The sequence below is a fragment of the Girardinichthys multiradiatus genome, chromosome 3 (assembly GCF_021462225.1).
Source record: "Girardinichthys multiradiatus isolate DD_20200921_A chromosome 3, DD_fGirMul_XY1, whole genome shotgun sequence".
Lineage (NCBI taxonomy): Eukaryota > Metazoa > Chordata > Actinopteri > Cyprinodontiformes > Goodeidae > Girardinichthys > Girardinichthys multiradiatus.
The window spans coordinates 1335028-1398287 of NC_061796.1; the positions used below are offsets into that span (position 1 = coordinate 1335028).

Genomic DNA, 63260 nt, shown 5'->3' on the forward strand with positions numbered 1-63260 from the left:
AATAAATCTATGAATTACAAAGATGATCCTGCCGAGCTCTTGTCTGCACTTTGGTTCGATCCAAAACCACATCGTGACAGTGACAACTTAGAGAAAAGCCTGTCTGTCGTGATAGGTCACATCAATCCTTGTGATGTGCCTAATTTGAATTAACTATAAAACAATGTTACTGTTAAATGTTTTAAGACTAATCTTTTCGTTTTTAAAAATATAAATAAATTCCTGAAAGTGGGAAGCATATACTGGTTAAGCATTTTGAGGTACTTTGAGTTGTGTATTTCTCGAAAACTACAGTAAAAGTATTAAAAATATTAATTGTGGTTATAGTATATATGACCCTTTACTATAATCTGAAGAGATTGTGTTGTCACCTCTCATGGTTTTGGAGAAATAAATTCCTGAAAGTGGGAAAGAAGCATATACTGGTTGAGCATTTGTAGGTACTTTGAGTTGTGTATTTCTCTAAAACTGTACAGTACAATTATGAAATATTAATTCTGGTTATAGTATAGATGACCCTTTACTATAATTTGAAGAGATTGTGTTGTCACCTCTCGTGGTTTTGGAGAAATAAATTCCTGAACTTGGAACAAAAGCATATAATAGTTGTGCATTAGTAGATACTTTGACCGTTATTTCTCCAAAACTGTACAGTAAAATGATTATATATTTATTTTTTTACATAAAACATTTATGTGAAAGTTGTAAAAATGTAATTAATATAAATGTTCTGAAGGTTACTTTTCTGTTTTCCTCTTATTTTCTCAACGATTACCAGGATCGGGTCCTTTCAGCTCCATTACCGTAATGTACCTTGTATGCGCGAAGCTAATCTTTAAGAGAGAGCTAGTGTCGGCTGGCGTGACCGCGTATTTCTGACTGTCGCCTCACTTGATCGCAGTAACTATACCCAGGACAATGCCAAATTACGCTCCCCTCAGACAGGCAGCAGGGGAAATGCGCAGCCTGGGGATCCGCGGCGGTAAAGGCTGTTCAGCTCTTTGGGTCGGGGCTGAGTCTGTCTGAATGCGCTACTGTTTTATGCTCTTTTACGAACACGGAGGCTGGGGACTTTGAAGTAATGAACCTGACTGTAAAGCTGGCGTCGCCAGCGTTACCGCTGTGCGAGGAATGGAAGGAGGGTTTAGATGGCTCTCTATTCCACCTCGCCAACATTCTTTTCTTCCTCGGATTCATGGGAGGAAGCGGCTTCTACGGACTGCTTTACTTGTTCACCTTCATGACTCTGGGCTTTTTCTGCAGCATTCTGTGGGCATGGTCGGACCCATGCACCACAGACACTTTTCTCTGGAATTTCGCCCTGTTTGGGGTATGTTTGGCTCAAGCTCTGTATATAGCTTACAAGCTGATGAGCCTCACATTCGACAAGGACTTTGAGGATCTGTATAACTGCATGTTTAAAAGACTCGGAGTGTCCCTCACACATTTTGGGAAGATAGTGGCCTCCAGCGACGGAGCTGTCCATACTCTGGAGAAGGGCCAGTGCTTCGCTGTAGAAGAAAAAACACAAATTGACAAGTTGTCGGTGCTTCTTTCTGGCAGGTGACTGCATGAGGGCTTCACTTCAGCAAGGCTAAAAATAATAAAAATAAAAAATTTAAACAGAAACTAATCCTACTAATTCTTGTGCAACAACTAATCTGTTTCAGATTAATAGGGAGGATGAGTAAAAAGTTAATATCCAAATCCATCCCATCAATCTTTAAGCTGCTGGTCTGAAAAACCTCACCTTTCAGCTGTTCTAAAAAAAACCTTAAAAAATAATGAATGAAGAAAAACCTTTTCTGCAGTTCATCTGCATACTCTGACTGCTTGAATTGTTGAAGGTCCCATTAGGACCTTACTAGAGTGAAATCTGATCCTTTATCAGTCAGGTTCCAGTTTTCTTGTGCTGCAGCTGACAGATCCACTTTACAGGATACAATTCCATTATGACTACGAAGCAAACCATATCACCGAGTTGATGCATTTCTAAAAAAAAAGAAAAATCTAAACGTTCTTTGCTTTGTGGCACAATGTACATTTTTTCTGTAAAGTGACTTGTCACAAGTTTATATTAGTGTCCGAAACATCAATTTCACCATTGCATTTTGACATCATTACATTGCTGGTTCCTAAACACATTGAAAGGAACACATGTCTGTCATTGAGAAATGAGTATGCAGTCTTTTCTTATTCTGTAAAGGATACCAATGTTCATGAAGTCTTAAAAAATCAGAATAAAGAAGAATGCTGAATTGCATAAATTATTAGACATTTACACATGTGACACACACTACATCACTTCATAATGATTTTTTTTATGTGTTATTTAGATAAATGTCAGGGAAGCTGGGACTCCCTTTGTTAAGCAGAGAGAGACCATTTTAGTGTGCCTTTTCTAAAACGGGCAAAGTTAGCCTTATCAGTACTTCATGTCTCCGAACTCCACCAGTTCTGTGCTGGAAGAATTCTGTCTACATTGTAGCCTGTGACTTTTTGCCTAACTTTGTCCTTTTTCATGTTATGATGTCAGCAGCAGCTGTTGCAGGGAGGAATTACAAATGAGCTGACGGATAGGCATGCACAATGCTGATTATAATAAAGTTCATGGTTATAAATTAGTATTAACAGATCGACTGAACTGACTTTAACTTTCTCTGTGTTCTCTTCCAGAATCCGTGTGACAGTTAAAGGGGAATTCTTGCATTATATCCACCCTTTCCAGTTTCTGGATTCTCCTGAATGGGATTCTCTCAGGCCCTCAGAGGAGGGAATATTCCAGGTATATTTAATCGGCTGCATCACTTTTGTGTAACTGGATTTATTAAACCTTTATTAGTAGTGAAGCCCCTCCGTTTCTGAACACAAATGTGCACTTTTCTCTAGTTGTGGGTTCGATTCCAGCTTCCTTCTGCCATATGTTGATGTGCCCCTGGGCAAGGCACTTAACCTCAAGTTGCCTACTGATTGGCGTATGAATGTGTGAGTGTTAGTGAGTGCAATTGGGTGAATGTGGCTCTAGTGTAAAGTGCTTTGAGTGGTCTGTAAGACTAGAAAGGCGCTATATAAGTTCAGTCCATTTATCTCTTCAGAATTCTTTGCTTCTTAAACCAGTAGTACAGCATACAGGAAATAGCCTTTGAGCTATTGAGAGTTTTTATTCAATCCCAGCCAAATTAATCTTTTAAAACAAATACAATGTATTCACCGTATCTTCTGACCCAAATATACATTGGAGTATTTGGTCACTCTAAACTGTCCTTAGGTGTGTGTGGATGTAAGTTTATCTCACATAGCTCTCTTGGCCTGTGATGGAATGGTAAACTTGTATTGGTTTTGGCACTCAAATGTAATATTCTGTCTTTTTGAGCATGGTAAACATCTCATAAATGATATATTTAAAAGACTAATTACATATACTGCAAAAAGCTTTTTTTAACATCTTATACTGTATGAGTGTGTAGTTTAAACAGAAATCACAACTTGTTCTCTGGTTTATTATCCTCAGGTGACTCTGCATGCTGACAATCAGTGCCGATACATAGCCTGGAGAAGGAAGAAGCTGTACCTGCTTTTTGCTAAGCACCGCTATATAGCCAGGATCTTTGCCCTGATTGTGCGCAATGACATAGCTGAAAAGTTGTACTCACTTAGCGATAAGGCATTTGATAATGCAGGACAGCACTATGATCTTCGCTTACCAAGTTACTGCCACATGCCAGGGCCAGAATTAGAAAGAGCACATGACCTTCTGGAAGTCCCCATCCCAGGGGAAAGGACTGCCTAATCACACACACACACACACACACACACACACACACACACACACACACACACACACACAGTTCCAGTGTAAGACCGTGTACTAAGACAGTGTACTCTCTTGTACTTCTCACCTGTTTGGCCCTCAAACAAGTCCACGACCATGCCAAGGATTAATTGCAGTGCATCCTGCACAGCGTTTCTGTCACAATAACCCAACTGGAATTTATTAAACAGTCTCTAGTGGGAATGAAAAATGACAGTTATTACATACAAACCCAGGAATATACTAAGTTATGTAGATGTGCAACTGGTGTTAAAATATTTACCTTCAATTGTGCATAACTGCAGACAGACAAACAAAAAGGGTTGAGCACCAAGAGGGAATTGTCAGATGCAGATGTAATTTGCAGATGAGATATAGTTAAGTAAATAATTCAGTTTGTAAGTGATGTTTAAATTTCCATCAGTAAAAGGAACTCAGGCACCGAAACCCAGCCGTGTACAGATATCACGCTGGATCTGAGGGCATCTAGGCCATCCCTTATTGTGTTGCAAAGAATACTCTCTACATTGTCCAAATGCAAAATTCAAATTCAGAAATACTTTATTAGTTTTTGTAGCTCATATTATACAGGTTTCTTCAAAGAACTGTTGTAGATGCTGATGGCTGTGGGCAGGAAGGACTGGTCTGTCTTACAGCAGATCTGAAGAAGCCTTTGACTGAAGACACTCTGTTGTTGTACAACAGTCTCAAGAAGAAGATGCTCACGACAACCTGACCTCATGCAAACCCATATGGTGACCCCTATCAAATCCATGCTGGGCATCTCTTAGTCTGCTTACTCACTGTTTTTTTGTGATTGTCCAATGCAATGCTTTGTCAACTGCCTGTAATGTTACTGCACTTCTCATGATTTCATCACTTATGATCCCCGATGGTGTTCTGATTATTCAAAATTGAGTCACTTACAAACCCACTGCTGGTCTGCATGTGTGGTGATTATGCCCAAAAAGGAACTTCCTTAACTTCATGTGAGACAGGTCTTATCAGTGAGAGTATTAAATCCAATGCTTACTGTATTATAGTTTGCATTGTGTGTATTTATGTACATGTTTGAATCTTACATGGTGTTAATGTCCATGATCTACCTGCCTTTTTTGGCACAAAGTCCTTTGGTGTGCATTATGAGGATATTCATGGGTGGCAGACAGCATTATCCTAAACTGGTAGAAATGATGCTGTGTGTGACGAAATAGTTTAGACTTGACGCTGAACATAGAGGGAAATGTAACTGGCATTTAGGATTATAGATGAAGATAATGGATCAGTTGTAGAAATTGTACTAAAATTAGTCTCTGCAACATAAGATTGAGATATGTACATTCAAGTTATATCAATGCTGATGTGTACATGGAGATGTGCTACATGTTTGGTCTTTTGTGCTCTCGTGTTAATGTGACAAGGTCATGTTACCTGTTCTTTTAGGCACAGATTAAAATTACTCAGAGCCACATAATTGTTTTATTCTTGGTCACAACCAACTTCAGTACTTATGTACACAGACTATAAATAATGAGAAATAATTAAGACATACAGACTTACAGAAATACATCAAATATAGACTTGTAGATACTTCATGTCCCTCATCAACCATGCTTTAATACAATAACTTTTTAAGACAAACAAAAAGACCATAACTTGTTTTCTAAATACAGTTCCTTAATTTTAAAAGCTTTAATGCCAGAAATAGAAAATACTGAGAATTTTGCAACATTAAGACAAGCAGAAGGAATGGCAGGGTTCTTTTTTTTTTTTGTCTTCTATGTCGTTAAAAATATTGTGCATTTTTTAGGTATGTTTTTCAAAACTAGAATAATGAGTGGAAACACAGTCGGTATCGTATATGTGATTTTATTTGTTGCTACTAAATCAAACGGTTAAAAAAATCCTAGATTGGTGAAACAGCAGCACTATTCAGGTCACCAGTGACATGTCGCCCCCTGTTGGAGATTTCCGGCACTGTTCTCATTTGGTTGCCCATTTTAGTCTCCCCCGTCAGCTCTGTGGAATGAACATTATGCAGACCCCCAAAAAAGGTCCAGCCTGCGGTCACCACAGGCGCTTCGGTCCGTTTGCAAAAAGTAGCCATTTTTCTTCACTCTGCAGACTTTAACTGCCTGAACATACTCGGTAAGAAACCTCGTATTTCCCTCATCGTCCTTAGTAAAGCACTTGGAAAGTTATGGTTAGAAGGAATTCTTGTGTCAGTGCAGGAACATTTCCGATTCTATTTTTATATGGGAGTCTTGGCAAAGAAAGGGAAAGGCAGCAGGCTGCAGCTGTTACAGCTCAGCTAAAGCTTTCTCTGACTCTTCACTGTTTCTGGCAGCTTTCTGCGAGCTGTAATCTTTTGAGGATATGATGGAATGGTTTAGGTAAGCCGCGAAATTAATCAAACACAAGTATGCTCACGAAGAATTTATAATAAAATACTTTAATGTGTAAATTAAATCAACAGCAAAACATTTAGTTTTTTCCGTTTTCTTCAGTCTCCTTTCTGCCATATCTGCTCCTGTGTGTAGGCCACATGAACACACGTTATGTGTATGTTCAGATTGGGGATTTTCCAGCAGTGTAAAACCCACACATTTGCCTAAATTGTAATGTTATGTTAAGGACGATTAGGTTCAAACGGGCACAAAATCTCTCCCACCTCTGCAGGTGCTTCTGAAGTGTCAGGAGGTTTTGGATAAGAAAGTTAGTCAAAGCTCACATTGTCAGAGGTTTTGCTAATTTAAGAGAAGGAGTCTCCAGCATCAGCAACAGTGGATAAACAGAAAATTATTGTCCACCTTATAATCATGCACCTCTTGCTCTCATCATTTTCTGCAGCTCTACCCTGGTCCTCTGGCTGAAACTGCATCAGGATGTCTACTTCACCTGATGTTACCTTCTTTCCCATGTTGCCCACATTAACCTCGTCATCTCCAGGGGTTCCAGCTGTGGAGCCCAATGCCACCTCCTGCCAGGAGTGGGAACAAGCCCACCACATGCTTTTCCATCTGGGGAACCTATCCCTGCTGCTGGGCTTGGCCATTCCTACCACTCTGGGGCTGCACATGATCATGCTGCGCCTCTTCCTGATGACAGGTCTGTCCCCCCCCCGAAGGCATTTTACTGATTATATGGATGCATTAAACACATGAGAGAGCTGGACTTATCCCAATGTTATGAAAAGTGGGCTGTGACATAACACTGAGACGATGTCAGCAAAATTGTGTTGAGGTTTTAGATTTTTTTATGTTTTGTTTGAAAGTTTTATTTTACTTTTATTGTCACAAAAGACATCACCAGAGCTGAGGCCTTAAAATGCTCTGACTGTGTCTGGTAAAGATATTTTTTCAGCACTGGCCTTTATTTATTTATTTATTTTTTGACAGTAAGCAGACAGGAAAGAGGGGTAGACATTCGGCAAATGTCGCTAGGTCCGGGACTTGAGCTGGGAACAGCCGCTTTGAGAACTGTAGCCTCTGCATATGGTCGTGCGCTTAACCCCTACACCATCAGCGACGCACCCTGACTGTGTTTGTTAAACACAGGAGAGGATGGGGGAATGGAAAAAGCTTTTCCAGTTTGTTCATCTTTTTCCTGGATGGACTTGAGACAGGAAGCTGTAGGAATTATGGGAAATTGGGTTTTGATTTCACCTATTTATTTTACAAAGGTCATTATGACAGGCAGTCTGTTTTAGAAGGTTTATTTAGGTAAAAAATGAAAAAGACAAATATTGAAATAACAGATCTGAAGCAGTTAATGTTGCTATGATACTTCAGTAAACTTGCAGATTTTGTTGGAAAAGATAAGAGCACCATGGCACAAAATTACTGGTTCAGATGTGACTGGAGGTGTGATTCAGGTGTGCACATTCATTTACAGGTCTTAATACGGATGATTGTGGCATACAGCTCAAGAAAACCCAAAATACCTATCTCACAAAATTAGCATATTTCATCCGACCAATAAAAGAAAAGTGTTTTTAATACAAAAAACGTCAACCTTCAAATAATCATGTACAGTTATGCACTCAATACTTGGTAGGGAATCCTTTTGCAGAAATGACTGCTTCAATGCGGCGTGGCATGGAGGCAATCAGCCTGTGGCACTGCTGAGGTCTTATGGAGGCCCAGGATGCTTTGATAGCGGCCTTTAGCTCATCCAGAGTGTTGGGTCTTGAGTCTCTCAACGTTCTCTTCACAATATCTCACAGATTCTCTATGGGGTTCAGGTCAGGACAGTTGGCAGGCCAATTGAGCACAGTGATACCATGATCAGTAAACCATTTACCAGTGGTTTTGGCACTGTGAGCAGGTGCCAGGTCATGCTAAAAAAGGAAATCTTCATCTCCATAAAGCTTTTCAGCAGATGGAAGCATGAAGTGCTCCAACATCTCCTGATAGCTAGCTGCATTGACCCTGCCCTTGATAAAACACAGTGGACCAACACCAGCAGCTGACACGGCACCATAGACCATCACTGACTGTGGGTACTTGACACTGGACCTCTGGCATTTTGGCATTTCCTTCTCCCCAGTCTTCCTCCAGACTCTGGCACCTTGATTTCCGAATGACATGCAGAATTTGCTTTCATCCGAAAAAAGTACTTTGGACCACTGAGCAACAGTCCAGTGCTGCTTCTCTGTAGCCCAGGTCAGGCACTTCTGCCGCTGTTTCTGGTTCAAAAGTGGCTTGACCTGGGGAATGCGGCACCTGTAGCCCATTTCCTGCACACGCCTGTGCATGGTGGCTCTGGATGTTTCTACTCCAGACTCAGTCCACTGCTTCCGCAGGTCCCCCAAGGTCTGGAATCGGCCCTTCTCCACAATCTTCCTCAGGGTCCGGTCACCTCTTCTCGTTGTGCAGCGTTTTCTGCCACACTTTTTCCTTCCCACAGACTTCCCACTGAGGTGCCTTGATACAGCACTCTGGGAACAGCCTATTCGTTCAGAAATTTCTTTCTGTGTCTTGCCCTCTTGCTTGAGGGTGTCAATAGTGGCCTTCTGGACAGCAGTCAGGTCGGCAGTCTTACCCATGATTGGGGTTTGAGTGATGAACCATGCTGGGAGTTTTAAAGGCCCCAGGAATCTTTTGCAGGTGTTTAGAGTTAACTCGTTGATTCAGATGATTAGGTTCATAGCTCGTTTAGAGACCCTTTTAATAATATGCTAATTTTGTGAGATAGGAATTTTGGGTTTTCATGAGCTGTATGCCAAAATCATCCGTATTAAGACAATAAAAGACCTGAAATATTTCAGTTAGTGTGCAATGAATCTAAAATATATGAATGTTAAATTTTCATCATTACATTATGGAAAATAATTAACTTTATCACAATATGCTAATATTTTGAGAAGGACCTGTATTTGTCCATCTTTGTCAAAGATTTGCTGTTCTTGAAGTTTTAAAAATGCTTAAATAAAGAATGTAAAAATATTCCTCTCCACACAAGTATTCAAACTCTTTATTATGACTATCGAGCTGTGATGTTCTTTACCTCAGTCAGTAAGGTTCACCTGTCTCGATGTATTTGACTTATTAGCAAAGACCCGTGTTTAACAATAAAAATATCTCACAGTTCATGATCCTATTGGTACATAGACAATATATTGCCAAAAGTATCGGGTCACACCACCAAATCAATGAATTCCTTTGTTCCAATCACTTCCATGGCTGCAGGTGTAGAAAGTTTGGTGTGGAGAAACTTAACTGGTCTGCGCAGAGTCCTGAACTCAAAACGTCTGGGACACTTTTTGGATGAATTAGAGTGGAGGCTGCAGTTCTGGTTTTCTCAACTAAATATAAACGCACTCCTACAGGGGTTGGACAATGAAACTGACACACCTGGTTTCAGACCACAATAATTTATTAATATGGTGTAGGGCCTCCTTTTGCGGCCAATACAGCGTCAATTCATCTTGGGAATGACATATTCAAGTCCTGCACAGTGGTCAGAGAGATTTTAAGCCATTCTTCTTGCAGGATAGTGGCCAGGTCACTACATTATACAGGTGGAGGAAAACGTTTCCTGACTCGCTCCTCCAAAACACCCCAAAGTGGCTCAATAATATTTAGATCTGGTGACTGTGCAGGCCATGGGAGATGTTCAACTTCACTTTCATGTTCATCAAACCAATCTTTCACCAGTCTTGCTGTGTGTATTGGTGCATTGTCATCCTGATACACGGCACTGCCTTCAGGATACGATGTTTGAACCATTGGATGCACATGGTCCTCAAGAATGGGTCGGTAGTCCTTGGCAGTGACGAGCCCATCTAGCACAAGTATTGGGCCAAGGGAATGCCATGATATGGCAGCCCAAACCATCACTGATCCACCCCCATGCTTCACTCTGGGCATGCAACAGTCTGGGTGGTACGCTTCTTTGGGGCTTCTCCATACCGTAACTCTCCCAGATGTGGGGAAAACAGTAAATGTGGACTCATAAGAGAACAATACATGTTTCACATTGTCCACAACCCAAGATTTGCGCTCCTTGCACTATTGAAACCGACGATTGGCATTGGCATGAGTGACCAAAGGTTTGGCTATAGCAGTCCGGCCGTGTATATTGACCCTGTGGAGCTCCCGACGGACAGTTCTGGTGGAAACAGAATCAGAATCAGCTTCATTGCCAAGTTGTTTTGTACTCTATTGAATGCTCAACAGAGAAACAGCTTGGGGGAAGAAACTGTCTCTGTGGCGGCTGGTTTTAGTGAACAGTGCTCTGTAACGGCGCCCTTAAGGTAAAGCTCTGAACAGTTTATGCGCAGGGTGTGTGGTGTCTGCAGAGATTTTAGCAGCTCTTTTCCTGACCCTAGACCTGTATAAGTCCTGGATGGAGGGAAGGTCAGCCCTGATTATTCTCTCTGCATTCCTGATTATTCATTGCAGTCTGGACCTGTCCTGTTTTGTGGATGAGCCAAACCACACTGAGATGGATGAAGACAGGACAGATTGAATGATGGCAGTGTAGAAGATGACCAGCAGCTCCTGTGGAAGGTTGAACTTCTTCAGTTGCCTCAGGAAGTACAGTCTCTGCTGGGCCTTCTTTTGAACAGTGTCTACGTGTGAAGACCATCTCAGGTCCTCAGAGATGGTGGTTCCTAAGAACCTGAAGTGGTCCACGGCCGATACAGTGTTGTTGAGAATGGTGAGGGGGGTGTATGGGGGTGGTGTTCTCCGAAAGTCCACCACCATTTCCACAGTCTTGAGTGGGCTGAGTTCAAGGTAGTTCTGACTGCACCAGTGTACCAGCCGATCCACCTGCTGTCTGTATGCAGACTCATCACCGTCCTGGATCAGTCCAATGACAGTGGTGTCGTCTGCAAACTTAAGTAGTTTCACAGACGAGTCCGATGAGGTGCAGTCATTTGTGTACAGGGAGAAGAGGAGTGGGGATAGAACACACCCCTGGGGGGCACCAGTACTTATTGATCTGGATCGGAAGAAGATGCTACCCAGTCTCACCTGCTGCTGTCGGTCCGTCAGGAAGCTGTTGATCCACTGACAGGTGGAGGCTGGGACGTTGAGCTGGGTGAGCTTCTGGTGGAGGATGTCTGGTATGATGGTGTTGAAGTCCGAGCTGAAGTCTACAAACAGGATCCTGGCGTACGTCCCTGGGTGGTCGAGGTGTTGCAGGATGAAGTGTAGACCTAAGTTAACAGCATCATCTGCTGACCTGTTTGCTCGGTAAGCAAATTGCAGGGGGTCCAGCAAGTGGCCTGTGATATCTTTCAGGTGCTTCAACACCAGCCACTCAAAGGATTTCATGACCACAGACGTCAGGGCTACAGGCCTATAGTCATTTAATCCTAGGATGGTGGGTTTCTTGGGAACCGGGATGATGGTGGATCGTTTGAGGCAGGAGGGGACCTCACATGTCTCCAGTGATTTGTTGAAGATCCTTGTGAAGATCGGAGCGCGTTGATTTGCACAGGCTTTCAGGCATGATGGGGAGACATTATCAGGTCCTCCAGCTTTCTTTGTTTTCATGCACTGAAAGAGCCTATTTACATCTTTAGTGCAGGCAGAGGATCTGAAGGTAGGGAGTTGGTTACTTTATGGGAGGAATTTGTTCCTGAATGGGATGTGGAGGGAATGATTTGAGGTGTGAATGGCTTCTTGTCATGTCTGCAGTAGAAGCCATTCAGACGGTTGGCCAGGAGACGACTCTGTTCAGGATGGGTGGGGGGGGGCTCCTATAGGCAGTCAGGTTTCTCAGACCGGTCCATACAGCTGAAGTGTCACCAGTAGAAAGGCTGTTCTTAAGCTTCTCACTGTAGCTTCTCTTGGCTGCTTTGATCTCCTTTGTAAGTCTGTTCCTGGCCTGCCTGTACCGCGCCCAATCTCCACTGCTGTGAGCTTCTTCCTTTTCCCTGCGCAGATTCCTGAGGTGTAGAGTAAACCATGGTTTCTTATTCCCAAAGGTGCAGAAGGTCTTGGTCTGCACACACATGTCCTCACAGAAACTGATGTATGATGTCACCACATCAGTTAGTTGATTTAGGTCAGTGGCTGAGGTTTCAAAAACAGTCCAGTCTGTGCATTCAAAGCAGGCCTGTAGCATCTGCTTTGATTCCTCAGTCCACTTCTTAACAGTGTGAACCTTGGGTTTGGAAGCTCTTAGTTTCTGTCTGTAGGTTGGGATGAGGTGGATAAGAGAATGATCCGAAAAACCCAGAGCAGACCTGGTAACAGCATGATATGAGTCCTTTAAAGCTGTGTAACAATGGTCCAGTGTGTTTTTGTCTCTGGTGGGACACTTCATATGCTGTCTGTATTTGGGGAGTTCATTGGAGAGGTTTGCTCTGTTAAAATCTCCCAGTATTATGATGAAAGAGTCCGTGTATTTTTTCTCCATGTCTGTAATCAGCTCAGCAAGATGTTTTTCCGCGGCAGAAGTGCAGCCATGCGGTGGAAAATATGAGCCAATTATTATAAACGAGGAAAATTCTCTAGGTGAATAAAACGGTTTATAGATTATGGAAAATGACTCCAGATCAGGACTACATGTTTTTCCTAGCACTTTTATGTCTCTGCAACAACCTTCATTTATATAAAAGCAGATTCTGTCTCCTCGCCTCTTCCCCGATAGCTCCGCGCTGCGATCCGCTCTGAACAACTGGAAGTCCGGCATCAGCAGTGCGCGGTCCGGGATGTTTTCACTCAGCCATGTCTCGGTAAAGCAGAGAATCGCTGATCCGCGGAGGTTCATGTTTTTATCGGTGAGAAGAAGCAGCTCGTCCATCTTGTTGTTTAGAGAGTGGACATTTGCCAGGTGGATTGAAGGCAGTGGTGTGCGAAGTCCTCTTTTTGGAGCTTTACCGGCGCGCCAGCATGCGTTCCCCTCCGCCGCTTTCGGCGCAGTATCTCGTATAGTGCTGCAGCTCTGCTTGTCAGGAGCTCAGTGAACCTCGGATCGATGAAAGATGGTGAAAAAATCCCAAGAGAGGACTCTCTGATGTTGAGAAGTTCCTCTCTACTGAATGAGACCACAGGATTGTGTCCCGACACTACAGTACTGTGGCCCGAAAAACATAAAAACACACAAAATACAAAAACAAAGAGAGAGCGCAGCTCCGAGGCTGCCATCATCAGCGCCATCTTGGTATATAGTTGAGGTGCACATTTAATTCTGCCATGATTTGGGCAGCTGTGGTTTTATGTTTTTTGGATACAATCCGGGTTAGCACCCGAACATTCCTTTCAGACAGCTTCCTCTTGCGTCCACAGTTAATTCTGTTGGATGTGGTTCGTCCTTCTTGGTGGTATGCTGACATTACCCTTGATACCGTGGCTCTTGACACATCACAAAGACTTGCTGTCTTGGTCACAAATGCGCCAGCAAGACGTGCACCAACAATTTGTCCTCTTTTGAACTCTGGTATGTCACCCATAATGTTGTGTGCATTTCAATATTTTGAGCAAAACTGTGCTCTTACCCTGCTAATTGATCCTTCACACTCTGCTCTTACTGGTACAATGTGAAATCAATGAAGACTGGCTACCAGGCTGATCCAATTTAGCCATGAAACCTCCCACACTAAAATGACAGGTGTTTCAGTTTCATTGTCCAACCCCTGTAGATATAGATATATCTATATATACAGAGAAGGGACAAGATGGCGCCAGTGTATGTGATATGCAGTGTTTCTGCTTTGGCATGTTCTGGAATCGCAGCATTGTATAACCCACACCTAAAAATGTGTTGTATCCCACACATAAAAAAAGGTCATACATTAGGTCCTGCATTGTCCTTGCTGATCATATGTTTGTGATATTCCATACTTTTTTCACTTGTGCTCCATTTAAGACTAGTGCTCCTATTAAGAGCTGCTCGATTATTAACCCCTCCACTGCCAGCCAGTTTGGTGAGGTGTTTTATTAGCTCTGTCCAACTGCTGTAAGTGATATTGAGGAGCTTAGCTGCTGGCTCCACTCTTCCTTGTCTGACTGTACTGGATATCTTTGCACCCTTAAAATTCAAGCAGGCTAGAGAAACCTAAACGCTGGTTTAATAAAAAGACTCGAGCTCGACTGCTGAATGTCGTCAAGCAGATTGCAGGTGGAGTAAAGACAAGTTGCAGGTCTCCCTTCAGATCTGAAAAGGCTCTTGGCACAATTATCAAGACTAATTTAATCTTACCTCATAGCCACAACCCTCGTGCTCTTTTTAGCACCATTGATGCTTTTTTAATGCTCCATAGACTGCTGGTGTTGAAGCCTCCTCTGAATTGTGTAATCAGTTTATGCAGTTTTTTTATTGACAAGGTTACCTCTATAAGGGCTATCATATTATGCCCAAACTGTGATCCTTCTGCCCCTGTCCCCTGTTCTGCTGCTTTTAATCAGTTTGAGCCTGTGACTGTATCACTTTTAGAGGATATGGTTGCCCAGATTAAGCACTCTGGGTCTCCATGTGATGCTCACCACGTCTTCTTAAAGATGTTGTCCCATGTTTCAGGCATTTGGTTCTTGCCCTTTTTAATAGTAATCTGTCATCTGGAGTAATTCATGCTAATTTTAAACATGTTGTAGTGCCGCGCCTGATGAAGAAACTTGGTCTTGATCCTAATGTGTTGGGGAACTTTTAGCCCATCTCCAAGCTTCATCTACTGTCGAAAATCTTGCAAATGATTGTTTATTCTCAGTTAAAATCTTTCCCTGATGAAAATAACCTCATGGATGTGTTTCAGTCTGGTTTTAAAACTTTTCATAGCACAGAGTAAGCCCTGCTGAGAGTTTATAATGACATTCTCCTGGCATGTGATTCCGGTGATTATGTGTTTTTTATTTTGCAGGACTTAATGGCTGTTTTGATAGAGTTGATCACAGCATTTTGTTGGCATGCCTGTAGTACCAAGTAGGCTCTGCCCTGGAGTGGCTTAGGTCCTAGTTGACAGACAGAACATTTTCTGTAAAAATTGCAGGGTGTGAATCCTTTTCTGCTTTGCTCTCTTGTGGGGTCCCCCAAGGCTCAATTTTTATATTTATATATATATATATATATACACAGGGGTTGGACAATGAAACTGTCATTTTGGCGTGGGAGGTTTCATGGCTGAATTGGACCACCCTGGTAGGCAGTCTTCATCGATTGGACATTGCACCAGTAAGAGCGTGAAGGTTCAATTAGCAGGGTAAGAGCACAGTTTTGCTCAAAATATTGAAATGCACACAACATTATGGGTGACATACCAGAGTTCAAAAGAGGACAAATTGTTAGTGCACGTCTTGCTGGCGCATCTGTGACCAAGACAACAAGTCTTTGTGATGTATCAAGAGCCACGGTATCCAAGGTAATGTCAGCATACTACCAAGAAGGACGAACCACATCCAACAGGATTAACTGTGGACGCAAGAGGAAGCTGTCTGAAAGGGATGTTCGGGTGCTAACCCGGATTGTATCCAAAAAACATAAAACCACGGCTGCCCAAATCACAGCAGAATTAAATGTGCACCTCAACTCTCCTGTTTCCACCAGAACTGTCCGTTGGGACTGTCACGGGGTCAATATACACGGCCGGGCAGCTATAGCCAAACCTTTGGTCACTCATGCCAATGCCAAACGTCAGTTTCAATGGTGCAAGGAGCGCAAATCTTGGGCTGTGGACAATGTGAAACATGTATTGTTCTCTGATGAGTCCACCTTTACTGTTTTCCCCACATCCGGGAGAGTTACGGTGTGGAGAAGCCCCAAAGAAGCGTACCACCCAGACTGTTGCATGCCCAGAGTGAAGCATGGGGGTGGATCAGTGATGGTTTGGGCTGCCATATCATGGCATTCCCTTGGCCCAATACTTGTGCTAGATGGGCACGTCTTTGCCAAGGACTACCGAACCATTCTTGAGGACCATGTGCATCCAATGGTTCAAACATTGTATCCTGAATGCGGCACCGTGTATCAGGATGACAATGCACCAATACACACAGCAAGACTGGTGAAAGATTGGTTCGATGAACATGAAAGTGAATTTGAACATCTCCCATGGCCTGCACAGTCACCGGATCTAAATATTATTGAGCCACTTTGGGGTGTTTTGGAAGAGCGAGTCAGGAAACGTTTTCCTCCACCTGTATAATGTAGTGACCTGGCCACTATCCTGCAAGAAGAATGGCTTAAAATCTCTCTGACCACTGTGCAGGACTTGTATATGTCATACCCAAGACAAATTGATGCTGTATTGGCCGCAAAACGAGGCCCTACACCATACTAATAAATTATTGTGGTCTAAAACCAGGTGTTTCAGTTTTATTGTCCAACCCCTGTATATACATTTATATAATACACATTTGGAATTTTTATTTTTGCTCTCAGTGAAGGAGGACGCTTTTTCTCCGTCTCCCACACCCTTCCCATATCTGCCATGGTTCAGCTCTGTGTCTTGTCTTCTTTTTGGAGCCTCTTTTAGCATATCTTCCAAATTGTGAGTTATGGATTTGGTCTGCTGGTCTCTCAATGCAATTCATCAAATGTTCTCGACTAGAAGACAGGGTGGTGGAGAGCCCTCTTGCCTAGACGGGACGTTTTTCTCTGGATACACAATGTACTCCTGGCAGAAGTGGAGGATTGTGTGTTTGTCAATAATATCAGTCTAGGACGTGGAAGATATGTACATAATTGGATGTCATGAAAATAAAGACAACTCTTTGAATGAGAAGGTGTGTCCAAACTTTTGGTCTGTACTGTATATATATATAATTATATATTATATAGTTGTTTTTTGTTTGTTACACAATGAAAGGACAAGGAATTCTGATATAAATGAAATAATTTTGGCAGGGCTATTAAACTAACACTTTTGGTTAATGACATCGTTTTTGTGGTTGTTTGAAAGAGAAATTCAAATCTGAAGAGAAGTTCCACTCATTCCACAGCCCTTGTTTTAACAAAACCATGGTGCAGTCTAAACATGTTTTTAAAGAAATGTGCATAACTATGCAATGTTATTAGTTTTGCCTCATGTATCACTTCTGTTGTACTGTTAACACAGAATGTTCTCCTTATGAAGAGTTACATGAAAAATCTAAGCCCTCTGAAGTTTAATTTGCTGGACCTTTATTCCTTAACTTGCTTTACTGTGTGATTTTATTTTGACAGGATGTTGTCTCTTCATTGCTTGGGCCACTTTGTATCGTTGCAATCTTGATGTGATGGTGTGGAACGTGGTGTTTTTGGTGGTCAACTTCATGCACTTATTCTTTCTTCTGTACAAGCGCAGGCCGGTGAGTTCTGCATTGCCATACCCTGTAGTCTCTCTTTGCCATATTTTGTTCGGACTGTTTCTATGTATTTACTGCAGTTGGGGAACAATATGAATATTAATCCTGAAGCACAGTCTTTAGTTTTTCTATCACTATCTAGAATATAGAGCAGCATATCCTCCAGAGGTTGGCTCAATTGTATGCTAATGGTATTCCAACTTTTAGGAATCAATAGACAGCATCAGGGAACACATTGCAGGCAATAGTTCTTCATCAAGTTAATAGAATGAGACCAACATTCATAAGAACCAAGGCAACCTTTTTTGCCCTTAGCTTCATTCCCTATTTGGTGTCTCCTCAAATGGAATTTTACAAGCATTATACCCAAGACAGCTTTTTTGTTTTCATTAATCATTAATTTAAATGATTTATAAGAATTAATTGAGGCTATGATTGTGCTCTTTCAGATTAAGATTGACAGGGAGCTGCGGTCTGTCTACAAGCGGATGTTTGAGCCTCTCCATGTGCAGGAGGCTTTATTTCAAAGGCTTACAGGACAGTTCTGCACCATCCAGACTGTGAAGAAAGGACAAGCCTATGCTGTTGAGGACAAGACCTCTGTGGATGAACGTCTCAGCATTTTGCTCAAAGGAAAGTATGTGCTGTTTGCATGGCTAGCCACAGCCTTTCACACTTCCTGAATGAAGCGTACTCTGAATAATAATGGCTTTTTAACCCTCTTGCAGTCCTGGCTAAGCGCTGGTACAAAGCAATGCAGATGTTACAGGAGGCACCAGAAAGAACTGCCCGCGGGGTTGCTCTGACCCCCGCAGGACCAAAAATCTAGGGCAATGGTCGGAAATGTGATATCAATGGCTCATTGCAGTCAGGCTTATGGGAAAACCACAAAAAAGACGGGGTAAAACTCGAGTAGCACACATGGGATCTGTGCAACCCCTCTAGGACTGCGGGAGGGTCAAACAAAATTATAGCAAATGCTTTTAATTAAACAACTTTTTAACAAGTTTTTTTGGGTAAAATTTATAATTTCTTTGTGGAATCACAAAGGTTTGCCCCTTTATGCATCTACTGGTTAATAAGAGGCTAAATATACAAGGTTTTACCAATAAAACGTTATCATAGACGATTGTTATCATTAGTTTTCTAATGTTTTTGGAACAGGATGAAGGTGTCATATCGAGGTCATTTTCTTCACAACATCTATACCAACTCATTCATCGATTCTCCGGAGTTCAGGTCTACTGAGATGCACAGAGGGGAGAAGTTCCAGGTAAAAAGTTCAAGAAAACATAAAACTGCATATATACCTCCCAATGACAACATCATAATCTACTCAATCCTGAGTAGCTCTCCATGTTGGAGCCAAATAAGCTCTAACCAACCAATGCATGGACTAGTTCAGGCCCTCAAAGTAGGCTATGGTATGCAGCACTGAGCTGTAAGAAATGGGTCCTTTAAATCCTGATAGCAGTGAGGTTGGGCCTCCATGGATTGGCCTGCTTGCCTAGAAAATCCAACAGTGCATTGATTGAATTGAGATCTGGAAAATTTGGAAGCCAAACTAGCACCTCAAGATTCAAGTGGTGTTACTAAAATCATCTTTTAACCAAAGTTTACCTTAAAATCATCATGCAAAACTGCACACTGAACCCCCAACGAGGCCACCATCTTCCATTATGTCGGTATATTTCTGAAGTTCAGTGGGCACTGTAGGTGATTATGGTAGCAACTTTGTAATTGAATCAGGACTGTACTGCTGTGTTCTTACTGATAGGTGACAATAGTGGCAGAGGAGAACTGCAAGTTCCTGTGTTGGTCTCGGGAACGGCTCACTTACTTCCTGGAATCAGACACTTTTCTGAATGAGGTGTTCAAGTACCTGATCGGCAAAGACATCACCAACAAACTTTACTCTCTAAATGATCCCACGCTTAGTGATAAGGTGAGTATATCTTTGTACAGGCACACCCCTGCTTTCTTACTGATGGTGTTAACAGAGCAAATACTGGTGCTGCTTGTTTCCTAGGCAGTGAAAAAAATGGACCGTCAGCCCAGCCTGTGCTCTCAGCTTTCCATGATGCAGATGAGGAACAGCATGGCAAGCACTAGTGACACAGATGATGTCCTTAACCAGATCCTACGAGGAGGATCTACAGGATCATCACTCCGTAAGTATCACTGTCCCTCAATTTAAATGCCATTTTTAGGTCACCTTACCAGAGGCACAGTTACCTGCCAGGTGCTTAAAAAGTTAAAGTAACAGTATATTAAACCCATTGGTCTTTAGAATTTCTTGTAAAACTTTGAAAAAATTGAATATTGACGTAACATGATACAAAAGAGCCCAGAACTTCGTAATTCAACAAAAATACCTCAGACAAAAAATATTAAACAAAATACATAAAAAAGATATGTACCATCACCTCTGATAATAAAAACAAATGTCTGCGCAGTCCATACTAACAAATGGGGTCCGATATTTTTTAATTCATCTGTAACTACAACTAAATCCTTCCTAGATTGAACCCAGGGGATTATTCTGACCCTTTTTCCATAGGTTAGCCACTACTATTATGAAAGTCTGTTGGAGGTCTTCTGACTATTCTAGGGTAAGTTTGACCTGCTGGCTAACCCGTTCCATTATCAACCTGCAATGGTGGAGCAGTGACATAGGTAACTGACACTGACTGAGGTTTAGTGGTATATGGAATGGAACCTGCTACCATGGGTTGTTCCTGATTTGACTCAGTTGACGAAAACTCCTCCTGGTAGCTACTGTATCTGTCTCTGAGACAAGATGGGTTGGCTGTGGAGCATAATTGGTAGCACCAGAGTCTCTAAGCAGTTTATCAACATGTTGCCTCCATATAAGATGATTATTTGTTTCAACAGTGTATGACACAAGGCCCGTTTTAGCAATCACAGTGGCTGGTATCCACTTTGCTACTTTGGTGTAGTTTTGAGCGAGAACACTCTCTCCGGCTTCAAAAGTGCATAGCTTTGTTTTTACTCGTCCGGGGATGGACGATGGTGCTTTTTGGTTATGTTGCACAATCTTCTTTGTCCTGAAAGACCTCAGGAAGTTGATTCGAGTGCGGAGTTGTCTCTTCATCACGGCCATGGTAGTAACATGCGGTGTATTCCGATATGACAAGAGGAACGTGCTCAGGCATTGGTTGAGAGAATTTATATTTTAAGATGTTGAAAGCACTTACTTCAGGGTCTGTATAAACCTTTCAGCCAGCCCATTTGTTGCAGGGTGATAAGGTGCAGACATGATGTGCTGAATATGGCCCTAAAATCTACAGACAGTAATTGTGAACCGTAATCACTCACAAGCTGTTGTGGCACAACAGCATCTAGAGCTGGCCACCAGAAGTAGCTCCGTGCAATTTCTTTCATTCTCACAACACCACAGTTTCCAGAATGAAGCTGGCCCAGAATTCCTTCCGGTAGTGCTGGTGGAATAATGACACAATATCCCCACAGCAGACATTCGGACTGGACTAAAAGGTCCTTCCTACTTTCCTAGTAGGGCTTCAGATGTGGTGTCATTTGTCCTCTCCTCCCAGTAGAGACGATTTCCATAACTTCTGACAAGAGAGGATAAGTGTGAGTGTGTTTCCTTGCATGTGTGGAGGATACTGGTGCAGCATGTATATCCTTGAAATATACAGGGGTTGGACGATGGAATTGAAATCCTGTCATTTTAGTCTGGGAGGTTCCATGGCTAAATTGGACCAGCCTAGAGCCAGTCTTCATTGATTGCACATTGCACCAGTAAGAGCAAAGTGTGAAGGTTCAATTAGCAGGGTAAGAGCACAGTTTTGTTCAAAATATTGAAATGCACACAACATTATGGATGACATACCAGAGTTCAAAAGAGGACAAATTGTTGGTGCACGTCTTGATGGTGCATCTGTGACCAAGACAGCAAGTCTTTGTGATGTATCAAGAGCCACGGTATCCAGGGTAATGTCAGCATACCACCAAGAAGGACGAACCACATCCAACAGGATTAACTGTGGACGTAAGAGGAAGCTGTCTGAAAGGGATGTTCGGGTGCTAACCGATATTGTATCCAAAAAACATAAAACCACGGCTGCCCAAATCACGGCAGAATTAAATGTGGACCTCAACTCTCCTGTTTCCACCAGAACTGTCCGTTCTGGTGGAGAGCTCCACAGGGTCAATATACACGGCCGGGCTGCTATAGCCAAACCTTTAGTCACTCATGCTCATGCCAAACGTCGGTTTCAATGGTGCAAGGAGCGCAAATCTTGGGCTGTGGACAATGTGAAACATGTATTGTTCTCTGATGAGTCCACCTTTACTGTTTTCCCCACATCCGGGAGAGTTACGGTGTGGAGAAGCCCCAAAGAAGCGTATCACCCAGACTGTTGCATGCCCAGAGTGAAGCATGGGGGTGGATCAGTGATAGTTTGGGCTGCCATATCATGGCATTCCCTTGGCCCAATACTTGTGCTAGATGGGCATCACTGCCAAGGACTACCGAACCATTCTTGAGGACCATATGCATCCAATGGTTCAAACATTGTATCCTGAAGGCGGTGCCGTGTATCAGGATGACAATGCACCAATACACACAGCAAGACTGGTGAAAGATTGGTTTGATGAACATGAAAGTGAAGTTGAACATCTCCCATGGCCTGCACAGTCACCAGATCTAAATATTATTGAGCCACTTTGGGGTGTTTTGGAGGAGCGAGTCAGGAAACGTTTTCCTCCACCAGTATAACGTAGTGACCTGGCCACTATCCTGCAGGAAGAATGGCTTAAAATCCCTCTGACCACTGTGCAGGACTTGTATATGTCATTCCCAAGACGAATTGACGCTGTATTGGCCGCAAAAGGAGGCCCTACACCATACTAATAAATTATTGTGGTGTAAAACCATGTGTTTCAGTTTCATTGTCCAACCCCTGTAGGATCTCAGCTTAAATTGATTCTTGGTGCTTCAGAAGGCAACGGGGGTCTTGAGAGCCCATCCGCATTACTGTGCTTGTCAGACTGCCTGTACTGAATGTCATACCAATGTCAGACCAAACAACAACAGGGCCCATCGCTGCATACGACTGCTGACAAGGGATGGAATCCCAGTTAGAGGACCAAAAATAGAGGTTAAGGCTCGGTGATCCCTGAATAATGTAAATTTCCGGCAAAAAACATATTGGTGGTACTTCTTTATACCAAATACTATTGCCAGAGCTTCCCGCTCAATCTGTGCATATTTACTTTCGAGATGCGAAGGCAATTGGCCTCTCCTCTCTTGATGGCATGATGTGGGACACTACCGCCCACACCATGTGGTGAGTTGTCACATGCCAGTTGCAAGGGCATCGCTGGGTTGAAATGGGTGAGGACTTCAGACTGAGAAAGGGCAGACTTTACGTCTCTGTATGCTTTTTCACATTTTTCTGCCCATTGTCATGCCTTGGTCTTGTTAAGAAGCTCATGCAGTGGCTTCACTCTGTTTGAATGGAACGGGTTTGCGAGGTTTGGAACAAATCTAGCATAATATGTCAGCAACACCCCTTAACACATCTTAACTGGTTCACATTCTTTCGGGCTGGAGCCTCTGCAATAGCTTTCACCTTTGATGGTGCTTTGTGAAGTCCAGAGCTGTCGATTATGTTGCCCAGATATTCAACCAATGGTTGTAAAAACTCACATTTGTTTTTTCTGACTCTTAGACTGAAATTTTACAACCTCTGCAATGTTGCATCCAGATTCCTCAAATGTGTTTCTTTGACTGGTCCAGTAATGAGCAGATCATCCTGTTGCACTGGACACCTGAGATTCCACTCAGAATCTGATCCATCGTTCTCTGAAAAAGAGCTGGAGCAGAGGATATTTTCAAATGGAAGAATGTTGTACATGTACAGGCCTTTGTGTGTCATTATGGTCAGCATTTCCTTTGACTCAGGGTCACAATGCATCTGTAGATATGCCTGAGATAAATCTATTATACTAAAGTTCTGTCCACCAGCCAAACCTGAGAAGAGGTCATCTATAAGGGGCAAAGGTTAATGATCTGCAGTCAAGACAGGGTTGGCAGTCACATTAAAGTCATCACAGATCCTTGGAGTGGCACCTTTTTTCATGAATGGAACTATGGGTGTTTCCAATCCACTTACTTTCACTGGTTCTAACACTCCACTCTTTACTAGTCTATCTAATTATGCCTCTACATTGGGCTTACTGGCATATGGTACAGGCCTAGCTTTCAGACAATTTGGTGAATTTCCTGGTTTGACTGTCAGCATAACTGTCCTTCATGCTTCCTAGTTCTCCATCAAATACCTCTGAATGCTTCTTTAAGATCTCCTCTAGGGGGCTCATTATTTACTGTGAACACTTCAGGCCAGTTTTATCTGAGGCGTCCACAGGCGTCCCAGCAGAGCAGTGTGGTTTCCTGGAATTATGAACACTGGAAGGATCACCTCCTGATTATTGTGTGAAACTGACAAATCCACCTGTTCCAACACTGAAACAGGCTCACCAGTGTAGGTTCTCGGCTTTAACTTCTTCTGTTGCAAATAGAGGGGATGCAGATTCTGGCACATTGACACACGTTTACCAGTATCCTCCTGCATCCATATCTGATGGCCCTCTAGCAGAACTGTGACCCAGTACTCGTTAGTACATCACTTAGTTCATGCTCCATTTTGTTCACTTGTTGCTTATTTGTTTGGGAGAATCCACTTTCTTTCAACTGTAAAGGTTGCTTTTGTGTCTGACTTTACTTATATTTACAGGCATGTTCGATGGGGCCAGTCTGACCACAGTTTCTGCAGGCTAGGATTTTACTCCAACAGTCATTAGCTTGGTGCCGTTTTTCCACAGCATTAACACAACTTTTCCCCCTTAGCTTTATTCTTATGTTCATAGGACAACTGATGCACATGTGTGGATGCACTTAATTGTTGTACTTCTTGGGCAGCCATTTCAATTGAAGTACTCACTTCATTGGCCTTTTCCAGTGTCAAGTTAGCCTTAGTTAGCAGTCTTTTTTGGATACCCCACTGCATAACAAGTAGAGTATCATTGAATACAAGTCCAATTTCACAGTTTTCAGATAGGCGTTTCAATACTGCTACAAATTGTACAACAGATTCACCCTCTTCTTGTTTCCTCTTATGAAATCTGAACCTCTCTGCAATAATCAGAGGCTTAGGTGAATAATGATTCCCTAATATTTGCTCTATTACATCGTGGGACTCCAGGCTTGTCCGGTACCAAACTTGGCAAGAGATTGAGCATTTTACCACCCTTGACACTTAAAAAGATTGACACTATGACATCAGCTTTAGTCTTGTTGGCGTGTACAAAATAATTAAATCTCCATATATGAACTCCATTGTTCAGCACTTTCTTCATATGGTCCTATATTTCCAATTACCATAGCCATTTTCACTTAACTATTTAATTTCAGCCACAGTCCTCTTCCACATTTTCTTTTTTTTTTTTGTTTTCTCATATTTCTCTCTTTAATGTGGTGGAAAACTTTCCTGTTGCTTAGTTAACTTTCTTTCTTACTGTCCTGTAGCCTGCAGTTTGCTAGCAGCAGCGCAAACCAGACTTTAATCCGGAAAAAATAAAACTAACACAGCATGAGAACACAGTACCTCGTCTCCATTTTTGTTGTATGCTATACTTAAGGGTAGTACAGCTAAAGGAGGATAAAGGACATAATTAGAAGAATTATGAGCATACTCTACCCATGGCAGGAATTGGCTCCAGTCTGTGGGGTTAGTTGATATTAAACAACGGAGGGTGGATTCCAGCTCTTGATTCATCCTCTCCGTTGGACTATTAGACTGAGGGTGATATCCTGAGCTCAGAGATACTTTAGCTCCCAATGCTAAGCAGAATTGTTTCCAAACCTTAACTGTAAACTGAGGTCCGCGGTCGGAGAGGATCTCCAGAGGTATACCATGCCTGAGCACATGCTTCACCAGAAGTTGAGCTGTCTGAAGGGCAGAGGGTAGTTTTCTGAGGGGAATGAGATGACAGGTCTTAGAGAAACAGTCGACAATAGTGAGTATGGTAGTCATACCTCTTGAAGTGGGAAGTCTGGTGACGAAGTCGAGGGCTATATGTGACCAGGGCTGCTTAGGAACACAAAGGGGTGGCCATAGTCCTGCGGGTGGTTGGTTAGAGGACTTATTTCTTGCACAAATAATGCAGGCTCTTACATACTCTTTGACGACCCTATGAAGGGACGGCCACCAAAACCTTCTGGAGATGAGGGCGATGGTTCAAGCAGAGCCAAGATGGACCAAGAACTTGGTTGAATGGAACCAGTAGATCAGGCGGGACCAGACAGTTGATAGGACGTAAGTCTGATTTGGGGGTCCACGTCCGGAATCTGGTTCATTTCTGAGGGTCTGGGATACAAAATTCTCCACATCCCACGTGAGGGCCCCAACAACTCAACTTTGCGCTAGGATGGGAACAGGTTCCTTGTCAGAGTCATCTGGGGAGAACTGTCGAGAGAGGGCGTCGGGCTTGATATTCTTGGAACCAGGTCTGTATGAGATCGAGAGGTTAAAAAGTGAAAAGAAATGGGACCAACGAGACTGGCGAGGGTTAATGCGTTTGGCTGCTTGAAGGTAGGCTAGGTTTTCATGATCTGTCCATACCACAACTGGGTGTTCAGCGCCCTCCAGCCAATGACGCCACTCCTCCAGGGCCAGTTTTATTGCCAGGAGTTCTCGGTCTCCCACATCATAATTTCTCTTCGCTGGATTGAATCTGCAGGAGAAAAAGGCACAAGGGTGAAATTTGCCATCAGAGTCAGAAACTTGGGATAGCACAGCCCCTGATCCAATATCAGATGCATCAACTTCTAGTGTGAATTGTTTTGACTGGTTTGGATGAATGAGAATGGGAACTTGAGAGAAACTGTCATTGAGCTTATGAAAAGCAGCATCTGCCTGTGGAGCCCACTCAAAAGGGTGTTTTGTGGAAGTCAAACCGGTTAATGGGGCTGCAGTTTGACTGTAGTTTCTGATGAATCTTCTATAAAAACTGGCAAAGCCCAGAAACCATTGAAGCTGTTTACCTGAGTCAGGAGTGGGCCATTCGAGTACAGCCTTAATCTTGTATGGATCTGAACGAACCTGCCCACCCTCTAGGATGAATCCGAGGAAGGTAACAGAGGTCTTGTGAAACTCACATTTTCAGCTTTTACATATAGGTGGTTCTCTAGGAGGCGTTGAAGGACCAAGTGGACGTGTTGTTGATGCTCTGAGAAGTTTCTTGAGTAAATGAGGATGTCATCTAAATACACAAAAACGAAAAAATTGATGAAGTCCCTCAGGACATCATTCACTAGGGCCTGAAATACGGCCGGGGCGTTACAGATGCCGAAAGGCATAACCAGATACTCAAAATGTCCTAAAGGGGTCTTAAAAGCTGTTTTCCATTTGTCCCCCTGGCGGATACGGACGAGATGGTGAGCATTGCGGAGGTCGAGTTTGGAAAATATTGTAGCATCTTGTACAGGTTTGAATGCGGAAGAGATGAGTGGAAGAGGATATTTGTTCTTGATTGTGATAAGATTTAGTCCCCTGTAGTCAATGCATGGAGAAAGGGATTCATCTTTTTTCCCCACAAAGAAAAACCCCGCCCCTAGTGGAGACGATGAGGGACGAATGATGCCTGCAGCTAGGGACTCAGTGACATATTTTTCGAGGGTCTGTCATTCAGGGCGTGAGACATTATAGAGTCTACTGGAGGGCAGAGGTGCCCCAGAGAGAAGGTCAATGGCGCAGTCGTATGGCCTGTGATGGGGTAAGGACAGAACCTCAGTTTTACTGAAGACATGTTTTAGATCCATGTACTCCTCGGGAACTGAAGTTAAGTCAGGATACTCTGCTGTTCCAGGATCAGGTTCTGGTTGTTTGGGTAGAACAGCTGAATGTAAACAGGATGAGAGGCAGTTAGTGGACCAGGAACTAATTTGACAGTTAAACCAATTAAGGAGTGGATTGTGCTTCTGGAGCCAGGGAAAACCTAACACTAGGGGATTCTGAGAAACAGGAAACACAAAGAAGGATATCAGTTCACGATGATTTCCAGAGATTATTAATTCTAAAGGCTTGGTCTTGTGTGTGGTTTGTTGAAGGTTCTCACCGTTAATGGCAGAAACCAGGTGGAGGGATAGGAAGCAGTTCTGTGTCGATCTGAGCGTGTTCCACCAAGCGTTGGTTTTAAGTTTTGCTCACTTCCTGAGTCAATGAGAGCCGATAAATGGAGTGAGTCTTGGGAGAACAAGATGGTAGCCGAATCTGTTATTGGTAGGGTTGAAATGGTGGTCCGTCAGGTTGCCCTTTACAACTGGCGGACCCTCTCTTTTGGTCGCACTGGGCATGAGGCGATGAAGTATCCGTGTGTGCCACAGTATAAACACTGCTTGGATTCCATTCTTTGTTGACGTTCCTCTGGGGAGGGCCGAGTCTGACCATTTTGCATGGGTTCTGGAGAAGATGTAAGTGGTTCAGGGCGAGGTGCAGCAGCTGAGCTCAGAGGTGCCTGTGATCTCACAGCAAACCTTTCAAAATGTGACCTTCTTCTATCTATTATCAACTCGAGTAGCTAAAGCTATAGATTCATTTAGAGTCTCGGGTTCATCTAGCAAAACTAACTCATCCTTCAAAGATTCGTCAAGGGACTGGAAAAAAGCAGCTTTAAGAGCGCAGGTATCCCAACCTGAAGCAGCAGCTAGTGTACGAAACTCTATAGAAAACTCTGAAATTGGTTTGTTTCTTTGTTTTAACGCCCCCAGATGGCGGGCTGTATTGGTCTGATCTAATTCGGTGTCAAAAATCTGCTTGAATTCACTTATAAAATCATTATAAGTGCAGCCGAAGCGGTTATGATCAGTAAAGCGAGCCTCAGCCCATCTTAGTCCCTTTAAAGAAAGGAGTCCTAAAATATAAGAGATTTTAACATCATCATGGGGAAAAGATTGTGGAGAGCGACTAAGCACTAGGGAGCACTGTAGGAGGAAACCTCCACAACCTCACCGGAACCTCACCGGAAAACTTATCCGGATTCAGTTCAGTTCTCTTTTTCAGTCTCTCATGTTTATTTCCTTTCTGTTAGGTCATTATTTGAAGTCTGTCACTTAGTGTTTTGTGTTAGTGTACCTTCTTAGTTAGGTTCCCACATGTCGTCAGGTTACTTTTGTTAGTTGTTACTTTACAGATTTCTATAATTTATGTTTGTTAATAGTTTCCTTAGATCTGTTCCCTGAGTTTTGTTATCTAGTTTTGGTTTCCCTGTAAATTAGTTTACTTCATATACATTCCTCCTCAGTTCCCTGCAGCTTGCTCCTCACACCTGTTCAGTATTCATCTGACTACCTGCCTCCTTTCCTCATTGGTTCCACATTGCACTTCCCTCTGTTTAAAAACTCACTGATTCTCATTGTCACTTGCTGGTTCCTCCCGTTAACGTTGCTGTTCCCTGCTGATTATCCGTGTCTTCCTTTTGTCAACCCATGTAAGTTGTTTGGAAACCTTTTGATTAAAAGAAGAACCTCATCATGCTGCTGCCCGGTGTTTGCCTACGTTTTGACAATAATTAGCCCTCAAAAATACAAACTTACCTGGTATAGAACCGGATTGCGTCTTCTGAGCCTGCGAAGCACTCCAAACCAAAACAGATCCGCAGCTGCATCCCTTCCACTTGACTCTGTAGCTGTTCAATTCTAAAGCTAACTTTAGAATTATAGCATGAGAAACACGAACATTGAGGTTCACAACAGTGTAGCGATGATCCGCTCACCCGCTGATAGCATAGTTTCTTCCTCTGGACAATTGACATACTTATTTCTTTCCACTTGTCAAAATAAGGTGAGATCTTTCCATGTAATCCATGCAACATTTAGTAACTGCTCACAGTTAATTCCATAAAAGTTACAATAAATATCCTTATGTGTAATCCATGCAATAATTATTAAAAAATACAGTTGAAGCAGTGGGGAGTGAAACAGGCATGTTCTCATATTCTGGAGCTGAGAGACTGGAGAGGCCTGTGTGGAGCCACATATTATCTGTCTTATCTTTTGCAAAAATATAAAGAAGTATATCCAAAGAAATGATGTATGATGATTTTACATTCTTTCACATGTATTGAATAAAATTAGTAATCTTTGATTGACAAGTTAAAAGATGTATGATTGAAATGTGGTTAAGAACTGAGAATTAGAGGAAAAACATTAAGGTTTGACATTCTCAATCAACTATATATGAAAGAAATATAACATTAATCATTTGTAAAGCATGAATAAAAAGAATGAAGTGATGGTTTTACAACTGTGTTTTAAAGGAAATGCTGAAAGCTGAAGAATGGAATGTGTAAAACTGTAAAGTTTAAAACTGAGCAGATTAGGGAAAGAACTGTAGGATGATTAGGAGTGACGAGAGCCGGCTGCATGCTGACAACGACGGGAGGATGCGACAACAGACCAGCGTGGCTATTATTGGCATTGAAACAGAATCAGTAGGTCACAGTGACCATGACTAAAGTATTGAGCAATAATCAAGAAGCTGAGCTGAATAGGTTGTGCAATAACTAAGAAGCCTAATAAGGGCCTGACCGGCGAAGGCATCAAGCACTATAAAAACAATGCTGATAGCAGAAACGGGGTTGTTTCCTCGCAGAAGACCAGCGAAGAAGTTCGGACGGAGAAAATAAGCTTGGATGGAAAAGGAACAGAGACACAGCCCAACTGATCGACTGTATTAAAAAGACGATCAACCCGTATGCCCAGAAAGGACTGTGCCTCAAAATTAAGAATCTGATTTCATCTAAATCCTTTTTATCCAGACAACAGAAGTGAACTTGATCGGTGAACAGCTGATTGCTCTAAGTTTCAGGCTTCTGGAAGTCCTGAATCAACTTCATTTATTTCCCCGGGTTTCCTTCAACTCTTCAGCCTCTGGAAACTACTGTCTTCGGAGACAAATAACAACAAAGATCCTGCTTAACCATCAAAGCCTGGAGCATCAGTGCATGCCACTTAAAGGAAGAAAACTGAAGATTAAGTCGTATTCCCTTCAAGAAACCACTCGTTACCAGAAGAATTCTTCTCCATCAGGTTCATGGATGAGCCTCCGTCTTCAAAGCCTCTCCAAACCCACTAGTTTCAGCATCATGGAAAGACAGGTTGAGTTGATTGATTCATTTCTATTATTGAAATTACTTTGTGTTGCCGAATTTAAGCTGTTACTGACCCCTGCGAAAGCGTTACTAATTAAAGAAAGCATATAAAATTTTAGTTAAATCATGGATATTCAATTATTTGAGTCACCGTATTGTTGGTATTTCATTGGTGGTAAAACGTTTTGTTGCCTGGTTCCAAGATATTTTAGAAGGTTTTTATAGGTTGCCTTAGTCAAGTTTGTTAAAACAGCGCCCTTGGGGCTCGTGCTGAGCTACTAAAATTAACCTAGCCCATATACCAAGAGCCAGTTGTAAATTAGGGAATGAGCAGCCGTGAACAAAAGTGACTGTCAAAGGTGTGGATGACTGTGATAGGCTACTCGGTCGCCCGGACCTCCAGTTGAAGAAGGGCGAGACTTTTGGATGAAGGCTGTCAGAGGCCAGGCGAGTCATTACCCGACACCAGCTTAAACAGGACTTTCAGTAAACCTGCTTAGTAAGATCTTTCAGGTTTAGGGAAGTCCAGACCCGTTAGATGGTGAGCTGGATTGAGCAATCCCTTTAGACATGGGGAAGTAGGAGGGAGGGGTTAGCTCATCGGACAACGAAACACTGCTTGCTATCAAAACAACCCAACCTGAAAGGCAGGGACGTTCACCTGGGAGTTTTCGACCTCACAACTTTTGACCAGAAGTTAGCGGTAGCCATATTGTGCACATAGCCACTGAAGTAGCAAAACACAATAATATGTATGCTGTGACTAATGACACCACCCAATCAGTGACCAACAGTCTTCTGACGTCGCGTTTTCAGCACCACTTGGCATAGTTAGAACCGCATCCAACCAGGTACTAAAATAGTGATGTTTCCACTTAACCATTACTAATGGAAAAGCCTAATAAGCAAGCAGAGCTGTACCAAACTGTGCTGAGTCTGGACTGGTGGAAAAGGGCCATTAGACAGAGACCATTACACTTACATTTAGAAGTCATTTGAAATAGAGAAGGCCCATCTTTGACTCTTATTTTGTGCCGCTCTGGTGTTTCCTGATATCACAGTGCTTTATAGTGAAAAATTGATTGTTGACAACAAAATCAAGGTTACTAATCTTTGACAAGCAGACGATGGCTGAACACTACTCCAAAGAAAAGATAAAAATTAAATCCACACCTTTGTACTGTGAAGGTAAAAATTTTACCCAGCTGAATGTCTGTGATTACCAGACTTGGCAAGACCAGTGCAGAATCAAAGATGTCAGCTCAATACTTATTGATTAAAAACATATCAACAGGCTTCTTGAATTAACTTGATATTTTTTGCACCAACAACCATCCATCTTGAAATTCCTAGAATCATATATCAACAAAAGCTTCATCAGACTTTGCAATGAGTGAGAATAAAAGATCCCTGGCAAACATTCCACACTGACCAGTAAGAGATCCAATCAATCTAAATTCCACAGGACTTAGTGGAAAAACATTGCTGTGCCAAGGTCAACGACATTTAATTCCTGTAAATAGAAACCTCTGAACTATACTAAAGACTTGCCTGTAATTTAACCAGGAACAAATTATTATGCAAATCAAAGATAATAGATAATTTTAAAACTAAGTGTCCAATTTAAAAAAACCAACCTGTATTTTACACTAAAGACTATAAGATTCTAAAAAACAAAAAAATTATAATTTATTGAATTTGTACTGCTCTTTACATTTTTCAATCTCAAGGTGTTATGATTCTGGCACATCTGCATGTCCTTCTCTACCCTGTCACCCTGGCTGCAATCAGCAGATGAGATGCACCTGGTGACTGCTGCAGTGCAGTGCAATCTGTGGCATGCCAAGCACCTGTGTCTTCCCTGATACAGTGCCTTGTGAAATTATTCACCCCCCTTGAACTGGTCAACCTCTTGCCACATTTCAGGCTTCAAACATAAGGATATACACTTTTTAATTTTTTGTGAAGAATCAACAACAAGTGGGACACAATCGTGAAGTGGAATGAAACTTATTGGATATGTCAAACTTTTTTAACAAATAAACTGAACTGTGGGGCGTGCAATATTATTCGGCCCCCTTGCGTTAATACTTTGTAGCGCCACCCTTTGCTGCAATTACAGCTGCAAGTCGCTTGGGGTATGTCTATCAGTTTTGCACATTGAGAGACTGAAATTCTTGCCCATTCTTCCTTGAAAAACATCTTGAGCTCAGTGAGGTTGGATGGAGAGAATTCGTAAACAGCAGTCTTCAGCTATTTCCACAGATTCTTGATTGGATTCAGGTCTGGACTTTGACTTGGCCATTCCAACACCTGGATACGTTTATTTGTGAATCATTCCATTGTAGATTTGGCTTTATGTTTTGGATCATTGTCTCGTTGGAAGATAAATCTCCGTCCCAGTCTCAGGTCTCTTGCAGACTCCAACAGGTTTTCTTCCAGAATGGTCCTGCATTTGGCCCCATCCATCTTCCCATCAATTTTGACCATCTTCCCTGTCCCTACTGACAAAAAGCAGGCCCAAACCATGATGCTGCCACCACCATGTTTGACAGTGGGGATGGTGTGTTCAGGGTGATGAGCTGTGCTGCTTTTACGCCAAACATATCGTTTTGCATTGTGGCCAAACAGTTCGATTTTGGTTGCATCTGACCAGAGCATAAAGGCCAGATTTGTGCAGTGTACGACTGATTGTTGTCCTATGGACAGACTCTCCCACCTCAGCTGAAGATCTCTGCAGTTCATCCAGAGTGATCATGGGCCTCTTGGCTGCATCTCTGATCAGTCTTCTCCTTGTTCGAGATGAAAGTTTAGGGGGACGGCTGGGTCTTGGTAGATTTGCAGTGGTCTGATACTCCTTCCATTTCAATATGATTGCTTGCACAGTGCTCCTTGGGATGTTTAAAGCAGACGGTGCCAGATTTTTGAAAGCCATCGTGTGAGTAGATATCCAGCGTTCTTTCCTGTCTGATCATTGTATTTTGACCCTGCTTCCTGCATCTGGTTTATGCCTCAACCTACCCCTTGCCTGACGTCTCTGTTCCGATCGTTGACCCTGTTTCTGTCCCCGGATTATTGAACCAGCCTAGCCCTTCGATTATTCAGGATTAAGGAGGGAGACCCAGCATCTGGAATGGAATGTTGCTGCTGCTGCTGCTTTTCCAGATGACAGTGGGTTTGTTGAAGCAGGTGTATGATGGCATCTTCAACTCCAACTAAAACAAGCAAAATGCAGGGGGTCCTGATTTTTTTTTTTGGTTACTCAGGTGGGCCAACAGGAGTCTCTAGGACCTTCCTGATGTGGGATGTTATGGCAACAGGAGCAGTCATTAAGGACTAATGGGTGAGTTTTGTTTGGTACCGTAACAAGACAGGAGGTCTTCCACAATACTGGAACCTTCTTCTGGGCCAGACTAAGGACACAGAGTTTAGGAAGACAGTCGGGAGGTTGGTCCCGATGTGGCACAGAGCTCAGGAGAATAACTAGGAGGCAAGTGACAAGGGAGCAGGGACCTAGGAGGCTCGCGATGAAGGAGCAGGTGGCTTGGAGGCCAGCATTGGCTGAGAAGGTGCCTTAGAGGCTGGCCATAGAGCGTAGAGGACCCTCTGGGAACCCTGTCTGGAGGACGGCCACAGAGAGGACCAGGACATCCTGGAAAGAATCCCATAAGGTGGTCAACTGAGTGGTTAGGCTGGACATGGAGGAGTTCTGGAGACCTGAACCCACAGAGGAGCTCTGGAGACCTGAAACCACGGAGAAGCTCTGGTGACTTGAAAACCACGGTGGAGCTCTCGAGGCTTGGAACCATGGAGCAGCAAACTCAGGAAAGACACCCAGACGTCCCTCTCCTCAGACACCTCCACCAGCTCTTCCGGGGGGGACCCCAAGGCATTCCCAGGCCAGCCGGGAGACATAGTCCCTCCAGCGTGTCCTGGGCCGTCCCCTGGCCTTCCTCTCAGTGGGAGGTGCCTGGAACACCTCCCGAGGAAGGCGTCCGGGAGGCATCCGGTATAGATGCCCGAGCCACCTCAACTGGCTCCTGTCAATGTGGAGGAACAGCGGCTCTACTCCGAGCTCCTCCCGGATGGCCGAGCTCCTCACCCTATTTCTAAGGCAGTGCCCGACCACCCTTCAGCGGAAGCTAATTTCAGCCACTTGTATCCGGGATCTCGTTCTTTCGGTCATGACCCAAAGTTCATGGCCATAGGTGAGGGTAGGAACGTAGACCAACCAGTAAATTGAGAACTTCGTTTTTTGGCTCAGCTCTCTCTTCACCACAACGGACCGGCACAGCGTCCCCATTACTGACCCGTCACCCAGAGCCTGTTTGCCTTGGGAGACCCTACCAGGGGCCTTTAAGCCCCAGACAACATAGCCTCAAGGAATAAAACCCCGCCACCTTAAAACACAGGGTTTTATTCCCTTTATTTCCTGGTTCCTAAGAGAACGGGAGGAATGAGACCCATTCTTGATCAGCCCCTATTCAACAAACCAATCATGAAGACACAATTCCACATGTTGGTAATACAACAGGTGCTGGAAAATCTTCTCAAGAGCGACTGGTTCACCACGATAGATCTGAAAGATGCATATTTTCACATCCCTATCATTCAGAAACACGGCAACTATCCCCTTTCAGTACAACCACCTGCCATTCAGTTACTCACTCGCCCCATGAAAATTCTCCAAATGCGTGGAGACGGCACTCCGGCCGCTGCGCACAGCAGGGTTGAGGCTCCCTTTTTTTGTCTGACCTGCTTTTACTAGCTCGATCCAAAGAGGAAACAGCTTTTCAGACGAGGACCCTGGTGGCACATCTAGAAAACTTGGGTTTATTCAGAAAAGAGTTCTGTTCTCCCATCCGAGATTATTATTATCTGGGGTGGACTTAAATTCAGCCACACTTCTGTTAGAGTTCTTATGAAATTATTATTATTTCACTGTGCTTTTATGTCGGTGCACTCTGTTGCCTGCAGGCTCAAAGTGAGAGCATAATTATCTCCCAGCCATGGCGTGTGACCGCTGTTATTATTGTCACTACAGCTGAGTTCCATCAAGCCTCCTTGTGGTCAGAAATTATTTCCTCTGCTATTGCGCTCACAGCACGCAGGGCTTGTTGCACTGTGCCATCATGCATGATTCAGCAGGTGATTGGTTTTATCCTCCACCTTAGAAGTTGTTGATTGGCTCTGTCCATTGTTAGACTGTCACATATTGTGACCTCGTCATCACTATTCACAGCAGCAGGTCTGGGCTCTTGGAGCTATTCTGGCCTAGCAGATGTTTATAGCTTTGGTTGGATGGATCCAGTGAGGTGTAGACCACATCCTGCGTCACCTTGACCCACCAACAAAAGCCTTAAAGGGCGAAGCCTATACGAAATAGAACCTTGGTTATATATTGTACTATACTCATAGTATCTTTACAATACGTAAACAATGTTTTTGTCACCTCTATGTGTAAATGTCCATTGGTCTGTGCACTAAAGAGCATAAAATGCATGTGAATTATCTAAGGGACACTTTCATTCTGACTGAAACTAAAACGGTGTCAGATCAGCAGATTAATTCCTAACAAGTCAGTTGTGATGATCCCTAAGGTGGACAAGTTCTAGACAATCACACATGTCTAAAATAGCTGCATAATTGTGGAACAAGGGCAGCTTTGGCACAGCTGCAGGACATTGCTGATGGAAGTGGTCGGAGGGAGTGTTTTTTTTAAGAGATCCTACTGACCTGCTTGCACATTATGATGCATGACTTATTAGCCAGTTCAGATTGCCCAGGGCAATTATTTTGGAGCTTTGCACTGAGCTGGTCTCAGTGTTACAGAGGGAAAACAGCAGAAAACATAAACCTGCATTGCAGGTGCCATTTCAAGTTTTTACTTCAAATGGAGCTTTTCAGAGGGAGCTGACTGACAGGTCGAGTATGTAAGTCATCCCTGAGCCATGCCATGCCAGCCATATGGGGCGGCCTCATCCATATGTTGTTCAGATATATAAAGTTCCCCTAAACTGTGGTTCTCATTTGCAGCGAGGAGCCCTTTTTCTGAATATAATTAGAGCTATGACTGCATTAATACTGCTATAAGGGCCCCATCTGGAAGTTAAAATCATTTTGTGAGAGAAAGTATTTTAATTCAATATATAGTTGCAACCTATTTGTGATGCGCAAATGTGTCTCACAAATAAAATGGCATGTTGGCCTCTTCAACTCATGATTCCTTTTATAGTATAATAGTAATTGTAATTATTCTACACTCACCGGCCACTTTATTAGGTACACTTTGCTTGTACCGGGTTGGACCCCCTTTTGCCTTCAGAACTGCCTTAATCCTTCAACAAGGTACTGGAAACATTCCTCAGAGTTTGGTCAATATTGACATGATAGCATCACACAGATGCTGCAGATTTGTCAGCTGCACCTCCATGATGTGAATCTCCCGTTCCACCATATCCCAAAGGTGCTCTATTGGATTGAGATCTGGTGACTGTGGAGGCCATTTGAATACAGTGAACTCATTGTCATGTTCAAGAAATCAGTCTGAAATGATTCGTACTCTATGACATGGCGCGTTATCCTGCTGGAAGTAACCATCAGAAGATAGGTACGCTGTGGTCATAAAGTGACGGAAATGGTCAGCAACAATACTCAAGTAGGCTGTGGCATTGACACGATGCTCAATTGGTACTAATGGGCCCAAAGTGTGCCAAGAAAATATCCCCCACACCATTACACCACCACCACCAGCCTAAACCGTTGATACAAGGCAGGATGGATCCATGCTTTCATGTTGTTGATGCCAAATTCTGACCCTACCATCCGAATGTTGCAGCAGAAATTGAGACTCATCAGACCAGGCAACGTTTTTCCAGTCCAATTTTGGTGAGCGTGTGCAAATTGTAGCCTCAGATTCCTGTTCTTAGCTGACAGGAGTGGCACCTGGTGTGTTCTTCTGCTGCTGTAGCCCATCCGCCTCAAGGTTCGACGTGTTGTGCGTTCAGAGATGCTCTTCTGCATGCCTTGAGGCATAGTCTCGTCTTTACAATGATGAGCATTGAGCTGTGATTGAGCTCAATGCAGCAGCTAGAAGCGATGTATGGATTTGATCCAGACATTGTAAACTGAATGGGTATTATTTTCAGTCAGGTTTGAGTCGCTGATGTCATTTAAGACGTTTTTGGTTTGCTGTAATTCATTACAAACATCCCTCATTGTGTGTAGACAAAATCTCTCTGTGGCTGCCACAACAGCTTTGCCATGGTTATTTGGACACATGGTAGGTGCCTTCTGGATATTTATACTACTTTGCATCAGTGACGTGCGGTCAGGGGAGGCAGGTGAGGCAGAGCCTCACCAGCCATAATGGAAATATAATATGTAAAGATCAAATAAATTTAGATTGCTATATTCACCCGGTGGTTTATACTATAAAGTATTTATTTTTCATCAACCAATTTTGATTGTTTTTGATAGTTTTTTCTTAAAAATAGCGGAATTTTCACAATTTCCCATTCAAATGCTCTGAAGCGAAGCTGGTGAGGCAGCAGCGAGCTGAGCCTCACCTTCGATTGCGGAACCTCTCGCTAACTGTGCTGGCTGCCATTCTATGGGAGCATGTTCCTCCTGTCTACGTCGCCAATAAAATGGTTAGAAAACATTGAACATATGAACTGATTTTCCATAATTTAGCTTATTTATATAATATGCAGTATTTTTTGTTACCAACTCTGTGTGTGTGTGTCACGTGTTTGGTGAGCTGAACGATCAGAAACGGCAGAGAACAGATTCGAGGTGAGGCAGGCAGTGTTCTTGCCTCATGGCACGGGGCACTTGTGATCCCAGACATTGGTCTTGTGACTCCAGGACTGCAGAGTAAGTGATAGCGAGCTAGCGATACAGAATAAGTCAAGTGCAGCGATAGATTTATTGTTTTCTTGCCTCTTCTCACGTCAACATGGATTACTACATCTCTAAACTTAAACAGTTTTATAAAGTGGACTTTCAATCTAAGCAGGAAATAATAAGTAAAGGAAGAACAACACCGGAGCTCAAAGGTTTGCTTCAAAGTACGAAACAGAAGGGCACACGCTCTTTTCAAATGGAGTGGTACACAAGAAAAGACTGGCTTTGTGGATGTTCTGCCAGAAATCGCCTTTTCTTCTTCCCTTGCCTTCTTTTTTCAACTTGTGGCACTGTGTGTATTCAGGCGGGATTTTGTAACTTGAAGAATTTGCAAAGAAGCCTCACCAAACATGAGTGGTTGACCGCTCATATTCAAAGGCAGATTGCACTAAAAACATTTGGGACGTCGAAGATAGACTTGGCATTGGATGAACAACGAGACTCAACATCAGTATCCATAATGCTAAGGTAAAGGAGATCCGAGAGATTTTAAGAGATCTCATCAATGCAATTTGCTTCCTCGCCAAACAGCAGCTAGCATTTCGAAATGATGAGAGCATGGGCTCTGCTAATCGTGGCAACTATGTTGAACTTTTACATGTCTTTGCTGAGAAAGATGACAGGCTAGCTAGACATTTGGAGACATCTACTTTATTTTCTGGTTTGTCTAACAGAATACAGAATGATTTAATTGAGGCAGTCGGTGATGTCATTAGAAATTATATTAAAAAGGACATCAGTGCAGCCCCATTTGTTGCTGTAGAGATGAGACCACAGATGTCACAGGCAAAGCTCAGATCTCTTTCAAATTGCGCTATGTGGCCAAAACTGAAGCAGGTTTTGAGGTGAAAGAGGCATTTTTGGGCTATGATGATGTGAGTGCGGACTGACGTGCTCCTGCCTTAGCGGAGTATGTCCTGAGAGTGTTGGAGAAATATGGCTGTGTTGATAAGCTTGTAGCTCAGACATATGATGGGGCAGCTGTAATGGCATCAGAGCTTAATGAGGTGCAGGCTAAAATTAAAGAAAATGCGCCCAAGGCCATGTTTACCCACTGTTAAGCACACAAGCTGAACATGGTGCTATTGCATTCGTCAAAGTGCAGGCCAGTGTGCCGCGCGCTTTTTAAAAACAGCTGAGAGAATAGGGACGTTTTTCAGCAAGTCCACAAAGTGCATTCACTTATTGGATAATGTTGTCAAGCGCCATTTACCCAGAGCAGCACCTACAAGGTGGAATTCTAATTCTAGGCTGCTGCAGACAATAAGCATGCACCAAAATGATCTGCGTGCTGTGTTTCATATCATTATGGAAATTCCCAATAGCTGGGATAATGACACGCTGATGATGGCAGCAGGATACGATCGGTGGCTGTCAAAAGCATCGACATGTTTCTTGAGTACTTAATATGAGGGCATTTTCAATGAAACCGACACACTTTTCAGAGTGCTGCAAAACAAAGTGATGGACATTGAATACTGTCTTGCACACATCCGTGACACAGTTTCAGTTATTGAGCGCATAAAACTGAAGTTTGACAGTTTCTACGACTGCTTTGAGCAGAAATGCGGCGCACTTGGTTTGACAGAGTGTGCAGACAGACAGTCGATTAGAGATGAACGGAGATGCTGTTGTGTAACATTCTTGACGACAGGCTAGGTTTGATCATTTCGATGAACGGGCTTTCCTCGGTTTGGTGGATTGCGCAAAAATTGCAGAAATTAGAATTAGAGCACCAAGCAAAATAAACAGGCTAGAGAAAATTAGTGCTTTACTGCCATGGTTCAAATTAAAATATTTCGAAGTTAAAATTATTTAGTGCACTGTCTCTAATTTGCAGCTCAGTGTAGGGGTTAAATAATACTCATCATGCTGTTTTTTAAATTAAAATGTACATTGTCTCATCTTGTTTGGAAATAAAGGTGGACAGATTTTGAACTTATAAACTTTTCCAGATTGCTTTTTTTTTCTGGTTTTTACTTGCAATACTTTTCAGTGCAATATCTGAAGGAATACTTTATAAACATTTATCTTACAGTGTCCTAAAAGTAAAAACGTCTACAATTACTTTTACCTGCAAGAGATATAAAGAATCTACTAGTGTTTGCTCTTCTCTTGTCCCTTATTTAACTTTTTATTTACAAGCTACAATATAAACTCTGTATAAACTACAGTAGTGTTTTTAATTTTCCCACTTATCTAGTGTTTCTCTGACAGTTTTTCTCCTGCTCTGCCTTTAGCTGTGACTGCTCCCTCAGTCAGAGAACTTCCCTGGAAATGTTGTAAGACCCCCTCTTTTATTCCCCCTAGCTCAAGTTTCCCCCTAGTTTATTTTATTTAAACACAGATTCATTTCTTTAAATGTTTTTAATTTTGTTTTTACCGTGTCCTGTCCGGCAGAGTATCGCTCAGAATTGTTGTCTGAGTGCCATGAAATTGCCCAACAGATTTACTTTCACAAGCAGAGCATCACAGCTAATGCTTTAAAGCTCTGCTTGATATTTATAAAAGAAACTTTATTATAAACTTCTTTGGGAATATTTCAATTATTACGGACACGGAGACTGAAATGAAAAGGAAAAATGAAGCTCAAAAAAGAGAGAGATGGGGAAAAAGTGGAGAAAAAGAGGAAAGAGTGGAGGTGAGAAAGAAGGATAAAGAGAATACAAGATTACACCCTGCTTGCTAATACACCTGCAACTGTTTTTTTTTGTTTGTTTTGTTTTTTAACAAAATAGTACATGGTATTTCTGAATGTAAAATGTACTTAGTGAGAGGTGCAGCCCAAAATAGAACATCTGTGTATCTGTCAACACCTGAAGCTTAACACCTGTGAGTATGGGTGTGGACGCGCTTTTGTATACAAGGTTTCTCCACAAAAATATGCAATAGCGAGTGTGAGGACCCACAGGCCTGCCCCATGGTCCCTGGACGGACACTGAGGAGATCCGAGCCACAGACATCTAAAGGCCCCCCAAAGCACAAGAATCCCAGGAGAACCACCGCCGGGACTACCGCAACCCCCCCAGAGAAGAGCGGTGGAGAGTCCCAGGGGAACCACCCGACAGAGCCCAGGGGGCCAGGCCCCGGCAAGGCCCCGGCAAGCAGCCACCGGGAGTGAGCCAGCCCACACCAAAGCACCCGGCCGTGGACACCGAGAACCACAAGTACACCAGCGGGCAGAGACTCCAACCACCGGCGGGCGGTGTGGCGGGGAGGAAGCTGATCCAGGAGAGGGAGCAGTTCAAGACCCAACCTGTCGCAAAAAAAAACAAAAACAGGCACACAGTCACAATCGCCCACACCCACCCTCATGCATACAAATAAAATCACTCACACTCAACGTAAGGATAAACAACAATGGACGTCATACACTCACTCACACTCCCCATGCATACTCTATACTCCCGGGTCCAGGCGCCGGTACCCCCTCAGGGCAACCAGCCCCCGGACCCAGGAGGTGGTCCCCTTCCCTCCTGGGGCAGAGGCAGGCAGACATCGCCGGTACTGCCCAGACCCGGGTGACCCCGGCCCAGCTCCCGCCCCCCTGCCCCGAACCCAGTCCCCAACAACCCCCACCCACCTCCGGAGAGGGGGCTATGTACAAAAGAGGGGTCCACATGGCCCAAAGCAACCCGCCAACCAGAGCCGCCCCAGGACGGAGCAGTCCCGACCCACCAACGAGCTCCGACCCCAACCCCATGAGTCTCCCACCCCCAGTGAACCCCAACAAGAACCTCCCCACAGGGCCAACCCCAACAAGGACACCGATATCGAACACATCCCCCCGAACCCAAACGCCACAAATCCCCCACACCCACAGGGGCACACCCCCACAGGTGAACTCCGTGGCCGAGAAGCTGATGAAGCCACACCCACACAGCCCCGCTCTAAGAACCCCTGCCGCAACCCGCTTCCTCACCACACTGCGCGCCGCAAGGCAAGGGCCCTGCGCAACGCCACCCCCGCCCACTGGCGCAACAGGGCAGACCCCACCCAGCACCGCACCCACAACCGGACCCCCAGACCCCACACCATGACGGAACAAACTCATCCACCAAGAGGTCCCCGGCCAGCGGCAGGCACCCAGGGCCAGTGACCCCACCACGCCCCCCTCAGCAACAAAAAACAGTACATCACTGCCACTGCAACGACCGCCCAGGGAGAAACACTATCCAGCTCAGCTCCACCATCGCCACCCAGCCGATTCAAACGCCAGTGACCCCACGCCCTAGAAGTGGACACAACCCCTCCACCCCACAGGCCCCAGCCCCTCCACGCCACCCCCCAGTCCACCACCCCGATCCCCCCTCGGACAAGACAGCCAGCAGAGCCGCACACCTCCAAGCCCGCCCAACCCCCCCCAGACAGTGCCAGCAGCACCAGTCCACGAGAGGGATACATGCACCGGCCGGGGACCTGGGCCATGCAGGCCAACCGCTCCAGGCCTAGCACAACCCGCCAGCCGTCCCGGTGCAGTCACAAGACATGCTCTGCCGCCCCACCCACCCAACCGCAGCCCAGCGCCCGACCCCGAGCCAGGACCACAGAAGGAAGCAGTGGAAAGAAGGCCACGGCGGCCCCAGTTACCGGGCACCCCGCCAACCCCACCCCCAAACTCGGGGGTGCTCCAGCCCGCCGGCCACCCGCACCCCCGCATGGCGCACCATGAAGCAGTCCAGCTGGCCAGGTCCTTCATCAAAGCAGGGCCACATCCCAATAAACGCCGGCTAAGACCCCCCAGCCGGCAGACCAGGGCCAAATCCAGGGGCTGAGATCCAAGGGAACCCAAGCAATCCCGAGAGAGCCGAAACGCCAGCCCAGCACCAGACAATCCCCAAGACCCGACCCCCATCCCCAGCTCAGACCCAACTAGAGGGCCCATTCCCTCTCCCGGCCTCCGACCACAGATGGGAAATAGCGAAAGGGGGTGTGAAAAGAGCCCAAGCCTGCCTCCGCCAGCTCATATGTTGTGTTGATGCGTGTTGTTGTAGTGTGCATTTAAAAAGAAAAACGGTGGGGAAGAGGGTCTGCCCCCCCATTCTGAACCCTCAATGTCTACATGCAATTATACCCTTAGAGGTGAGCGCAGGCACCAGAGGTTAGGCTACTAGGATATCCTTCCCTCCAGATGCCCACCCCCAAGACCCTATATGTGAATGTCATGAAAATGCTATAAGTGAGAGTGTCTAAGTTGTACAATAAAATTGGGGCATATGCTGCCATGGGAGCATATGGAAAACCCTTGCGGCACTCCGACGGCGCACCCGCAACCCAAGGCCCTCCATGAGTGGCATTGTGATGGAGCTGGAAGAGGAAGGTGTCCGGGGATGGGGAGGGAAGGACTGGGGGGCAAACCGCTCTCCCAGGGAGCCAGCTCCCCGGCTGACCCCAACAGGCACCCCCGTTTGCCGAGTCCCAACAAAGGGGGGAGGCATAGGCACATCTGCCGGGCAAAAAACTAGGGACAGGTAACAGGCCCCGAGAACCAACTGAAAACCGGGACCAACGTCCCCAGCCTCCCCTGGAACCACCCAGCCCCTCAGACCCCGATTCCCAGCCCCGTTACCCAGTCCACCGCCCGAAGTAGCCACCGATCCCCAACAAAAAGGACCCAACCAGAAGCGGCCAAGAATGCGGCCCCACTCCAAACAAAGGAGCAGACCAGCCAGACCAGCGCAACCACAATACGCAACACAAAGGAGGGCACATGACCAGCACGCACAGCCACCCCCGAACCCAAGGGGCAGCCCCCGAAGCCGGTACCAGACAGCAGCCACAACCAGGCAAGCAGGGCAACAAAACACATCCCACTCCAACACCAAGGCCGCCACCAAACCGCACCCGACCCAAAACGGCAGGCCCACCCAAATGCAAGCTCCAGGCCATGATAGGTACATGCACCCCCCCCCCCTCCCTTCTCTGAAGGCTCTTTTTTTTTTTTGGTTAGGCAGGTCCTTCAGGTCACTGGTGATCCAAGGTTTGTTATTGGGGAAGCATCTCATGGTTCAGGTGGGGATGATGTTATCCACACAGAAGTTTATATAGTCGGTTAAAACACTCAGTCATGGCATTGATGTCCTCTCCATGTGGCTGGCACAGTGCATCCCAGTCTGTAGCCTCAAAGCAACCTTGCAGAGCTTCTTCAGCTTCCTGTGACCATTTTCTCACAGTCCTCTTTATTACAGGTTACCTCTGAACAAGGGGCTTATATTTCAAGCAGAGAAAAACAAGATTGTGATCTGATTTTCCTAGATGAGGTCTTGCTGTAGAGATGTATGAGTCCTTGACATTTGCATAAAAAAAATCCAATGTTTTGTTTTCTCTGGTAGAGCAGCTGACAAACTGTTGAAACGTTGGAAGTGTAGCAGAGAGTGAAGCATGGTTAAAATCACCAGAAATTGCCACAAAAGCATTGGGGTTTTGTGTCTGTAGCTTAGCAACAACTGAGCTGATGGCATCACATGCAGTGTCAGCAACAGCGGAAGGTGGAACGTAAACTGTTGCCAAAATAACACTGGTGAACTCTCTGGGTAAATAATATGGACGAAAACTTACTGCCAACAGTTCAATATCTGGACTGCAGAGATGACACTTCACAGTTACATGTCCTGGATTACACCATCTGTTGTTCACAAGTACTGCCAGTCCACCTCCTTTACATTTGCCGCTCCTCCTTAAATCTCTGTCTGCTCGTATGTTTAAAAAGCCCGGCAGAGAGACGTTGGAGTCAGGGATATGATCCTGCAGCAATGTCTCAGTAAAACACATGATACTGCATGCCCGGTACTCTGGCTGGGTCCTTTGTAGGGCTTGGAGTTCATCCAACTTGTTTCCCAAGGATCTCACATTGCCCATCAAAATTGACGGAAGAGATGGTTTGAACTTCCTCCTTCTCTCTCTTCTCTTAGCTCCTGCTCTACATCCACGGCGTCTCCTTTTCAACTCATCATGGATTTGGGGTTGTAGCTGAAGTATTATTTGAGCTTTTGAGATATTAATCAACTGCTCCCGGTTGTAAGAAACAACCCCGTTGCCATGGCAATGCATCATAACAAATGTCCAAAAATAGAAAGTATTAAGAAAAATCCTCCAAGCTGCACAGCATCCGACACTGGAATGGACAGTCGTCCAAAAAAAATCAACTGTATCCACCACAAGAGGAATAGTTCCCAAAAAAGAATAAATCAGAATCAAAAGTAACAGAGCTACTCCAACCTGCTGCCACCTTGAGCGGCGCAATTTAAGGTCTTGCCCCTAATGACGACATCCAATCAGTATGCAAAAAAATAAAGGGAACACTTAAACAACACAATATAACTCCAAGTAAATCAAACTTCTGTGAAATCAAACTGTCCACTTAGGAAGCAACACTGATTGACAATCAATTTCACACGCTGTTGTGCAAATGGAATAGACAACATGGGGAAATCTTTGGCAATTAGCAAGACACACTCAATAAAGGAATGGTTCTGCAGGTGGGGACCATGTCTCAGTACCTATGCTTTCTGGCTGATGTTTTGGTCACTTTTGAATGTTGGTGGTGCTTTCACACTCATGGTAGCATGAGACGGACTCTACAACCCACACAAGTGGCTCAAGTAGTGCAGCTCATCAAGGATGGCACGTCAGTGTGAGCTGTGGCAAGGTTTGCTCTGTCTGTCAGTAGTGTCCAGAGCCTGGAGGCGATACCAGGAGACAGGCCAGTACACCAGGAGACGTGGTGGAGGCCATAGGAGGGCAACAACCCAGCAGCAGGACCGCTACCTCTGCTTTTGTGCAAGGAGGAACAGGAGGAGCACTGCCAGAGCCCTGTGAAATGACCTCCAGCAGGCCACAAATGTGCATGTTTCTGCACAAACGGTTAGAAACCAACTCCATGAGGATGGTATGAGGGCCCGACGTCCACAAATGGGGATTTTGCTCACAGCCCAACACCGTGCAGGACGCTTGGCATTTGCCAGAGAACACCAGGATTGGCAAATTCGCCACTGGCGCCCTGTGCTCTTCACAGATGAAAGCAGGTTCACACTGAGCACATGTGACAGACGTGACAGAGTCTGGAGACACCGTGGAGAGCGATCTGCTGCCTGCAACATCGTTCAGCATGATCGGTTTGGCAGTGGGTCAGTAATGGTGTGGGATGGCATTTCTTTGGAGGGCCGCATGGCCTCCATGTGCTCGCCAGAGGTAGCCTGACTGCCATTAGGTACCGAGATGAGATCCTCAGACCCCTTGTAAGACCATATGCTGGTGCGGTTGGCCCTAGGTTCCTTCTAATGCAGGACAATGCTAGACCTCAAGTGGCTGGACTGTGTCAGCAGTTCCTGCAAGATGAAGACATTGAAGACCTGAATCAGATTGAGGACATCTGGGACATCATGTCTTGCTCCATTCACCAACGTCACGTTGCACCACAGACTGTCCAGGAGTTGGCGGATGCTTTAGTCCAGGTCTGGGAGGAGATCCCTCAGGAGACCATCTGCCATCTCATCAGGAGCATGCCCAGGCGTTGTAGGGAGGTCATACAGGCACGTGGAGGCCACACACAATACTGAGCCTCATTTTGACTTGTTTTAAGGACCTTACATCAAAGTCGGATCAGCCTGTAGTGTGTTTTTCCACTTTAATTATGTGTGTGACTCCAAATCCAGGCCTCCATTGGTTAATACATTTGATTTCCATTGATGTTTTTTGTGTGATTTTGTTGTCAGCACATACAACTTTGTACAGAACAAAGTTTTCAATGAGAATATTGCATTCATTCAGATCTAGGATGTGTTATTTGAGTGTTCCCTTTTGAGCAGTGTATAATAGTGCATTCCCATTACTCTGGCTGGGTCCTTGGTAGGGCTTAGAGTTTATCCGACTTATTTCCCAATGATCTCAGATTGCCCATCATAATCGATATAAGAAATGATTTGAACTTCTTCCTTCTCTCACTTCTCTTTCCTCCTGTTCTGCATCCACGGCGCCTCCTTTTTCACTCATCAAGGATTTGGGGATGTAGTTGAAGAATTATTTGAGCTTTTGGGTTCTCCGGTTGTAAAAATGTACCTTGTTACTATGGTGATGCATCAAAACAAATTTCCAAAAGTAAAATCCTTCCAGCTGCAAAGCATCGGACACTGCAGAGGACAATCGTCCAAATAAATCTATCCCTATCCACCCAAGAGGAACTCGAGTTCTTAAAAATAATTAATCAGAATGAAAGGTAACAGCTACTTCAACCCACTGCCAACTTGAGCGGCGCATTTCTAGAACTTATAGTTAATTAATTTATTAATTAATTAGAATACCACTACACCACTGAAACACATTCGATTAGGAGTCTGTGGAGTTTATTAATGTTTGATTTCAGGTGTCTCAGGGACCACTGATTGTTTATTACAGCAAAAATAGGGAACTACAAGTAAGAAATATTTTTGTGTTTTGATTTTTGGGATTTCTACTGATAAAAGTATTAGTATCAAAGTAATCATGACTGAAAATGTCCCCTTATTATTTCCTGGTCTTGGATCAGAGTAAAAGAGTCAGAAAACATGGATATAATGCTGTCTTTGTCTATCTGAGACCTGATCCTATTTAAATGCAGCCATGTGTTGCTGTTTTGTTATAAGTCCTAGTCTCACAGTCCAACTTATATTTACATTTTTCTTGTGTAATGCCTCTATTTACAAACTCTCCCTCTTTCTCATGCTGTGTAAATGATACTGGGAATTCAAACAAGAACTATTGACATTGAAATGGCTTTAAAAATTAGCTTGAACAGAACAGTGATTTACCAGCATCAAAGGTACTTGTACTGGTCGTCTTCTGCTTTATCTGGGACCAGGTCGCAGGGGCCGCAGACATAGTAGAAACACCCAGACTTCCTTCTCTCCAGAGACCTATTCCATCTCTTCCGGGGGAAGTCCAAAGTTTTCCCAGGCCAGCCGAGAGACATAGTCCCTCCAGCATGGTGACATACCTGGAACACCTCCCGGGGGAGGCGTCCATAACGCATCTGTTACAAATGCCCGAGCTACCTTAACCGACTCCTCTTGATGTGGAGGAGCAGCGGCTCTACTCCGACTCCTCCCGGATGGGCGAGCTCCTCACCTTATCTCTAAGGGAGTGCCCGGCCACCCTACGGAGGAAGCTCATTTTAGCCGCTTGGGATCTGGGATCTCGTTCTTTTGGTCATAGCCCATAGATGAGGGTAGGAACGAAGACCGTCCGGTAAATCGAGAACTCTCTCTTCCCCACAACAGACCCACACAGCTTCCTCATTACGGTGGCAGTTGCACTGATTCTTCTGTTGATCTCCCGCTCCATTCTCCCCTTACTTGTGGACAAGACCCCGAGATACTTGAAGTCCTCCACTTGAGGCAGAAGCTCCCCTTGCAGAAGCAACCCTTTTCTGGTCGATCACCTTGGACCTGGACTTGAAGGAGCTGATCCTCATCCCAGCTGTTTCACACTCGGCAGCAAACTGCCCAAGTGCATGCTGTAGGGCCAGCAGGACTACGTCATCTGCAAAAAGGAGACAAAATCCACTGGTCCCCAAATCAGACCCTCTCTGGCCCTTGACTGCGCCTAGAAATCCTGTCCATTAAAGTTATAAACAGGACCAGTGACAAAGGGCAGCCCTGTGGGAATCCAACATGCACTAGGAACAGGTCCGACTTGGTACCAGCCATGCTAACCAAACTTCTGCTCCGCTTGTACAGAGACCGGATGGCCCTTAATAAAGGGCCCCTGACTCGACAAAACACATGTTGGAACGGATGGGCAAACTCCCACAAACCTGTATCATGTAGACGGTGTAGAGTTGATCCAGCATTCCATGGCCGGGACCAAAACAAAACTGCTGTTCCTGAAGCTGAGGTTCGACTATCGGGCGGACTCTCCTCTAGAACGTCCTGGCATAGGCCTTACCAGGGAGGCTGAGGAGTGTGATCTTACCGTCAAGGTCAGCAGCTCCCCAACCCCACTGTAAACGGTGTTGGTGAAGCACTGCTTCCCTCTCTGAGGTGCCGGACAGTTTGTTAGATTCTCTTCAAGGCTGACCGGTAGTCCTTCTCCATGGCCTTAACAAACTCTTCCCAGGCCCCAGTTTTTGCCTCTGCCACAGCCAGGGCAGCAGCAAGCTTAGTCTCACAGTACCCGACAGGCACCTCAGAGGAGTCCCACAACCCAACCACAGACAATAAGACTCCTTCAGCTTGATGGGATCCTTTACTGCCAGTGTCCACCATCGGGTTTGGGGATTGTCGCCATGACAGGCATCGCAGACCTTATGGCCACAGCTACAGAAAGCAGCATTGACAAAAGAGGCGGAGAATATAGTCCACTCAGACTCCATGTCCCCAACCTGTCCCGGTTTTTCTCCTGGTGGTGAGAGTTGAATACATCCCTGGCTGAGGGCTGCGCCAGATGTTCCCAGCAGACTCTTACTATACGCTTGGACCTGAAAAGTCTGTCCGGCTTCGTCCTCTTCCAGCGGATCCAACTCACAGCGAGGTTGTGATTGGTGGAGCTCAATCCCTCTCTTCCTGAGTGTCCAAGACATGTAGCCAATGGTCTGAAGACTCGACTACAAAATTGATCCTCAACCTACTGTCTAGGGTGTCCTGGTGCCAATTGCACTGATGAACACCCTTATTATTGAACATGGTGTTCATTATCCGTAACTGGCACAGAAGTCTAATAACGAAACTCCACTCTGGTTCAGATTGGAGAGGCCATTTCTCCCAAAAACACCTCTCCAGGTGTCACTGTCATTTCCCATGTGGGTGTTGAAGTCCCCCAGCAGAATGACAGAGACCCAGAAAGGGGCACTGTCCAGCAACCCTGACAGGGATGCCAAGAAGGCCGAGTACTCTGCACCACTGCTCGGCCAACATTCAGTGATCTCTCCCCAACTCGAAGGCGTAGGGATGCAACCCTCTTTGTTTTGGGGTTTACCTGGGGGGCGAAAGCAAACACACCCCAGCCTGCTGCCTCTCCCCATGGGCCACTCAGAGTCTAACCTCTCTCGCTGTGCATGGAGGTGAGCGGATATCCCTCGACCTCCTGCACAAGCTCAGGCTCCTTCCACCTAGCGAGGTGACAGTTCATGACTTTTCATGTCACCCAGAGCCTGTTTGCCATGGGAGACCCTACCAGGGACACTTAAGCCCCGGACAACATAGCATCTAGGACCATTTGAGCACTCAAACCCCTCCACAACGTTAAGATTGTGGTTCAAGGAGGGGAACTTACCAACTTTTTTCTTCAGCTGGAAGTAATATTACAATTTTGGATTGATCGACTAATGGATTGATAGTCATGGAGAATCTGTGAAAGGAGCTAAATTCAAGGGTGATGGCAAGGAGGCCATCTAGCCTCAAAGCTCATCAAAGATAAATCGTTTAAAAGCCAGTGGAAAATGCAAAAAAAAACTAAAAAAAACTGGTCAGCAGGTGTAAGAAGGCTTTGATTATTGCGATGCCAGTAAAGATTTTTCCACTGATTATACTGATTTTCCTCATGCTTTTTTTAATTACAACGCCAATTCTAATGAATTTGGGATTTTGTGTAAAACATAAATAAAAACTGAATACAATGATTTCCAAATTCAATCTATATGCAATTGAATACACTACAAAGACAAGATATTTTATGTTTCAACTGATAACCTTTATTGGTTTAAAAAAAATATTCAATCATTTTAAATTTAAAGCTTGCAAAAGATTCAAAAAAATCTGGGACAGGGGGACCTTTATCACTGTGTTACATCACATTTCCTTTTAAAAACACTCAATAAGCATTTGGGAACTGAGGACACATTTTCAAGATTCAGGATTCAAAATTCTTTATTGTCATCATTTCACCATAATTTACTTACAAAATTTAAAAACACTTATAGAAAAGGACAGCATATGTACATGGAATGTGGCATGTAGTATTTAGTATTTCTATAACATGCAGCTTGTGCTGAAACAGTCTAAGATAGGTTGTTGGCTTGTTTGATTGTCAGTATGGATGTTTAGCATCTGCCTGCAAGGGGACAATTGCATTCACTGCTTTGGGAAAGAAACTGTTTCTGAGTCTATTTGTTTTTGATGTGATGTTCCTGAAACATTTGGCTCAGGCAATGCACAAACAGTGCATTGCCTGAGTGGGTGTGGTCTGAAGCAATGTGTCTTGCCCTTTTCTGGACTTGTGCAACATAAATGGAGTCCAGATCCAAGAGACGACATCCCACCATTCCCTGTGCTGTCTTCAGCACCTGTGCTAAGTCCTTTCTCTCCTGTGCCGTGCAGCTCCCATACCACACTGTCACACTAAGGCACAGGATGCTTTCAATTGTGGCCTTGCAAACGTTTGTGAGCAGCTGAGTAGAGAGTCCAGTCCGTTTCAGCTTTCTGAGAAAGAAGAGCCGTTGTTGGACCTGCTTTACCAGGTGGGAGGTGATCTCAGTCCAGGAGAGGTCAATGAAAATGTGAATGCCCAGGAACTTTATGCTGTCCTCACGCTCCACCACCTCTCCCTGTATGCAGAGAGGAGCGTGTTCAGTCCACCTGGACCTCCTGTAATCCACTATCACTTCCTTGGTCTTGCTGGTGTTCAGGATGAGATTGTACCTGGTGCATCACTGAGTCAGATTGTGGACCTCCTGTCTGTAGTGCGTCTCATCATTGTTAGATATGAGACCCACCACAGTGGTGTCGTCTACAAACTTCATAACTATGTTTGTTTAGTGAATAGCATATCAGTTGTGTGTGAATACGGTGAAGAGGGCAGGGCTTAGAACGCAACCCTGCTGCGGCATGCCGGTGCTGAGGGTCAGTGGATCAGATGTGAGTTTCCCTATCCTCACCTGGGACCTGTTGGTGAGCAAGTCACTGATCCAGGAGCAAAGTGGCGCAGATAGACCAAGGTGGCAGAGCTTCATGGCCAGCATGTCAGGAAGGACCATGTTGAAGGCTGAGCTGAGGTCCACAAATAACATCCTGACATAGGTTTTAGGGTACTGAAGGGCCATGTGAAGTGCTAACGAGACAGATCCTCTGTGGAGCGATTCTCCCTGTAGATGAACTGCAGGCTGTCCAGACCAGTACATCGTCCTTGATTTACTTCATGAGGGTCCTTTCAAAGCACTTCAAGCACTTCATGATGACCGGTGTCAGAGCAACTGGATGGTAATCATTGAGGCAGGTGATGGTTGATTTTTTTGGGCACAGGCACAATAGTGGAAGACTGCAGGCAGGCAAGGACCATGAAAAACTGCAGAGGTTGAAGATGTTAAAAAAAAACCTGCAAGTTGGTCAGCACATGATAGTGTCCAACCTGACACCATTTCTGGAACTGCAGCTGATGTTGATCTTTCTCATGATGGAACTCACTTGGTGCAACTGCAGGATGAGAGGCTGGTGCCGCACCTCCAGCTGAGGTGGCTGTTTAGTCCATCTGGCGCTCGGAGTGTCAAACATGCAAAGAAGCTGCCTGAGGTGCCAAGGAGAGCTGGGTCATGACACCTTAAACATTTAATTTTATTAACATTTAATGCATTGTCATTTTAGTATACTGAATAACATATAGGTTGAACAGGATTTGCAAATTTTTGTATTCTGTTTTTATTTATGTTTTATACAACATCCCAGCTTCCTTGTAATTGGGGTTGTAAAATTATTATTTTGACAACATGATTTAAGCTATTTTACTTTAATTGTTTTACACATACCTACCTCATTTCTTATCAGAAACAACCTTAGAGGTAAAATAATTTTAAATGTAAATCTCCCAAATCTAGATGATTTTGGGCTGAACAGTAGCTACCCATGGGTAACATGCTGACTGGTTAAAGGTTAGCTTGATAGAGAATAATAAAAAGGAGCAGAAAGAGGAAGAAGAAATAGATGTAGAAACAGTCAAAATGAAATAATCACATTTTGAATTTCTCAATCAATACCCCCAAATTATTATAAGGCTCCACTGCAAATCAGTTCTTTGTTCATTTTGTCTTTTAGAGAGATGGGCAAAACTACAAAAAACACTTTATTCAATTTACTTATCAAAGTAGGTCTTTGAGAAGACAGGAAAGTATACAATTGAGCCTTTATGAATAATTGTAACCCACTATAGATTAGACAAAATCTACAATAAATGTAGATGTGTGCAGCCAGTCCGTCTTAGAAGTTATTACAATTGTGTTGTATAGTTATTTCACCATGAACAAAGAATTAAAAGCTCACAAATGCTGAGATTTTTGCATTAACAAACTTCTGACTACAAATGTACATCCAAGCATATCGGGGATTACATTTATCGTGTCATTTTCTTCCATTTGTTGAACACAAGCTGTTTAAAGTGTGAAACCATTATCTGCATTAGAAGGAAGCAAACCATCTGATTTACAATAAAAGTTAATATGGGAGAACATTGCATTAATAAAGCTTTTATACCCCACGAGCTACACATTTTGTAATGAGGCCACACAGCTGTTGTTGCACTGGACCTGCTCATCCATCATGCTGAGGGAGTTCTAGGGTGATTCTGATCACCATACGGTCTCAATTTTGCTTTTTATAACTCCATGTACATGCGAATTTTGCATTTTAAATCTTCCTAACTGATTTGTAATACTTATACTTCTAGAAAAATCACCAGAAACCAAGTCCTCAACTAAGATGAAGCCTATAGAGGAAGGCATGGAGGATGATGTTTTTGAAGAATCAGCCTCCTCTCTCCAGCAGCACAAAGCTTCCACCAAAGAAGTGTAGCAAGCAGGTGAAGAACAACCAGAATCAGAAGTTGTTTACGGCCTCCTTTAGAGCCTGACTTCTTTACTGGTATCCTGCCTTTGCCAATAAATAAAGAAAATGTTCAAGACAGTGTGAATATTAGTTTTCATTTCTAAACACCATTTATAAACAATGTCTTCAGAGTTTGTTCATCAGAAAGCATGAGTTTCATTTTTCTTTGTACTTTTTGAGTGTTGTTTAAAAATCTACCTTTTTAAAATATGTTGCTTTTATGGAAAAACAAGACAACGTATTGCTTTGATGGAATGTATATGAAATATTATGATTGTCTGTGTGTTTAGGCTTTTACTTGTACTTTATGAAGGACCGATACTGCCATAATAAATAAACGACTCAATAAAAAAATTACTGGGCCACAATTTATCTAGAATTATAAATTAGTGCACCATTAAATGCAACAAAATAATAAAAAGAAAAAAAAACTATTTAATAATTTATCAGATAAAAACATACAATTCCATTTTTCCACTAATTTTATTTAAACCAATTTTCAATTCCTATATTTTCTTCAACCCTAAAGACCATATTTACCACGCTTCATTTTTGAAAAATGTATATCTGAATATTATTCAGGAAGTATAATTGTAAATGTTTAAAGATGCTAAATTAACGTTGAAGTTCTTAAAATATGTTCACTCTCGTTAGATTGTGAAAACAGTCCGTCATTGAGTCATGCCTGTATTTTGAAAACGTGAATGCCTTAATACTAGTTAGTACTAATCTACTTTCTGATCCACAAAGCTCCTAGCTTCTTTGGTAACAACATGACAGAAGTTAGCTGCTTTTAGCGACTCTTTTTCAGAACCAGATAGGCATAATGAGGCTCAGCACCTATTTTATAGAGGTTTGACTTCAGCAGATAGGAAAGAAGATGAGGCAGTGATGCTGTTCCAAAGACTGTCCCTCTGTCTCTGTCCAGCCCCCTTTGTTTTAACATTATCAGATCCATGTTGAGATTTAAAAGACAACACAGCAACCAATGAATGTAAAAAAGAAACACGCAAATCAATGGGCTCAAATTAAATAAATTTAATAAATTTAATAAAATTTGTGAATTAAAAGAGAAATAAATATTTATATCTGATAAAATTAATACATTTTTGAAAAAATCTCTTCTTTTCATTATTTTGTTTTTGCATTTAATAGCACACCAATATATATTTCATGCTACTTTTTGACCCAGTAATTTTTTTATTGATTATTGTTTTCATTCTTGTATGTATTGGTCATCAATGTTGTCATTGTTCTGTTGGGAATTCACTGCTGTACAACAATAAATTTGTGTCATCTGTTATCTACTCAGTCAATTATTTTCTTTGTAAGTCATAATAAATGCTGTCATTTTCTCCTGGTAGATGGGGAGTGTCAGGGTTTGAGGTTGGACCAGAATGCATACTCGGGAGCCACAGGATAAGTTGTGATATGATTTATTTGAAGACTTGAAAATGCAGGTTTTCTCAGGCCAGAAGTTCAGGTCCAAATCAAAGACGCACAAGACTTACAAGCAACAAAGCTGAACAGGAACTACATAGGCTGGAACTCAGGAACATAGCAGGTCTCTGGCTGAAGCATGACATGTGGGAAGAAAGAAAGATGCGGCGACGGGGAACGGGGGAAAACCGGTAAGCTTAAATACAGGTCAGTCAATGGTGAAACAGAAAATGAGAGAGGCAGGTATTCAGATGATTGCTGGCAGGTGTGACAACCAGGTGTAGGGAAACTGAAGGAAAGTTTCTATGGCCACGGAAGCTGGGAAACGCAGAGAATGGAGGGGAAACTAAACTAGTGACAACTCTAAGGGAAACAAACACTAAACTAACTGGGAGGAGCATGGATAAGAAAACCTAAACATAAGCAAACAAAAATAGTAACTCTAGAAGGAGCTAAATCTAAGGACATGGAAAGAACTAAGTAAACAAACAGAAATACTGAATAACAGAATATAACTGACAGGAACAGACAGGAACTGAAACATGAGGGACTAACCAAGAGAACTATAATAACTAACCCGGGATGAAATAAGTAACCATAAGCAAGAGGGAAAAGGAACTAATAAAACTAAGGAGCACCGAACTACTGGGAAACCAAATACAAGAACCTAGCCAGAGAATAAACATAAATGCACAGAACTACTAACCAGAAAGCACATGAGAACGACCTAACTAGAAAAGTAAACAAACCCAAAACCCAAAATGGCAGATCCCGACAGGGAGAAGTGCCCTCCTCTGTTCATTTGATGAAATACATGCCTGAGTCATTGCAGTATTGTACTGTGCTAAAGTATAACTGTCTAAACTTAAGTATAAATGTTTAACTGATGAAGAAAGGTTATACCTTTCAGTCTTTCAAATAGAAAACTATAATAGGAAACTATATTGGTCTTAAGGGATTAACCTATGGTTCTCCTTCTGATAAAAAATACAGTTTAACAATGTTCTTGAAACTGAATATTTTGACTCATAGCTGCTATGTGGATGTCAGTGGGGGCTCGCCAAAGAGCTGAAACAAACCATTATTTCTTCGCAAAAGCAAAGAGAATGGACATAGTGCCAGATAGAGATGAGGTTAAATAGTAGAAAGCAAAATGAGAACAGCTCTGGATACCAGATCACACTGAATAGGAACAATGTTAAGACTATTTTTGCACCCTTGACTGGTCTTCAGCAATGAAGCCACATACACAAACAAATCAGCATGCACTGTGTATTCTGCCATCTTTAGCAATGTGCGCTACAGTAGCTTGTGTGTTGAATTGGACCACATGGGCCGGACTTTGCTCCCATCATGCCTCAATGAGCATTAGCCACCCATAACCGTGTCACACATTGAGCCTGTTCCTTGTAAAATGTCTAATGATACACACCCCTGCAGACTAGGAACATCCCCACAAGAGCTGGAGTTTTGGAGATGATAGAAACAAATGATCTGGTCATCTCAATCTGGCTCTTGAAAAGGTCTAGTAACAACTTATTGGTAATGAATAAATCACTTCAGTTTGTAGTTTCTCTTTGCCATCATGAAAAAAAATTATTTAGTAAAACCAGTTTGACTAACCGCTATCCAGAACAAAAAGAAAGTCCAAATAACTATCCAAAGTCCTAAGGAGACTTGTACATTTACCCTAGTTGTAAAAATGTATTTGAGCCATTTCTAAACAATGGCAGATTCCAATATCATTGGTTCAAACAGCCTAAGTACAATTTATTCTAACATGTCACTGGTTTGCCAAAGCATGCAAGAAAACAGAAATATTCATCATCAGAAGAAGACAATTGGTTAAGATCTTTAGAAACATTAACTAAGCAAGTCTACTGTTGTGTCCCATCCATGGAATGAAACATGGATTCAACTGTACATGTACAAAGAAAGTGGTAAAAACTCTGAATTCTTAATTGCACCACATTGACCTACTTTTAGAACAGCCCAAGGAGCAGTCACAGCTGGAACCCCCGTGATGTCATGGAGACTAACAAAAAACCTTTCCTAGCCACACCTTTCTCTCATTATCCATGACAGTGCAGCTTATCACAAAGAGGAGGCAGCGCTCAACCACCTAAATGTCTTTGAAACTTGTTAGCAAGTACGATTCTACTTCGAAGAATCCTTGGTTTCAAAGTGTATTGCAATTTGATATTATTCTATACGTCAAATAAAGAACAACCCAAAGTTATGATGTGCAGACAAGTTGTTTTAAACCTTTCTTTTTGAGCTTCTGCAGAAAAGGAATCTGAACAAGAGGTTCTCCCCAGAAGAGATGGCGTCTCATCACTTTTTGTGAAGCGGCTTTCCCCCTCACTGCCTGAGAGGAGACAGCATAGGAACTGCAGCATCGCACACCTTCCTGCGTGCCTGTCCAGGGAACAGAAGCTGCCCAGTTGCTACCGAGAACAGGGTTTTTTTGTTTTTGTTTTTCGCCTTTACCACACAATCTAACGCCCTTTAGACCTTTTTCACTTGTATTCATTAAAACAGTCACATAAGAGCTGGTGTCTGGGTGGTTCAGGTCTACGATCAGAAAAGTAGATCTGCTTGTTTCTCCTCCAGCGAGATCTTAAGCTTTGTCAAGCTCTTATTTGAAGTGTCGGTGAGGAATAAGTGAACTTGTAATGCAAGTTGCACGGATCCTTTGTGAAAGGGCGTTTTTGTTGCAAACTAACACAAATAGTGTAATGGAAATTCTTTTATTAAGTGTTCCAAAGTGTGTGACCTTTGGGTTACCTCACTTCTGTGAACATCTGTGTTAGGGAGTAAGCTGTAAAAGCCATTATCAGAAGTTTAATGGTTCAGACCCATCTTTTAGGACAATGTCAGGAAGGGCAGTTAGGTCTGTTCCTAGATAACCTTGTCACCTTTGAACTCAAGAAGGGTTTGGGTCATAAAACACAGACTCTTTGCAGTTGAGATAACACTGTCATGTTCTGGTATAAATACTGTGTGTAAATGTTGATCGGGGCTCTGTTCAACTGACTTGCTTGGTGACAGTCATTCAAACGCTGATGCCTTTGAATAAAACTTATAAAGACAAAGTCCGGATTTTCTCTTGTTATGAGTCAACTTCTACCCACTTTGATAAGAAAATTCCACAACAATTTTAGCGTCACGGACAGGATCTAACGTGCCAGAGGAGACCACAGAACGGGGACACGGACGCCTGGCCAGCCTGAGAGTTGTTCTCAGTAAACCTCCATTTTACGGAGGGGAGTTCTGGTGCCCGCCTGCGGCTTCTGGCCGATTGGATCCGAACTATTTGTCTTCAAATATATCTGGGTGAGAAGTTGCTCTGTATGATATAATGTATATTATTATTTTTTATTACACATTAACCATCATCTCCTAACTAATTAATTAGGTTCCAGAGTTGCGAGAGGGAGGACATCAGCTGAGGGCCCGGTCACCCTGCAAAAGGAATTGCAGGGAGGTTTTCATTGGTAACAATGGGATAAAGCAAAACACAGGGTTTTGCGGGTCGTTTTATCAATTTTCTACACCTCATAAAGGAGAAAAGCCAGACGGCAGACGTGCAGCTGAACAGGTAAAAAAAAATGGGTCCGGAACCTTGAGGCATCAGGGGTGTCTCCTTCTTCATACTCTGATTTATAAAATAATGAAACGAAAAAGTGGGGATGATTGTGTTAAATGTGCTTTAATTTGGAAGATAAGTTTGGTTTTTCACAGCGTGGAAGTTTGAGTGTAAATAAGTTAAATAGTTTAAATAGTTTCAAGTAATGGAAAAATTAAAACAAACATAAGAAAAATATTAAAAAGCACAGAGTGCATCAATTAAGGGGTTAAAGAGTTAAAACTTTCCTGAAGGAAGTTTTGTTTGACTTAAATATTGCGATCAGTTGGGAAAGAAGGTAAAAGTGAAAAGGGACATTAGAGAGTCGAAAAGAAAGTTGTCCTAGAAAGGAGGTATAGTGCATGTTGTGGAAGGAAGTGACAGGCAGGGGGACAACTGACTGACTGACTGATAATATTTCTTTGTGCAAAATTTGAACCTATACTAAACTTTTCTTTTGCCTCTCTCACACACAAATACAGACATATATGGGATTTGAGTTCAACATCTGCATTTTTGAGTCTGGATTTTAGAAACCTGCCCTTCTCCATGGCTACTCCGCCAGAGTAGCCATGGAGCACGGCCTGAAAGAGAGAGATCTGCCTTCCTGCATGTTGAAAATCGCAGTGTGACTTTCTACAAGAAAAAAAAAAACGAAACTCAGAAGAAATCTGGACCCACTGAGATGGACAACGATCCATGCTGTTTGCAAGAGCCAGAAGAGTGATACACTGGATTTATATTGAAAGCACATCTTATGCGGGCAGAAGAGAAACCGGAGCAAAGTTTCTTCTTTCTCCCTCCTGGAGAAGTTAAAGTGGACAAAGAATGATTGAATGTCTCACCAACAGACCTGGGAAGGGCCTGGTTGTTTTTTGGACTGATAGAGAACTGTGTGCCATGACAGTCTGACTCTGGAGCGATTAAGAAACTGATGGGGGTAACGTACAAACACACACACATTTGCATAAATATTTTCCTATTTTCTGCAATGAAGAACGCTTATTAACCGCTGCTCATGTGACACGCTTGCTTGACGTGGACAGATATAGCGGGTTAAAATATTATTTTAGGGTTAGAAAAGTATCTTTAAAAGGGTGATAACTTAAGTCATTTGATACTTTCCGGTTAATTCTTTTAGAGAAACAAGTTCTCTTTTGTCCTGGAATATTCAGGGTCAATTATTCTAGTTATTAAAAGTTATGAAAATGCAGAGGAAGTTACAACATCTCCAAAACTCAGCAGTAACCATGTGTTTCTATGTTATTCTCAGGACAGATCTCATGAAGGAGCATTTTTTTTAAAACCCAGCGCATGCGTAAAACCTGATGGGTTTCTCCTTCAGGTATTATTTTCTGTTGTCAGAGTTTGTATCCCATAAATCTAATGGGTAGAGATGTCATTAAAACAGGCTTAGTTCTACTGCAGATGGTCTTCATACAGTCTCTGACAGTACTTACAGTTTGGTGCAGTTTTTGTCCGCAAGTGCTAACTGACGCTTATGGAAAGTACAAATTCATTGTTTTTCACAGCAGCTGCTGGGAAGAGGTTATATTAGGTTTTTTCTTCCCTCTTCTGATTCATGCAGCGTGTTGATTTACACTGTACCTTATATCAGGTCCTGACAAAAAACTATGAAAGGCTTGGTTCTGCAGTTTCCTTTTTTCTCCTTTTGGAGAAGGAAAGGACACGCATGCTTTTTCTTTATTTTAAAACAGATCTGGTTTTTGTTTGCTTTGTTTTTGGCTTTTTACCTTAATGTTTGTCTGAAGCTTATTATGAACTGTGTTAGGAGCAAATATGATCTGAGGTAAATTAGGAGCTGTGAACTAGTGATTTTAAATCTGATTATTGTCCAAGCAGAAATAATATATTTAGCCAATCCTTCAATCTCTGCAGAAAGTTAACACCATTGTTCAATGCAGTAGTACTCAACTTGTGGTTACTGGACTCCTGAAGCCCGTAAGCCATAGATTTTGGGTCCATAAAATTATAATATTTAATTAAAGGTAGACCGATTACTTATTAAAACAGATCTAAGCCAATGATGAGTTCCAGTCATTTGGTGGCTTTGAAATGCAATAATACTCAAAATTTCTACTCTGGGGAACACAGATTGGGGTTGAAGAGTTTAGTTTTGGAACCAAGGCTAGGATTCTTTATAACAGAATCAAGACAAGTCAAGACAAAGAAATAAAGGCTCTCTTAACAGTAAGAGGATGGTCGGCTCAAACTCAAGTCTCCTTGTTTGATTTCTTAGGGTTTAAAGATTAAAGGAATACATATGAGAGACTAAAGTACACCCTTCAATCAAACTTTTTGACAAGTGACCTTTGACCTTAAGGGGGGTCATGGCGCCATGTGGGCGGGAGGTCATGGGGTCAACAGGGGGTGTGTCCGAGGGGCGTAACCGTGGATGCTGATTGGTTGCCGTCATTAGGGGCGAAACCTTAAATGAGCCAAGGTAAATACAAGGGGGTGTGTTTAAGGGTGTTACGGGGCAGGGCTTAATTGAGCCAATGAAAACACAGGGGGGTGTGTTTAAGGGTGTTACGGGGAAGGCCTTAAATGAACCAATTAAAACACAGGGGTGTGTTTGTTATAAATAGAACAAGACAAATATGGTATTATCAGAAACTGTGTGGCATCAGCACCAATTAAAAATAGAGGGGGTGTGTTTGTAAGCCTCGTTAAACCTTGAATAACCCAATTAAAACAATGGGCGTGCTTTAGTGTTTACTTTAAATACAGGGTTAAAACTCTGCACTTTACATGCAGCATTCGTTGGAAAAGAACACCCGTTCAGCAATGGCTAGAGTTAAGAGAGTTTATTGTCAAGCGGAGGAGAAACGCAACGCGTGCCAAGATGATGATGAACAAGCAACTGCATCATCTACATCATCTACTTCCTCATCTGAGATACCTATTGGAATTCCCGTCATAACATACTCTACCGATGATGAGGATCCAACATCAACTTCAACAACCACGGTTGAAAATCAGACCTCGGGTCGGCTAAGAGGTATGTCATTTCTGTGTGAAACCCCAGTGACCATCTACCAGCATTCATCCCGTGAATTGAATGCTCCTAAGAAATCAACATACTACATCTGCAGGGTACAAAGACCCCCGTTCAACACTGCAGAAAGAATGGTCTTTGGAGCCATATGGCCTGGTTGGTAGCTGGGGTTATATTTTCATGTATGAAATAGGAGAGCTTTGCCTGTATCAATTGGATCAAGACGAGGTATTTAATGGATCACTGGCTCTGTGTACACTCACCCACAGCGACGGGGCTGTGTTAAGGCTTGCAATCCTGCACCTTAATGATAGCCCTGAAAGAGTCTCAATACAGGAGAGGGAGGAAGAAGAAGAAGAAGAAGAAAATGAACTGTCTCCTCGACCTGCAAAATGGGCGAGAATGTTTCATATACCATCCAATGTTGAAATAGCTGAGAGAGAACCTCTATTTAGCGCAGTGTGGGGGTCAAAAACCACAGCAAATGGCCGCTGGTCTTTTCGGGCAAGCAGACGCAGGAACAACCGGACGAACCCCTCAGATCTGTTTGTGTTGGAGGCTTTCAATCAGGACTGCGGCATATTCAAGACAATGCTGGCTCTGCCGTTTGAAGCTTGGGCAGAGAAGATGAGTGAAATTGGACAGCGTCTTTCCGACCTTTTCCACAACTCACGCAGTTGGATCGATGTCATGTCAGTGAAAAAAACGCTGACGTTTCCTGTTTTACGTTTAGAACAAA

At 43.5% G+C, this 63260-nt stretch overlaps 2 protein-coding genes across 3 annotated transcripts; both read left to right on the forward strand.

The window, feature by feature from the left end:
• The first annotated feature begins 836 nt into the window (after positions 1-836).
• On the forward strand, positions 837-5280 carry popdc3 (popeye domain containing 3). The gene is made up of 3 exons (XM_047361696.1): positions 837-1563; positions 2677-2785; positions 3512-5280. The coding sequence occupies exons 1-3, from the start codon at positions 1082-1084 to the stop codon at positions 3788-3790; spliced, it is 870 nt and encodes a 289-aa protein (XP_047217652.1). The 5' UTR covers positions 837-1081; the 3' UTR covers positions 3791-5280.
• A 524-nt stretch (positions 5281-5804) lies between these two features.
• bves (blood vessel epicardial substance) lies at positions 5805-55737 on the forward strand. 2 transcript variants are annotated; one of them, XM_047361693.1, is made up of 8 exons: positions 5805-5959; positions 6662-6919; positions 17426-17550; positions 17997-18184; positions 18712-18820; positions 19325-19492; positions 19577-19718; positions 54277-55737. In XM_047361693.1, exons 2-8 carry the CDS (start codon positions 6697-6699, stop codon positions 54399-54401), a joined length of 1080 nt encoding a protein of 359 aa, XP_047217649.1. In that variant the 5' UTR covers positions 5805-5959; positions 6662-6696; the 3' UTR covers positions 54402-55737. The 2 variants fall into 2 exon arrangements, with proteins under 2 accessions (XP_047217649.1, XP_047217651.1); XM_047361695.1 differs by lacking the exon at positions 5805-5959 and adding an exon at positions 6079-6204.
• The last annotated feature ends 7523 nt before the right edge of the window (positions 55738-63260 follow it).

Excerpts from the sequence above, each read along its gene's own strand:
- popdc3 (XM_047361696.1), top strand. The coding sequence starts at position 1,082 with ATGAACCTGACTGTAAAGCTGGCGTCGCCAGCGTTACCGCTGTGCGAG. Across the intron at positions 1,564-2,676 it reads TCGGTGCTTCTTTCTGGCAG|AATCCGTGTGACAGTTAAAG; the intron begins GTGACTGCATGA and ends GTTCTCTTCCAG. Across the intron at positions 2,786-3,511 it reads CAGAGGAGGGAATATTCCAG|GTGACTCTGCATGCTGACAA; the intron begins GTATATTTAATC and ends TATTATCCTCAG.
- bves (XM_047361693.1), top strand. The coding sequence starts at position 6,697 with ATGTCTACTTCACCTGATGTTACCTTCTTTCCCATGTTGCCCACATTA. Across the intron at positions 19,493-19,576 it reads ATCCCACGCTTAGTGATAAG|GCAGTGAAAAAAATGGACCG; the intron begins GTGAGTATATCT and ends CTTGTTTCCTAG. Across the intron at positions 19,719-54,276 it reads ATCTACAGGATCATCACTCC|AAAAATCACCAGAAACCAAG; the intron begins GTAAGTATCACT and ends TTATACTTCTAG.